This window comes from Hemiscyllium ocellatum, chromosome 15 (genome assembly GCF_020745735.1).
Source record: "Hemiscyllium ocellatum isolate sHemOce1 chromosome 15, sHemOce1.pat.X.cur, whole genome shotgun sequence".
In the NCBI taxonomy this organism is placed as follows: domain Eukaryota; kingdom Metazoa; phylum Chordata; class Chondrichthyes; order Orectolobiformes; family Hemiscylliidae; genus Hemiscyllium; species Hemiscyllium ocellatum.
Genome location: NC_083415.1, coordinates 58,385,621 through 58,457,709, shown reverse-complemented (window position 1 = coordinate 58,457,709; position 72,089 = coordinate 58,385,621). Strand labels below are relative to the sequence as shown.

Here is a 72,089-nt window from a genome sequence, read left to right as displayed (position 1 = left end):
ATAGAGAATTGGCTCACTGGCAGAAGGCAGAGTCTAGGGGTAAAGGGGTCTTTTTCAGGGTGGCAGCTGGCAACTAGTGGAGTTCCACAGGGGTCAGTGATGGGGACACAACTATTCAAGTTGTACACTAATGATCTGGATGAAGGAACATTTTTGCTGAGTTTGCAGATGACACAAAAATGGTGGATGGGCAGGTAATGTGGAGGAAGCAGGGAGTCTGCAGGTTGGTAAGGTCCTGGGGAGCGTTGCTGAACAAAGAGACCTTGGAGTGCAGGTTCATAGCTCCTTGAAAGTAGAGTTATAGGTAGATAGGATAGTGAAGAAGGCGCTTTCCTTTATTGGTCAATTGGGAGGACATGTTGTGGCTGTACAGAACTGGTTAGGCCACTGTTGGAATATTGCATGCAATTCTGATCTCCTTCCTTTTGGAAAGATGTTGTGAAACTTGAAAGGGTTCAGAAAGGATTTACAAGGATGTTGTGAGGCTTTGAGGATTTGAGCTATAGGGAGAGGTTGAACAGGCTGGGGCTGTTTTCCCTGGAGCGTCGGAGGCTGAAGGATGACCTTATAGAGGTTTATAAAATCATGAGCGTCATGGATAGGATAAATAGGCAAAGTCTTTTCCCTGGGGTGCAGGAGTCCAGAACTAGAGAGCATATTTAGGGTGAGAGGGGAAAGATATAAAAAATACCTAAGGAGCAACTTTTTCACACAGAGGGTGGTACATGTATGGAATGAGCTGCCAGAGGAAGTGGTGGACGCTTGTACAATTGCAACATTTAAGAGGCATCTGGATGGGTATATGAATAGGAAGGATTTGGAAGGATCTAGGTCCGGTGCTGGAAGGGGGGACGAGATTGGATTGGGATATCTGGTCGGCATGGACAAGTTGGACTGAAGGATCTAGTTTCGTGCTGTACATCTCTATGACTCTCTGAGTCTAAGGACTTGGACAGGCTCAGAGGGGGGACAACGAAGTGGTGCATGGAATACAATGTGAAAAGTATGAAGAATAGAGACAGTGAATATCTTCTAATTGGGGAAAGGCTTTGGAAATCTGAAGTACAAACCCTCTTAGGAGTCCTAGTTCAGGATTCTATTAAAGTTAACATGCAGTTTCAGTTGGCAGTTAGGAAGGAAACTGGAATGTTAACATTCACTTCAAGAGGGCTAGAGGAAAAGAGTAAGTGTGTACTGCTGAGGCTGTATAAGGCTCTGGTCAAACCATGTTTGGAATATTGTGAGCAGTTTTGGGTCTCGTATCAAAGCAAAGGTGTACTGGCCTTGGAGGGTATCCAAAGGGAGTTTGCAAGAATGATTTCAGGGATAAAAGGCTTGTCATATGAGGAGCTGTTGAGGATTCTGGGTCTTTACTCGATGGATATTAGAAGGATGAGGGGGTGGTCTAATTGAAGCTGACAGCACACTGAAAGGCCTGGCCAGAGTGGTGTGATGAAGATGTTTCCAACAGTAGGAGACTCTAGGACATGAGAGCACAGCCTCAGAATGAAGTGACGACCCTTTAGAGCTGAGATGTGAAAGAATGTCTTCATTGAGAGAGTGATGGATCCGTGGAACTCATTGCGACACAGGGCTGCGGAGGCCAAGTCTTTAAGGTAGAGATAGATTGGTTCTTGACTAGTAATGGGATTGAGGGCTATGGGGAGAAGGCAGGAGAATGAGGTTGAGAAACAAATCAATCATGATTGAATGGCAGAACTGACTTGATGGGCCGAATGGAATAATTCTGATCCTATATGTTATGATCTTATTGTCATTCTTGGTACGTGAGCATCACTATCAAGATGAGTATTTGCTGCCCACCTCTGGTTACACTTGAGGTGGTGGTGGTGAACTGCCTTCTGAAACAGCTGGAGTTCATTTAGTGTAGGTACCTTCACAAAGCTAGGTGAAAGATCAGAGTCAAGAGTGTGGTGCTGGCAATACACAGCAGGTCAGACAGCATCAGAGAAGCAGGAGAATTGATGTTCCAGGCAAAAGCCCTTCATCAGGAATGCTTTTAATAAGCATAAAGGGCTTTTACCCGAAACGTCAATTTTCCTGCTTCTCTGATGTGTTTTTCCAGTACCACACTCTTGACTCTGATGTCCACAAAACTGTTAGGGAGGACATTTCAGGATTTTTACTCAGTTTCAGTGAAGGCATCATGATATAATTCCAAGTCATGATGGGTGTAACTTGAAGAGGAATGGATAGGTGGTTGCTGTGAACCTTAAATGGATGGTATGCTTTTATGAGGGCCCAGGAACTTTTTTATTTGAAATGGACAACTTTTGAGATCCTAGGTATTTGCAAAGAGAATAAAGCCACAAGATTCTGGGGTTTTGAACAAAATAAACTTTACTGTACAAGGTTTGTTTGATCTCAGGTACTTAGTAAGTTACTAAAGGAATCTGAGGATTTAGTTTTGAACAAACAATACACTTTACTATACAGTTTTATCCCACCAGAGTTATATTAGCTAAACAATTTACAATACATATGCTAGTTATATTCAAACATCAGCGTTAACCTGACATAAATATGGGGCACACTGGTGGAATTTTATAAGATCCGGAATGACATGGAGTCTGTTGAAAAATCTGGGAGTATCTTGTGAGAGATCTAGGAAGGCCTTTCTTGAAATCAGAAGCAACAAGTTGTGTCTTCTAATAGAGTTCCAGATGTTGAGAGGAAATCCTTGTGAGGGAGTAGAGAAAAGCCGATTCAGGGGGAATCATTGCTTATTATCATCCTCATTAACACTAAATCTCACCTTATTAATATGTAGGTCCTTATTCTAGATACCAGGAATTCTCCAATGAAAGTCAGATACCAACTTGCTGTTAGAACATAGAACATAGAACATAGAAAAATACAGCGCAGTACAGGCCCTTCGGCCCTCGATGTTGCGCCGACCAAAGCCTACCTAACCTACACTAGCCCAATAACCTCCATTTGCTTATCCAGTGTCCGCTTAAATGACCATAAAGAGGGAGAGTCCACCACTGCTACTGGCAGGGCATTCCATGAACTCACAACCCGCTGAGTAAAGAATCTACCCCTAACATCTGTCCTATACCTACCACCCCTTATTTTAAAGCTGTGTCCCCTAGTAACAGCTGGAACGTCATCTTGGACACACAGCACCAACGCCTTCGGGTATGCTGACATGTGCCAATCACACCTGTGGCACAACTCTGATTCACTTCCAGTACATTTCTGCACTGTAAAGGTGCACTAGACACCAGCTCACACATTGGGCCAGGCTGCATCCCAGCACTGCCTGCCTGCTCGCTTAGAACATGCAGAATCTCTGCCTAGGTTTTCTTTTGCCTTTTTGAACTTTGACCCTCAGACAGAGCCTTTAGGCTTTCAGAACTGTAGCATTGCCTTGTCTCTTAGCATGGACACAATGTGAGAGGCAGCTGGTCATATTTGCCAGCTCTTATCAGTCAAAGGGAGTCCATGTTGATGTCCTGCTCCTTGATACGTTAATCTAACACCTGGACTGTACACCATGAGATGCAAGAACTGCATGTGCTACAAACCCATGGCCATGTATTGAACACTAAGGGGTATAGTCTTCAGTGAAGTTTAGCAAGGGGCCCGTCAGTCAGGGGCTGTAAGTCAAAGGCAGCCTTTGATATCAGCCTAAGGGCTTGGGCATGGTCAGGCATTTGGTTGGGGCAATCTGAGCAGATGGTTCATGCTTCAGCAGTTGGGTCATGGGAGAAGAGCCACATTGACTCAAAACATTAACTCTGTTTTTCTCTCCAGTGCTGCCAGACCTGCCGAGTCTCTCAAGCTTCTCTGTGTGTTTTTCAGATTTTCTGGATCTGCAGTAGTTACTTTTACTTTTATTACCTTAATGACTGACATTGTGGTGTCCCTGGATCTACGACCTTGGATTACCATAGTCTTTCAAGGCCCTTCATTTCTGTTTCTATAGTTGTGCCGTGTGGTGTCCATTCACTATGGCAACGATGAGTAATAAGTAATCTTAAACATGTCTCCTTTCCAGCCTGGATGACTGTTGTTTTAAAGTTGCCCCTGGCTATCAGAAATTTTTAATTTTCCTCATGGACCTTTCAATGTGTGCTGAACTCTGACTTGGCACCAGTTGCTCAGACCATTGTCTTGTGATGAAGTTACTATTTCTCCATATCCAGTTGCTAACCTTCCTTTTGCATCATATCTCTTATCAATTATGACACGCATCTCCCTTGTTGAGTATTCAACAAGGTCTTCTCTGTTGTGTTCTTAAGTTTTCACCTCTTTCCCGTTGCTGACTGTATTGTTTGAGCAAAAGACTTGAAGCTGAGTCTGAAGACCTCACCATGTTGGATGAGGAGTCAAATCAAATCCACTCCATTGTCTAATGTTGTATGGGTGTGTTAGGTCACTGCTACACAAGCTCTTCCTCATGCTGATGGTTATTGACATCATTCTCTTCATTATAGCAAATTACAGAATCTGCTCAGTCTAATGTGGTAAAGGAAAATCACTTCCTAGTCTAAGTAAAAGAGATTGTTGTATTTAACAAAACTTTGTTTACTGCATGTAAGCAACAAGGTACAGGTTTCAGTATTAGGTATTGTTATAGAGACTTTTATGAGGACCAGATGTTGGGTCTCACTCCTTCAAGATCCTAAACAGTTAAGTCCTGAAATTCTCATGACATTATTATAATAGATGGTGCTTATGGTGCTCCTCAGTATTAACCCTTTCAGATGATTTAAGATTCCTTTACAGCACAATATTTTCCTCTTTTACCTCCTCCATTCCCTATTGTCCAAGTGCCAGAACACCACATCTGGTGAAAGTAGAATAAAACAAAAAAGTTCAACGATGTTGGAAACCTGAAACAAACAAATCCACTGAAGAAGGGTCACAGGAATCAAAATGTTAACTCTGTTTTCTCTGCACAGGTGCTGCCAGTCCAGCTGAGTTCCTCCAGCAATTTCTGTTTTTGTTTGATCCAGGTAAACATTGGGAGAGGTGGTGATGTGGTAAGGCGTAGTGTTAATGTCACCGGGCTAGTAAACCTGAGGTCCAAGCTAATGCTCTACAAACACAAGTTCAAACCATGTCACACCTGTTGGTGCAAATTAAATTCAATGAATAAATCTGGAATTTCAATCAAGTCTAATTGTGGCCATTATAGCTATCAATGATAGCTGTAAAAAAAAAATGAGTCGCTGATGGCTTTTAGAACAGGAAATCTGGCATACACATAACTACGGCTATGTGGTTGACTCTTAACTGCCCTCTGCAGTTCCTCAGCATGTCACTCTGTTCAAGGACAATTAATCTGATAAAATCATACAGTACAGAAAAGGTCCTTCAGCCGATCATGTCTGTAACTGCCAAACATACACTAAACCTGCATTAGCCCCACTTTCCAAAATAATTCCATAGCCTTGAAAGTTAAGACACTTTAAGTCAATGACGTTTCAAAGGTTGTGAGGTTACCTGACTCAGCTATCCTCCCCAGCAATCCATTCCAGACCCATACATCCTCTGGGTGAAAAAAGTGCTTCCTCAAATCATCTCTCAACCTCCTGCCTTTCACCTTAAAGTTATGCCCCCTTGTTATTGACCCAGCAACTAAGGGGAACTATTGGTTTCTATCCACCTGTCCATACTCTCATAATCTTATACATTTCTATCGGATCCCCTCGAGCAAACAACCTGAGCTTATCCAGCCTCTCTTCATAGCTGCAGTGCTCCTGCTCAGGCAACACCCTGATGAATCTCCATTGTGCCCCTTCAAAGCAATCACATCCTTCCTATAGTATGGGGACCAGAACTGCACACAGTACTCCTGCCGTGACCTAACCAAAGTCCTATACAGCTCCAGCATGACCTCTCTACTTTTATATTCAATGCCATGATTGATAAAGTGCCTTCTTAACTACCTTCTTAATCTGTCCTGCCACCTTCAAGGATTTGTGGACAAACACTCCAAGATTCCTCTGTTCCCCTGGGCTTCCCAATGTCCTGTCAATCAGTATGTACTCACTTGTCTTGTTACTTCTTCCAAAGTGCATCATCTCACACGTATCGAGCTTAAGTTCCACCTGCCACTGATCAGCCCATATGGCCAATCCATCGACATCCTCCGACAATCTAAGATCCTCTTTCTCACTGTCAACCACCCACCCAAATGTTGTGTCATCCACAAACTTACTTGCCATTGCTCTCATGTTCTCATCGGCATTGTTTATAAATATCGCAAACAATAAGAGATCCAGCACTAATCTTTGTGATAGGCCACTGCACACTGGACTCCATGAACAGCCTTCTAATGCTCCCCTGGTCTTCACCACAAAGTCAATTTTGGATCCAACTTCCTAAGTTACCCTCCATCCCATTTGTTTTTACCCATTATCAGTCTCCCATGTGGAACCTTGTTGAAAGTTTTACTGAAATCTATATAAACAACATCATTTTCATTAGGGATGAGAAATACATGCTGGTATTGACAGTAAAGTTCATATCCAGTGAAAGAAGGAAGGGAGTAGGTACTTGCACTTTCAGTTTGGAATACAACCTTCCTAGCTCTTGAAGTTGTCTCCTCTATAATGAACCCTGGGCAGCATGGTGGCCCACAGAGTCGTAGAGTCATACAGCACGGAAACAGACCCATTGGTTCAACCAGTCCGTGCCGATCATAATCCCAAATGAAACTAGTCCCACCTGCCTGCTCCTCACTCATATGCCTCCAAATCTTTCCTATTCATGTAGAACATAGAACATAGAACATAGAAAAAATACAGCGCAGTACAGGCCCTTCGGCCCTCGATGTTGCGCTGACCGAAGCCTACCTAACCTACACTAGCCCCAATAACCTCCATATGCTTATCCAATGCCCTCTTGAATGATCATAAAGAGGGAGAGTCCACCACTGATACTGGCAGGGCATTCCATGAACTCACAACCCACTGAGTAAAGAATCTACCCCTAACATCTGTCCTATACCAACCTCCCCTTAATTTAAAGCTGTGTCCCCTAGTAACAGCTGACTCCATACTTATCCAAGTGTTTTTTAAACATTTTAATTGTACCCATATCCACCACTTCCTCAAGAAGTTCATTCCACATGCGAAACACCCTCTGTGTAAACAAGTCGTCCCGATGTCTCTATTTAAATCTTTCTCCTCTTACCTTAGTAATGTGCTCCCCAATCTTGAAATCCCATGCCCTAGGAAAAAGACAACTGCTATTAATCCAATCTATACCCCACCTTGTTTTATAAACTCCCAAAAGGTTGCCTCTCAATGTCCTATACTCCGATGAAAAAATTCCCAGCCTCTCCAACCTTTCTTGATAACTCAAACCTTCCATACCCGGCACTATCCTGGTAAATCTCTTCTGAACCCTCTCCAGCTTAATAATATCCTTCCCAAAACTGGGCGATCAGAACTGGGCACAGTATTCCAAAAGAGGCCTCACTAATGTCCTGTTCAACCTCAGCATCACTTTCCAACCTGTATACTCAAAGGACCGATCAAAAGACTGACCCTGCCCACATGTGACGCAAACTTTAAAGAATTATGTAACTGTACCACTAGGTCCCTCTATTCGACAACACTACCCAAGGCCCTACCATTAATTGTATAAACCCTGTCTTTATTTGTTGTACCAAAATGCAATACCTCACATTATCCAGCTTGAACTCCATCTGCCATTTTATGCCCATTGATCCATTTGATCAAGATCCCTTTGTAATCATAGAAAACCTTCTTCACTGTCTACTATGCCACCAATTTTGGTGCCATCTCCAAATTTACTGACCATGCCTTCTATATTCTCATCCAAATCATATATATAGATGACAAACAAAAGAGGCCCCAGAACTAATCCCTGTGGAAAACCACTGGTCACTGGTCTTCAATCCAAAAAAACAACCCTCCACCACCACCCTCTGTCTCCTGCTGTTAAGCCAATTATGCATCCATTTGGCAAACTCACTCTGAATCCCATGTAACCTAACTTTACTAATTAGTCTACCATGTAGCTCAGTGTTTAGCACTGCTGCCTCACTGCACCAGGGACCCGAGTTCGAGTCTACCCTTGGGTGTCTGTTCATGTCGAGTGTGTACATTCTCCCCATATTTGTCTGAGGTTCCTCCTACAATCCAAAGCTGTGCAGGTTGGGTGGATTGGCAATGGGAAAGTAGGGTTACGGGGTGTGGGGGGGTGTTCTGGGTGGGATGCTGTTTGGAGGGTTGGTGCAAATGTGTTGGGCCGAATGGCTTGCTTCCACACTGTAGGGATTCTATGAAATGCAACTCGGCGACTGTTTTTTATATCATCTCCCTGTAGTTCTCAAGCATTGCTGAGCTTCTAATTGCCTGTCAATTTAATTCTCTGTCTGCTGCCGTGTTCCAATAAATTGCAAAACAAATTCAAACAACAACAGCCCATATTTTGATGAGGCACGTTACAGCTTACTGGATTTAGAGTACCACATTTCAGATCATAATCTCTGCTGTCATTTCCACCCCAACCTCGTACATCTTTACATTTGCTTTGGCTTTAGAGTCACAAAGATTAGACTAGACCAGGTAAAGAGAGCAGATATCCTTCCTTCTCAAAGATGGAGAGTGGTGAACAAGTTGGGTTGTTGATAACAATCTGGTAATATAGTTACCATTCCTGATATTCTAGATTTATTTAACTAAACTTAACAAAAGTATGTCTGATGTGATGGATTTGAGCTCACACCTCTGCATGGTTACAATCAGAATGTACTGACATCTCCCACAAACTGTATTTACAGTTATTGTAGTGATTGTAATGAGGTCAGCCAGGTGGACTTCATAGAGATAAAGTTCCCCGATTGGGGCTGTAAATCTGGTCCAATCAGGGAGCCCTGGATGACAGATACAAACAGGGGTTCTTGCTGGGGCAAATATAAGCACTGTCGCAGTTAGGCAGTAGAGTGGGGTAATATAAAAAACGGGAGTGTCTGTAAAAATAAATGAATAAATAAACAGGAGTTCTGTTCACACTGAGGGAACTGGGTCAATGTCAAAGACTCTCCACCTGTAAATGAAGGGTGACTTAGTGACGTGATACCTGCTCTGTGGAGTTATTTCAATTATAGCATAGAAGATCCTTAAAACTTAGACTATGATTGAACTAGTTTGACAAAGGGGCTGAACAGACTCCAGCCACTTAACACCTCTTCCTTTCTAGTCTCTAATTAAATCCCTCTGGAATCTGTTCTCTCCAGCTGTTTCTGTCAAGCTTTTCTGACACCTTTCAAAGCAAAACTCAAACATAATGAATTCTCCTTTCTCTTGTTTTCTTTTCCCGAGCAGTTCAAAAAGAAATGTGATGTGTTCTTATAGTAACTGGACCCTCCATTCAGGAATCAAGAAGGAAACAAAGGGAAAGTGGGGGGTGGGACAACACAAGGACAATAAGGGGGAGAATATTTCTGAGAAGAGTAAGTTGAGTTCATCTGCACCCAACTTGACTTTAAACATCAGGTCTAACCAATTTGGTGCACCAAATTAATCTGTTCCCTTTTATATCTGTATTCATATTTACCTTTTATACTTGTGTACCCATCTCATTTTATAACTGTGTCCCTATTTCTCTTGGAGACCTTCCTCCTTTGATAGTTGTGTACCAATACCCCTTTCATCGTTCTCTCTCAACTTCTTTAGGTTAAAAACCATCTTTGTTTGAACTTTTATTTATTCATGCCATGCATATACTGAACATCTATTTTCTCAGGTATATTATCAAACTGAAACAATCTGTAATGCTTCCACCAGCTTTTTGTGTTCAATTCCTTAGGAGGGGTATTCTGCCCAATGTCCAATGCTACTCCCTAACAAACAAAATGCAAAATAAAAAGTGTTGTTTGTGGTGGAGTGAGCGCATGCTTGAGGACGTAGTGCCTTAAATCACCTCTTGCTTTTCTTTGTGAGTTTCACATTCTCACCACAGTCTGGGGAAAAAAATTCAAATGAATTCATTACTGACTATCTTACATTGTTGGCCCTTTGTTCCTCTCTCACCCACCTTCTCTGCATCCACCCGATAACCTTCAAGATGTCCCTCAAGTCATCACCCCTCCACCTCCACAGCACCGCATAACGAACAGAGGTGACTTGCAAATCAATTCTGATCTAATTCAGTGGCAAAGAAAGATCTTTGTAGTTAGGTAAGTTCACCCACAAATAATTCAGTTTCAAAGTTCCTAAACTTACATTTTCAATTTAATCTGTCCTTTTCCCTATCAAGTTGAATCTGAAATTTGATCTCATTGTGTTTCTGAGGTTGGTGAGGCAGTTTGGTAACTTCAACTTTTTGTAGTCTCGCATTGGATGGAATAATGTGAAGGAAGGATTTTGTACGCTGTTTAAATATCTCATAGACCTTTATCATGACCAATTATCTCATCCACCTTTCCCACACACTTAATCTATCATTCCTAATCAGGCCTTAAAATCACCCACTCAGACCTGCATGTTATTTCAATTTTACATGCATATGTGTATTTGTGAACCAGTGTCTGTGATCTTTTAACAGTGGATGATCATTGCCAATAAGAGACAATCTAATCACTGCTCTTTGACATTCAATGGTGTTACCATCACTGAATCTCCCACTATCAACACCCCGAGGGTTACCATTGACCGGAAACTCAATTAAACTCACCGCATAAACAGGGTGACTACAACAGCAGGTCAGAGGCCAGGAATACTGCGGAGAGTAACTCACCTCCTATCCCACCTCCATCGCCCCTCCCCCTAGTCCCTCCTCCCTACCTTTTATTTCAGCCTGCTTGGCTCTCTCTCTCTTATTCCTGATGAAGGGCTTATGCTCGAAACGTCGAATTCTCTATTCCTGAGATGCTGCCTAACCTGCTGTGCTTTGACCAGCAACACATTTGCAGCTGTGATCTCCAGCATCTGCAGACCTCATTTTTTACTCCTGACTCCCAAAGCCTGACAACCATCAACAAGGTACAACTCAGGAGTGTGATGGAATATTCCCCACTTGCCTGGATGGGTGGAGTTCCTAAACACTCAAGAAGGGCAGAGCAACCTGCTTGACTGGCACCACATTCTCAAACGTCCACTCCCTCCACCACCGACACTGAGTAGCAGCCGTGTGTACTACCGACAAGATGCTCTGCAGAAACTCAGCAAAGATCCTCAGATAGCACCTTCCAAACCCACAACCACTTCAAAGAACAAGGGCTGCAGATACATGGGAACATAACCACATTCAAGATTCCCTCCAAGCCACTCACCTTCTTGACTTTGCAATTTATCGTCGTTCCTTCACTGCTGCTGGGTGAAAATCCTGGGATTCCCTTGCTCAGGGCATTATGGGTCTTCCTACAGCACTATAGGAGCAATGATCCAAGAAGGCAGCTCACCACCTCCTTCCCAAAGGCAACTATGGGCGGGAAGTAAACTCTGGCTCAGGACCCACAAAAGGATGAAAAGACACTGATTCTTGGTTAAAATAATGAAACCTTTGCATAAACACTGCAGTCATATGGAGTAACAGTTTTTAAGTTTGGATCATCTGGAGAAGTAATTAACACATTAACATTTTTAAAGCAGACAGAGCCGGCAGTATATTTCCACTGTTAATGAGCATTCTGCATGTGGAATGAAGCATTGGATGTGTCAAAAGTTTTTTTAAAAAGCAGGTGCCTGCAACAGGAAGCATTTGAATTTGCCTGATAGTGAAAATCCAGGAAGGATAAATGAGTACAAAGAATGAAAAAAGTTGCATTTATATAGCACATTTCCCAACCTTTTGAAGTGCAGTTACTATCGTAACACAGAAATATGGCAACCAATTTACGCACAGCTAGTTCCCACGAGCAGCGTATGGTCATGGATGGGTAATCAGGTTTTTTTCTTTCTTCCTGAGGTTTGATGAGGTATAAAGATTGTCCAGAGCAGTGGGGTAACCCAATTTGCCTTCCGACCAAAATAGTGGCTGTCGCAGCATCTGGGAACATAAGGCAGACAAATATAAACAGTTGATGGCAGTGTCAAGCAGTTTCCTTCTGGTGTCAGGAGCGGCTCAGTGATTGCCACGTGCCCATACATTCTTCAAGGTCCGCTCCAGAACCATGAGCACAAAATCTAGTCTGACTCACCCAGTGCAGGACTGAGGGAGTTCCAATCAGACAGAGGTGTCATCCTTTGCAAACTAATGCTTGCAACTGTCCTCTCAGCCAGACGTCAAAGAATCCCTTGAGGTGCTTGTTTTAAGAAGAGGAGAGCAGTTTTCCTCAGCATCCTGGCCAACCCACCTGGACAGTATGGTCATCACTGCTGGGGGCTCTTGCATCATTCGGCTGCAGTGTTCTTCATGTTGTGCTTTGAAAGGGATTTCATTGGCTGTTAGGTGCTTTTTGGGGACGTCCTGAAGTCATAGAAGTTGTTGAAATTAAGCAAGATCTTTTATTCTTTCCTCCTGTAGCCCAAAGATGTGCAGGCGAGATGGGTTGGCCATGGTAAAATCTGCCCCAGAGTGTCCGGGGACGAGGTGGGTTCGCCATGGTTAAAAACCACATGCAGAGTTATGGAGGTGGAGGGGGCCTGGGTGGGATGGTCTTTGGAGAGTTAGTGCAGACTTGCTGAGAACAGAGTGGATGTTGGAAAGTTGTTTCCATTCATAGAAGACACTAGGACCTGAGAGCATAGCCTGAGAGTAAAGGGAAGACCTTTTAGAACAGAGATAAAAAGAAACTTCTTTTGAGTCATAGAGATGTACAGCATGGAAACAGACCCTTCAGTCCAACCCATCCATGCCAACCAGATATCCCAACCCAATCTAGTCCCACCTGCCAGCACCCGGCCCATATCCCTCCAAACCCTTCTTAATCATATACCCATCCAAAGAGTAGTGAATCTATGGAATTCGCTGCTTCAGTTGGCTGTGGAGGCCAGGTCATTGAGTATACGTAAGACAGAGATAGATAGGTTCTTGATTGCCAAGTGGATCAAAGGTTATGGGGGGAAATCGGGAGAATGGGGTTGAGAAACTTATCAGCCAGGATTGAATGGCAGGGCTAGCTATGGATTGAATGGCCTAATTTCTGCTCCTATGTCTTATGGTCTCATGATGTTATGGCTAAATGGCCTCTTTCTGCACCCCAGGGATTCTATGATTCTAGGATTCTGTGATTCATTCTATGAGAATTCTGGTCGCATAGTGCCTGTGACAGCTGTTGACATCACGACCAACAACCTCCATCCGGTAAAACTGAAGGGTAGCTGCCCAATACCAGGAGGTGCTGGGGTTACAAGGCCTAATAACTCGGGCCTGGAGCTCTAGGGCTGAGCTGTGCTTGGGTCAGCGATGAAGCTGTTGCAATTGAGTCAGGGAGAAGGTTGAGCCTGGAGCAGCACCAGGAACCACGATTTCTATCCCCGAGCTGCCTGGCAATGTCCTGGGTAGAGCTTTGAGAAAGGCAGGTGACCCACTCAGTAAATGTCTCCATGATGTGCATGGGATGTGTGGAACACACCCTGCGCTCACCGGCCCCCTCCACCCCCCACCCCACCACCACCACGCCCAACAATTTAAAATCTCCAAATTCACTGTTTTACTAATCTATTAATTGAAGTTTCTGGAAAATCTAATTTAGTCGGTGCATCTTTAACAGCAACTGTGTAGTAAAACTTGCTGAAAAATCAGAATATGTTCAATAGGAGCACAAATCCATATTCAGCTATCTTTACACAGAGACTGGTGGGTGTGTGGAATGCACTGCCAAAAGTGGTAGTAGAGTTAGATACATTAGGGGCATTTAAGCAACTCTGAGATAGCCACATGGCAGATAGTACAATGGAGGGTATGTAGGTTGTCTGATCTTAGAGTAGGATAGAGGGCTGGCACAACATCAAGGGCCAAAGGGCCTGTACTGTGCTGTACTGTTCTATGTTCTATTTACATGTATAAGCTGCATCTTCATTGGCAAAACATAGACGTTTAAAGAAGGGGCAATTATAATGGTTATATCTGGTAGAGGGTATCAGCTCCCTCTACTGAGCAAAATGGGGATAGCAGTTAAGCAAGTACATTTATAACGTGGCTTTCGCAACAATTAGATAAGACCATAACACATTAGAAAAGAAGTGGGCCATTCAGCCCATTGAAAATGTTCTGCCATTCAATAGGGTCATGGCTGACCTGATAATCCTCACCTCCACTTTCCTGCTTTTTCCCCATAACCCTTGATTTAAAAGACCCAGATTAAAATCTGTCTCACCGCTGAATATTCTTAATGACCCAACCCCATCAGCATTCTGTGGTTAAAAAAAACTTTGTGGATTCAGTACCTCTGAGAGAAGAAATGTCTCTTCATCTCTACCTTAAACGAGTGACCCCGTTACCCTGAGCTTAGGCCCTCTGGTCCTAGGCTCTCACACAAGGGGTAACAACTTCTCCACAGCTACTCTATCAAGTCCCCTAAGAATCGTGCATGTTTCTATAACACTGCCTCACATTCTTCTAAATTCTAAAGAGCATGGGCTCCCAGGCCACAGGTGAGTGCTGGCATGAGTGAGTTTGCAAAGGAGAATGTGGGGTTGGGAAGTTAGAGAGAGGGCACGGATTCTCAGGTTCCTTGGTTAGTCACTGAGTGCCTTTGGACAGAGGTCATTCCCCACCCCCCCACGCCCCAACCAAGGACTTGCAAGCTACCCCTCATCCCCATGGATTTGTTTTCCAAGCTTTCCACATGGCAAGTCCTCACCCTCTGCCAGTTTGTGGGCAGGTTGTGGTTATTAAGTGGACATTCATTGTTGTCTTTAGTGCCCCAATTGTTGATGAGGCAGGTAGACTGTCTATGAGCCTGCTCACTAAGGATTCCATCAGGGGCTCAGAGCATGAGGAAGTACTTTGGTCAGGAATCCTGCACGTTCATTCTTTTCCAAAATCCAGCAGCACTTTGATCCATTGTCCTTTCCAACGAGATCCCCCTCCAGACGTCAGGGCAGCTTATCCCATCCTCCTCACCAAATGGTGAGCTGAACTGGTCCAGGAGACGACCCTAACCGCCAGCCATACTGTGCAGTACTTACCATTTGTAGAAGGTGATCTCCCAGGCAGGAGAAGATCCAGCTTCATTGCAAACTAACTCACTAAATTGGCATGCGCTGGCAGGCTGTTCCTGGCACTTCAGCACATTGTCATCATTGCCATAGTCCCATCAATATGCTACAATAACTGATGCCTGTTGCTGCTGATCATTCATAGAATCCCTAGGATACAAAGAGTCTATTCAGCCCATTCTATTTGCATTGAGCATCCCACCCAGACCCACCCGACCTCCATAATCCTGCATTTACCATGGCTACTCCATCTAGATCACACATCCCTGGACACTACTGGCAATTTCAAATCCACCTAGCTTGCTTATCTTTGGATAGCGGAAAGAAATCAAAGTACCTGGCCGAAACCCATGCAGATGCAGGGAGAATGTGTAAACTCCACAAAGTGGTCATCCAAGGCTGGAGTCAAACCCAGGTCCCTGGTGCTGTGAGGCAGCAGAGCTAACCACTGAGGCACCAATATTGCTGTGTCAGAGGGTAAATCTTTTCAGCCAAGGTGTGTCAAAGAGTGGAAATGGGAGATAGGTGACCATCTCTATTGGTAGATCTTGAAGAGAAACATGACAGACCTTGGTAACCATTGCAATTTTTCACTTAACCTGGCTTCTGGAAAGCAAGTATAGACCTCTCTCCTTCATCAATGTATACCATCCTAGCAGGCTGAGTTGATGTGCTGTTTATTGAACCTGGAACGTTAACAGAATGTTAATGAGTGCACTGAAATCAAAAGAGTGAAACAAAATCAAGATTCTGTGCATCCTGGAAATCTGAAACAAAAACAGCCATTTTCTGGAGAATCTCAGTTGCTCTGGCAGCATCTATGGTCAACGACACAAAGTTGATGACTTTAGTCCAATTGTAACATTTTTTGAAACTGAAGAGAAGAATGGATAAAATTATAGATTTTATGATGTGGAGAAAAGGTGGTTGGGGGGGTGGGGAGCAAATGGAAGAGGAGGGGAGGTCACTGAAAACATAGAGGGAAAGCAAAGATCACAGTTATCATAAGAGACTAAGGGTATGGCAACAGTTGTAGAGAAGTGAGTTTGGATCCAGCGTAGGTATTAATAGCAGCATCCTGAGACGCTGCCTAACCTGCTGTGCTTTAACCAGCAACACATTAATAGCAGAAGAAAAGTCAGTTTTGTCCATAGCAGAACAACGAAAACCAAATAGTGAGGATGGAATTCACAGTCTGAAGTTGTTGATCTCAATGTTGCATTCAAAAGGCTGTAATGCGCGTAATCAGAAAATGAGGTGCTGCTCCTGTAGCTTATATTGGGCTTCACTGGAACACTGCAGTCCATAAGACCATGAGGCCATAAGAAATAGGAGTGGAAACAAGGCCATTCGGCCCATCAAGTCCACTCCGCCATTCAATCATGGCTGATGGGCATTTCAACTCCACTTACCTGCACTCTCTCTGTAGGCCTTAATTTCTCGCAAGACCAAGAACGTATCAATCTCTGCCTTGAAGATACCCACTGTCCCAGCCTCCACTGTGTTCCACGGCAATGATTTCCACAGGCCCACCACTCTCGGTTGAAGAAATGTCTTCTTATTTTGTTCTAGGCAGAAATGTGACCATGGGAGTAATTGACACTATATTACAATGGTACAAGACTGGAACGCCTGCATCATGCTTGTGGACTGAGTGAAGATGTTCATGCAGAATCTCTCCAGCACTTTCTGTTTTTCCTTCAAACTTTAGCAGCCACAGTATTTTGCTTCTGTTTTAGTGAAAGAAATAATGATGGTGTAAAGCAAAAGGGATGATGATCAGATCAGCAAAGAAGCAAATGCAGGGTCTTGGGGATAAAAGTAAAATACCAGACACACTGGAAATCTGAAACATAGACAGAAATTGTTGGAGAAACTCAGCAGGTTTGGCAGGACCTGAGGAGAGAGAAACAGAATGAATGCTTCAAGTCTAGTATGACTCTTCTTCAGAATGGAAAAGAACTGGAAATTGGTGATTTTCATGCTGTTGACAAAGGGGATGGAGCAACAAATCACTTAGATTGTGAGGATACCCAGAGCAAGAGACTAGCACAGTTGTGTAAAGGAGTGATTGAGATGTAAAATAGGTGTAAATGGGAGATGTGAAAAGAGGTAACTGGGCCCACTTTGCTGAGAGCAAAGCTAACAAGATGCAAGCATTAAAAAAATCACACAATACCAGCTTATAGTCCAACAGGTTTATTTGGAAGCAGTGCTCCGACAGCTAGTGCTTCCAAATAAACCTGTTGGACTATAACCTGGTGTTGTGTGATTTTTAATTTTGTACATCCCAGTTCAACACCGGCGTCTCCAAATCAAGATACAAACAAGTCAGCAAGTGTTTAGAGGAGGTATAAATGACAAAAACAATATCTGTATCAATGTGTGTCATCCGAACAAATAGAGGCAGAGTTGATTATTTCAAATTGTTGAACTCAGTCCTGGTGAAAGAGGAATTACTGTTTCTCAAGCCTGTGTTGATCTTAATTGAGATACAAAACACCTCTTTATGAGGCATGAAGGTCTACAAGATTTGTGTCAGAGGCTTGAGTTACAAAGGAAAGCTGAAGTAAATTGATGAATAAAAATGTTATTCGGGCTATTTAGAGCAATGAAACATTTTGATAAGAGTAGATGGGGCAAAATGGTTTCCAATGGAAGGAGAGTCAAAAGCCGGGGGCCACATATTGAAAATAATTGGCAAAAGAACCAAAACAAAATTTCGCGCAGTGAGTTGGCATCATTTGGAATGTACCGTGAAAGGTCAGTGGAAGCAGATTCAATGGCATCTTTCAAAAGGGAATTGGATATAGTCTGCAATTGAAAAAGGGGAAATTGCAGAGCTATGGGAAAAAGTGTGGAGGATTAGTGGGCAGCACAGTGGCACAGTGGTTAGCACTGCTGTCTCACAGCGCCTGAGACCCGGGTTCAATTCCCAACTCAGGCGACTGACTGTGTGGTGTTTGCATGTTCTCCCCGTGTCTGTGTGGGTTTTCTCCGGGTGCTCCAGTTTCCTCCCACAGTCCAAAGATGTGTGGGTCAGGTGAATTGGCCATGCTAAATTGCCCGTAGTGTTAGGTAAGGGGTAGATGTAGGGGTATGGGTGGGTTGCGCTTCGGCGGGTCGGTGTGGACTTGTTGGGCCGAAGGGCCTGTTTCCACTCTGTAAGTCATCTAAAAAAAAATTAGGTGTAATTGATTTCAAAGAGCTGGTACAATGAAAGAGAGCCCAATGACCTCATTTTGTGTAGTGGATTTCAATGAATAAAACAGCAAATAGTCATAGAGCATGAGAACGGACCTTCTCAACCAACCAAATTCCTCAAAATAAACTAGTTCAAATTTCCTGTGTTTGGCCCACATCCCTCTAAACTTTTCCTAATAATGTACCTGTCCAGATGTCTTGTAAATGTTATAACTGTATCTGCATCCAATGCTTCCTCTGGCAGGTATGCTGGAAAGTGAGGACTGCAGATGCTGGAGACCATCCTCTGTGTGAAAGGTAGCTCCTTGGGGCCCTTTTAAATCTTTTCCTTCTCACCTTAAACCTGTACCCTCTAGTTTTGAACTCCCCTATCCTCAGGAAAAAAGGGTATTGTTATTCACCTTATCTGTGTCCCTCATGACTTTACAAATCTTTGTAAGGTCAAAGGTCCCAGTCTATCTGGCTTCTCCTTATAACTCAAACCCTCCAGTTCTGGTAACATCTTTATAATTTCTTTTTTCTGTACCCTTTCCAGTTTAATAATATCCTTCCTTTAGCAGATAAGGAAAAGTGCTGTTAGTTATTGGTGCTAATTTGATGAACTTGTTTGGACGTTCCCAGCCCAGGCATTTTTTTATTTAAATCCCATGCATATAAGAGTAAACATTTTCAAAATGGGTTAGAAACATTCCCGAAGTGACTGGCACGGTGTGCGCTAATGACCCAATGACCATGAACTTTGACACCTGAGTCTCCAGATAGCAAAGTAGACAAGGTTCATTTCAACACATGAAACACACTTAACAAAAACAAAATAAACACAAGGGCAGAGTCATTTATATCCTTTATTCTCCTTTTTGAAGTTTGGCAAAGAGGTTTGGTACAATTGTGCTTTCTACAGTTGTGTGTTCAAATCCTGCTTTCTTTATAAAGAATAAAATAGTATGGAAAATTCCAGAAACTGTGTACACCTTGTACACCGTGAAGTGTACAATAAAAACTGAGTGCAAGTATAAATTGATGCAGCAGAATATACATTTTTGCTTTATATACAAAATTACTTTTTTCTAAAACTAACTATAATGCCAGCTATGTGAGTTATCCAAAGAGAAAAGGGAGAAAGTATCATAGCAGCAAAAGTGAGAGAGTTCTGGAGAGTGAGAGGGGGATAGCAGAGAGAACCAGTGAGAGAGGGAGATAGCTGAGAACAGAAGTGGAGAGAGAAAGGGATAGCAGAGTGTGTGAGATCTGAGGAATAGGAAAGTGAGAGAGAGATATAGAACATGAGAGGGAAAGGATAGCTGAGAGAGAGAACTGTGGAGAGAGTAATCAGAGAGCAACTTCAAAGAGCTGGCATTGTCAAAGAACGCCCAGAAAGCAGAGTGGGAAAACTGGAACGTGAAAAATGGAGAATAAATGAGAAAGAAAAGGAGAGACAGAGATAACAGTCAGCGAGAGATCAGGGAAAATGGAAGGAACAGTAGCAGAAGCAGAAAGGGCAGGTGAAAGAGAGAGAGGGAGGGAGAGAGAGAGAGAGATGGAGGAAAAAGGGAGAGAAAAAGAAATAGCAACAAGGGAGAGAAAGTGGGAAATGAGGATAGCAGGATCAGAGAGTGGGAGAAGCTGAGATTGGAGAGTGGGTGGAGGCTAATAGTGGGTGAGTCAGAGAAGGAGGAATGGAAATGGGGAACAGCAGAGAGAGGGGGAAAGGGGAGTGAGGAGGATCTCAGAACGAGAGAGAAATAAGACAGGAACAAACTAACAACAACATTCAGATCAGACTCAGAAATCTAGATTGAATGTTTCCATTATCAATCATATATTTTAAATAGTTTTAGAGCTTATAATCTATAAAATGATCCGTGGTTGTCACATACAACAGGAGATAGGACAATGTTCTTCAATGCAGTTTCTGCGGAGATTGCTGTTAGCGCTTTCAGGCAGGATTGATTCTGGGTCAAAAAAATCTCCCAGCATTTTATTTTGGCTGCTGTTTTTTTTTCTGGACTTTTCAGTGTAATTATTTATGAGTATGAATTTCATGAGCTTTATCCCTGGGGAAGTAGTAATCTTTCATTTCTGTCCCCCAACACCCACAAATGAGTAATCTCATTGCCCACTCTCCCTAAACACTATGATTCTTATCTTCAAAAGTGGGCTAGCCCTTCAATACTACCATGGTTACCATCAGTGCTGCTGAGTGGTCACTTTCTACCGGACTTCATGTTTGGGGATTTATTGAGAAAAAAAATCTTTTCCTTCGACTGAGAACATCCCCTCCCCATTTTCCCATCACTGAGAGATAAGGAAATTTACTAGCTTGACAGTGGAACCCCCAATTCACCTTGCCCACTCCAGATGAGGGGTTAACCTGAAGCCTATCTAATGTCTCAGATACTCTGTCATTATTTCAAAGAGATGTTCTCCCCTGTGTACTTTTCCCTTTAATCAACGTGGTCTGGGCACTCTGTCACAAGGCCATTTACATTGTGCACAAATTGACTCCACATCCATTGCCTGTGAGGATCTCTGAAATTCTTGACAGTCATGAAAGGTGTCAGTTAAATACAAAATCATTCTTATTTCTCCCGTCCGCATCCCTCACCAGGCTCAGTGGTTCTCACTGTTGTCTGACAAAACCAGCGACCTGGTTCGATCCCACCCTTGGGTGACTGTCTGTGTGGAGTTTGCACATTCTCCCCATGTCTGCATGGGTTCAAAGATGTGCAGGTTCAGTGGATTAGCAATGGTAAATTCCTCCATAGTGACCAGAGATGTGCAGGCTCGGCAGATTAGCCATGGGAAGTATAGGGTGTGGGTTTGGTTCTGGGTGGGATGTCCTTTGGGTGGTCAGGGCAGATTTGATGGGGTGAATGGCCTCTTTCCAAAGTATTTGGATTCTATACTCCACCTGGGATTGGTCTGGAAATTAATCCCCAGGGAACTACTATTGGAAACTCCCAGGAGAAGCTTCACTCAGAGCGTTAAAATAAATGATGACTTTCCAAAAAAAAAATTCTTCATGTACCTTTCATTTATTTAGTTACAAATATATTTAAGACAATTAAAGAAAGGCTCCAATTGGGCTTGAAAAGCCTTATTGGATTCTAGTTGGTGTGGGAAGGGTTGGTAGCTGAGGATGGACAGATTAGGTGGTCAATGGAGGGAGATAGGAGATCATGTGATGAAATCCCCAGGAATACATCAAACAGAGTTGGTAACCCAACCTCCATGTGGAGGAGACTGGTCTGTGAGGAAGGTTAATATGGTCCAGGGAAATTATCTGCATTAGATCAGAACATTGTCAGAAATAGGGAAAGCAGGAAGCCGTTTTATCTCTCGAGTCTGCTCCATTGTCCAGTAAGTTCATGGATGATCAGGTGGTGGTCTCAGTTCCACTCTCCAGGCTCTTTATAACCCTTGACTCCCTGGTTGATCAAACTCTAACTCAACCTTGAATAGATCCAATGCCTCAGACTCAATTAGGGAAAAGAATTTCTGCATCTCCTGACCTAATTGGGAGACCCCTTAATTTGAAACTGTACTCCCTCGCTCTAGATCCCACGATAGTAGGAAACATCCTCTCAGTCATGTCACTGGGGAGTCTGCTCAGAATCGTGCATGTTCCACTTAGACCACCGCATATACTTCCAAAACTCCAAATATCATAGGTATGGCCTGCTCAGTGTTAAAACAAGAGAAAGTGAGGACTGCAGATGCTGGAGATCAGAGTCGTGAGTGTGGTGCTGGAAAAGCACAGCAGGTCAGGCAGTATCCGAGGAGCAGGGAAATCACCACTCTAATCTAGACTGTAGGTTTCCCCTGTCTCGGATCTCCCTCACTCCTGCCTCTCCCTCACTTGGGTATGCCTTCCCAGTGGCTTTGCATCCCTGGCAGGAAGTGAGGACCTGGGAGCTATGAGGAATGTGGCGAGGTAGTTGGTAGAGCTCTTATTATGTAGGATCGAGCCTGCTGTAGTGGACAGACAAAACATGAAGGGAGATGGGCTACTGTCATGGGCAGCTAATGGGAAGTAAGCAAGGATGAGTCTAACAAGTGATTGGATAGAAGTGTCATCGTACAGGAACCACTTACCTCCAATGGCGTGTACACATACCTTGCCTTTTAACCCAGTGTACATCACACTTCGCTTCATAGAAGCATAATTAGATAATTTACTTTTACTCATCCATGGATGTGAGTGTTGCTGGCTGGACCAGCATTTGTTGCTCATCCCTAACTGCCCAGAGGACAGTTAATAGTCAACCATATTGCAAAGGGTCTGGAGCCCCACATGTAGGCCAGAGGTGGAGCAGACTCAATGGGCTCAATGGCCTATTTTTCCCCCTATGTCCTAAGATCTTTTAAATGCATTCAGGGCTGAGATAGATAGGTTTCCAGTCAGCTGGGGAATCAGGAGTAATGGGGAAAGGCAGGAAAATGGAGTTAAAGATTATTATATCAGCCATGACCTTATTGATGGATGAAGCAGGGTCAATGGGCTGAATGGCCTACCTCTGGTCCTATGTCTTAAGGTCTTACAAGTAAATTCAAGGCTTGAGATAGATTTTTAACCAACAAAGGGATCAAGGGTTGTGGGGGAAAAGGCAGGGATTATCGGATCAGCCACGATGTGATTGAATGGCAGAGCAGAATCGATCGTCTGAATGGCCTACTTCTCCTCTATTTATCCAGTAAAGAACGCTTCCTTTCTTCAAGGACATTTGTGAAGTAGTTGTTTTTCTGAACTGACACTGGAACAACAGAGGAGACACTTGGACAGATGATCAACCATTTGTTGAGAGAGGTAGGTTTCCAGGAACAGAGACAGGAGAGGCAGAAAGGCTGCAAGGTGAAGGGAAGGAGTTGCAGAGGCTGGGCCTGACGTAGTTGAAGGCTCGGCTGCCAATAGCTAGAGTGAAGCAGGCAGGGAATCCACAAGAGGCCGGGATGGAAGGAGTGCAGTGGCTTCTCCAGAGATTTCTGATTTTATCTGGGAGGGTTGTTGAGCTGCAAGAGGTTCACTGATAGGGATGGGTGAGACCATGGAGGGATTTGAACACAAGAATCAGATTATTCAAACACAGTGAGCACAAGTACAAATTATGTGACACACTGAATCTAATAAAGTCAGCAGTTTTTTTGCTCAGTTCAGAAAAACAATATTGGTTTTAAACATAGAGGAAACAATCACAACTAGTGCTGTCAGCAGTTTAAACAGTGGCAACTTCCCACTAGAGGGCAGAGTGAACTCTAAAAGCTAAGTTCAATTAGAAGGAAGTAGTGATTCTCACAGACTACGATTAACTCACTCTCTATGCTGTCCCAGCTAATCTGAAACAGTATCTGGGTTTCAACTGATAGCCCTACACTGGGGAACTAAAAGCAAACAGATGTCCTGCCTTACGTATGAAATAAGGACAGGAGCAGGCTATTCAGCCCTTTGAGCCTGTTCCACCATTCAATGTGGTCATGGCAAAGTTTCCCAGCTCAGTGTCCTGATCCTGCCTGGATTGCAAACCAGATATTAGCACCTGTGCTCAACGCTCCCTTTAAAATGAAAGGATTTCCTGGGATTCACTGGGCTGGTGCATGCAATTTTTTTTCACAATGCAGCTGTTTTACTCAAGTCAGCCACTTTTTAGAATGGTTTTTGAGATGGTTGATGGAGTTGATGGGCTAGATAGGGAGAAACCACTCCTTCTGGTGGTCCAGAACCATGGGCACCTTATCAGTTGTTGAGGGCTAACGTTAGAGAATACTTTACTGTAGTGGAGATCTTGCACCTACACCTCTACTACCTCTCCAAATAAACCGCAAAAGGTTGGGTGTCAATTGAAAATTTCAAGGCTGGGATTGATCGATCTTAGGCAAAAAGATTGCGAGTTAATGGAATGAAGATGCAGACTCTAATGGAGTTGCGGAAGAGGGGCTGAATAACCTCCTTCCGAACGTAAGTGGGGAGAAATTTGGAGGGAAATGGACAGGGCAAAAATTGAAACAAGTGCACTGTAATACAGAGAGGTTAATGAGAGGATTGCAGATGCGAATGGATTCTTATACCAGATTGCTAAATGGCCTAGGTAAAGCCTAACTTTTGAAAACAGAGAGAAATAGAGAGAGCAACAAAACACTGTCTGCAAAATCTTCCATGGCCGTAATGTGAGGCAAAGAGCACAACAGCAGCCTGACACAGATCCTGCAGTCAAAGGAAGACTACTTAATGCTTTGTCTGCAGATGCTTATTCCATCCCTGCCAGATCCCTGATTTCCATTGTTAAGTAATACTGCAGTCAATATCTGCATTCTCTTGTTGAGGACATAATAAACTAGAAGAGGGAGGAAAGCCATGCATCATTGAATTATTGCTGGAATACAGCGTAGTGCCTTATTTACAATATCAACATTCACTCAATTCCCCAAATTGTCATTTCTCAAGTGACCCTTGCACTGCAACAACAACAAAAAGGAAGCATAATGGTGCTTAAAAAATTAATTCTGAGCTTTTAGGAATTGAAAACAAACTCCCATCTGTTTCAGTGATGTTTGTGACTTGTAAAACTATGGCATAAATAAATAAATGCATAAATTGTTAAATACATAAATAGTTAAATACATAAATAGTTAAATACATAAATAGTTACGTAAACTTAAAAGAAACATTACTTTCTTCAAAGTGGCAAGCGCTTTGGCAACACAGGGGTTAATAATCCATGGCTCATATGTGATTGGCTCAATAAAATCAAAGGGGCACAATTTCATGGAAAGGGTGTTCAGTTGGCATGTTCACAGTGCAGTGTGGATAACACTGAAACACACATCATCAAATTCCATCTCTGTGACACAGCTTGGGGAAATTACAGAACTCTTCTCCCTGTCAGAAACACTGCTCCATGAAAAGTGCACCTCTTTGTTGTCAAGAACAATAATACATAATCATAACAATACTTTACAATGTTCAAATACAGTAGAATCCAGTTATAGTGGTTGATTCAAAACCTGCAATCCTGTAGCACATTTCACCCTCCCTGGGGAACCACAAAACACTTCACAGCCAATGACCTACTGACAAAGTATGATCAATATTAGCACAATTTGCAATGCAGGAGGCATCCCCAACTGATTGCTATGACTGGTTGAGTAGGTGGTCAATTCCATGTGGTTACCACTGGTTCAGCAGTTAAGCTAAAGTATATTCCCAGGAAATCTGGAACTTAGAACATATCTACACAAGTTATATTCATCATGGCGGTAATAATTTTACCAGTGATTCAACAAACCTGGTCAGAGTGCCTTCTACATAGAAGGAAAACTAAAACAAAATATCAGTCCTAAATAGGCTCTCAAATGATGAGGGAATTTTATGAGATAAGTTGGAGATGCTGCATTTTGATAGCAGAATAAAGAGACTAGAAATTCCCTAGAGAAAATCTAAAATGGGGTCATGCATAAAAGGGATTTAGAGGCATCCAGATATATTGCTAAAAGAAGGCATGCAATTTCACTTTTTTTTAACATGGGATATGGGCATCACTGACAAGGACAGTATTTGTTGTCTGCTCCTAATTACCCTGGAACTGAATGGCTTTCTAGGCTATTTGATGGAGGAATTAAAAGGCACCATAATACTGTGGGTATGAAGTCATACGTAGGCCAGACCAAGTAAGGATGACAGATTTCCTTCCCTAAATGGCTTAGTAAACCAGATGGTTTTGTTTTTTCGTGACACCAATGGCTTTATTGTCACCATCATTAAGAATAGCTTTCAATTCCAGAGTTATGAATTGAATTTAAATGCCAATAGCTGGTAATGGTGGGATTTGAACCTGAGCATTAGCTGGGGCCCTCTGGATTACCAGATCAGTAACATTACCACTGAATCACCAAATACCCCAGGAGGCCATGTAAACTGAAATGAAGCACATTTATAGATGAATAAAATTGGAAAGTAGAGAAATCATGCTATATCTGTTTAGAATAATGTATTAAAGGATGAAAGAGGACAGATAGTTAGAGACAGTTTAGCCAGGACTTGACAAAGTAGTGGGAGAAGTTTGAATCTCTAAATGCCCTTCTCTTCCTCTTAAGGGAAGGAGGTAGAGAGGGCAAAAATGTAAAATCTTAGGTACTCTACATATCATATATTCTGCACAGGACTGGTCTCCATGTTATGGAGAGGATGTAGAGGCCATAATAAGGATGAATAAGGTGCCATAAGGTTTCGTGTGGATGAGGTCAGAATTGAGATTGTACAACTATCATCAAAAGCTCACTTTAATGTTAACTATTACCTTATTTCTTTATTTTTCTGTAAGTATGATGATGGTCTGTAATGCTTAACATTTTAAACTTTGTTTCTCTCTTTTACTACTTTGAACCTTAAGTTTTTTGTCCCGAGGTATCTTTGTCCCTAAGGTGGCAATGCGTGTGGCAATGTTTCACAGTACTCCTGTACTTGTGTACACATGGCAGTAAAATTTAATTCTATAAGCTGGACCTTTCAAATTATGAAGCAATTTGATAGGTTTGCAAAAAAACTGTTTCCAATGTGGGGTGAGTTTAAAACTTGGGGTGATCAATAGTCACCAATAAGGGAATTCCGGGGAAGTTTATTCTAAAAGCGAGTAAAATGTGGAATATGATACAGAAGGCGTAATCAAGGCAAATAAGTTCATAGGTTTAAGGGGAAGCTAGAAAGGAATATGGAAGACAGAGGAATAAAAGGTTATGCTGATGTAGTCTGGAGAAGTTCAGTGACAGGAAACTCGTGAGAACTAATTGGGCCACTGGCCTTCCTATAAATGGTCAATTCTATCTTTGGATGAATATATCTTGCAGAAATATGCCTTGTGTTCAGAATCCTGTGTTCCATACCTACCCAAAGAAGACTTCTGCATCGTCCTGCTGACTGTCAAAATTAGCAGCTAGCTTTATTTAACACAAGGTTCTGGCACCAGAATGCTTATCACAGAAGGCTCAACTGACCCACATGGTCACTGTAGGTAGATTCTACTGTAGATTAATTCAATAACATGGCACAATGTATTAGTTTTCGGTTGATTCAAAAATATTCAGCCTTAACACATAATACTTGCTGATGGGTCAATCCTGGGGAAAACACCAGAAACATTGCATTGTCTTCAGGTCAGTGAAAAAAATTACCCTTTTGAAAAAGTCGAGTACCATTCAATCGCCGTGGAAGATGCAATAAATATATCCCGTCCTGTAGCAAAGAGCAGCATAAAAAATACAAGAGGTCATCTTTGCGTATGTGTGCATGTGTCTGTATGTGCATGCATGCATGGCACATGATGTTGACATGTTCTAGAAAAGTGGGGAGTGTGCGTGCATATGTGTCCCTGTGTGCATATGCAGATGTATGTGTGCATGCACACATGCCTATTTGTCAATGTGCATGTATCTGCATGCGCATGCATGTGCCTGTATGTTTAATGCACAGGTGCTTGGTTGCACATGTGTCATTGGCATGTTCTAGGAGACTGACTATTCTTGCGTGTGGCGTACATGTTCCCGGTGTAGCTGTGCACGTGCACGTGCCTGCCTGTTTGTACAGGTATTTGTGCATCTAAGTCATCATGATCCCAGTGCTTTCGCTTAATGAGTTCCTCCTCCCAAACCTGGTTGAAAGGAGTGTTTCCAAAAACCCTGGTGGGTGCACGGCAAAAAAAATATAATCTTTATGTCATGCCACAACTTTGAAGAGAGGGTTGCAGTTTTTTTTTCTTTTTAGAGCAAATCCAGCATATATTAATTTAAAAAAAACATGTTAGGAAGTAATCTCAAGAAGTATTGCTTTGAGGTGGAGAGAAGTTGTCATTCCTCGCCTTTTAGGAGGTTTTGCATTCTTATTTGCACGTCTCTCATTTTTCGCATTTCACATTTAGGAGGTTTTGCAACTTCTAGTTTTGTACGTCTCTCATTTATTTCATTCCACGATGAAAAAGTTTGCAATTTATATTTTGTACGTTTCCTATCTTGTTCCATATTTGGAGGTGTTGCATTTTTAAATTTTGCACGTCTCACATTTATCTCAATCCATATTTAAGAAATTATGCACTAATATTTTTGCACGTCTCTCTATTTTATTCCTCGTTTGGGGGGGGACGGGGAGGGTTTGCATTTGTACTTTTGTATGTCTGATTCCGTGTTTAGGAGATTTTGCATTTGTATTTTTGCACGTCTCTCTTCTATCTCACAACTCCTCATTTATGAGGCGGTGCATCTTTTTTGGAATCTCTCTCAGGACTCCCCCTCTTGGGGACCCTTGAAGCAGGCAGACTCGTAGTGCTTGTTCAGGTAGGACTTGAGGGCGAATGTCTTGTTGCAGCGCTTGCAGCGGAAGTGCTTGAAGGCCGAGTGGGTCTGCATGTGAGCCCGCAGGTTGGAGCGGTCAGCGAACGCCTTGCCGCAGTGGGCACAGCCAAAGGGTTTCTCCCCGGTGTGTGAGCGGAGGTGACCCTGCAGCAGCCAGGGCCGGCTGAAAGCTTTGCCGCAAGTGCCGCACTTGTGCTTGAGGTCGTGGGTGAGGACGTGCATGGCCAGGGCGGGCATGGAGACGTAGACCTTGGCACAGGTCGGGCACTTGCGGGCGAGCTGGCTGTCCAGGCTGCGGTGGGTCTGCTTGTGGCGGCTCAGGTTGGACGAGGTGGCGTATGTCTTGCCGCACTCCCCGCAGCGGTGCCGCTGTCCCGGCTGCCTCCCCCCACCGCCGCCGCTCCTCCTCCTTGACCGGCCGTCCGTGATGAAGAAGGCGTCCATGCTGTAGCCCTCGCTGACCGCCGCCTCACCGCTGAAGTAGCCGTTCGCCAGCCCCGAGCGAGGGCTGTCCGGCTCCAGCCCCAGCCCCAGCCCCTCCGGCTCCCCATACACCTCGTCGACTTTGGTGAAGACAGGCTGGGGTGCAGTCAGACTCTCCCCTCGGCTCTCGTACACCGATGACGGGCTGATGTAGCTGTGAATATAACCTTGAGACAGAGAGACGGGGCAGGGAAAAGCAATTAATTCACAGGGATATAGAGCACATTTAGAATACTATCTTCAATTCTGGTCTCCCTGCTATAGGAAAGATGTTAGAGACAAAAACAAACTGCAGATGCTGGAATTCAAGGTAGACAAGCAGGAGGCTGGAAGAACACAGCAAGCCAGGCAGCGCCAAGAGGTGGAGAAGTCAACGTTTCTGTTGTAACCCTTCTTCAGGACTGTGTGGTGGTGGTGAGGTGGGGGTGGGGGGAACTGCAGATAAAGTGGGTGAGGGGGGCAGGGGATGGTGAGGTGGGGACATGTGAAGACAGGTAAAACATACAACCTGGTTGATCAATGGGCAGAATGAACGCAGTAGGTGACTGGGTGGGGTGGAAAGGAGGGGGAGGGGCTGGGAAGGGAGTCGGGGATGGGAAAGGAGGTTATTTGAAATTGGAGAACTCAATGTTGAGTCCTCCGGGCTGTAGGCTGTCCAGGCGGAAGATGAGGTGTTGTTCCTCCAATTTGCAGTTGGGCTCATTGAGGCAATGGAGGAGGTCAAAGGTGGTCATTTCGGAAAAGGGAGTGGGAAGGGGAATTAAAATGGGAGATGACTGGGAGGTCTGGTTGGCCCCTGTGGGCCCGGCTGAGATGCTTAGTGAACTGTTCCCTAAGTTTACGTTCGGTCTCCCTGAAGTAGAGAAGACCACATTGGGAGTACCTGATGCAGGAAACTAGGTGGAAGAGAGGTAGGTGAACCTCTGTCTCGCCTGGAAGGACTGTTTGAGGCCCTGGACAGAAGTGAGGGGGATGGTGTACCAACAGGTTTTTAATCTTTTCCAGGGGAAGATACCTGGGGGTTCCAGGGTTGGGAGGGGGGGAAGTGCGGGAGGATGGGTGGGGAGATTGGTCTGTCGAAGGGAATGGTCTTTGCGGAAACCAGGGAGGGGTATGGAGGGGAAGATGTTCTTGGTGGTGGGGTCTAGATGGAATTGCCGGAAATGTTTAAGGATGATGCGTTGGATGTGGAGTCTGGTGGGGTGGTAGGTTAAGACAAGGGGGGTTCTGTCTTTATTGCATTTTGAGGGGAGCTTTAGAGCAGTGGAATGGGGAATGGTGGTGGTGTGGTGGAGGGCAGTCTGGATGACGGAGGGAGGAAAAGCACGCTGTTTGAAATAGGTGGGCATCTGGGATGTTTGGGAGTGGAATGTCTCCTCACCTGAGGCGGAGGCAGAGGAATTAGGAGAATGGGATGGAGTTCTTGCAGGATACTGGGTAGGAGGAGGTGTAGTCCAGGTAGTTATAGGAGTCTGTGGATTTGTAGTAAACATCCGACTGGAGACTGTAAACAGATTTAGAAATAGAGAGGTCAAGGAAGGGAAAGGAGGTGTCTGAGATGGACCAAGGGAATTTGAGAGCGGTGTGGAAGTTGTGAGAGAAGACAATGAATTGTTTCAGTTCAGCCTGGATGCAGGACGCTGCACCAATGCAGCCATTGATGTAATGGTGGAAGAGTTGGGGCACAGCGCCTGTGCAGAAGGTGTGTGCGACATAGCTGACAAAGAGGCAGGCATAGCTGGGGCCCATCCGATTGCCTATGGCCACCCTCTGGATTTGGATGAAATGGGAGGAGTTAAAGGACAAGTTATTGAGGGTTAGGACCAGTTCGGCAAGGCAGTGGTGGATATTGGTGGAGGGGGACTGGACAGGTGTATTGGACAGGAGGAAGCAGAGAGCCTGGAGGCCGTCCTTGTGGGCGATAGACATGTCATTAGTGAAGATAAAGCACTGGGGGCCGGGGAACTGGAAGTTACTGAAGATATAGAGAGCCTGGTTGGTGAAGTGGATGTAGGTGGGATGTGGCTGAGTCAAGGGGGAGAGGATGGAGTCGAGGTAGGACGAGATGAGTTCAGTGGGGCAAAAGCATGCCATGATGATGGGTCGGCTAGGGTAGTTGGGCTTGTGGATCTGGGGGAGCAGTTAGAACTGGGCAGTATGGGGCTGGGGGAATATGAGCTTGGAGGCAGTGGAGGAAAGGTCACCAGAGGCAATGAGGGCAGGACAGTGTGAGTGATTTTGGCCTGATGGGTCACGGTAGGAATGTGGGCAAGGGGCTTGGCGCTTGGCATCTGCAACATAGAGACCCATTCTCCAGACCCATGGAACAGATGTTGTCAAACTTGCAAGGGTTCAGAAAAGATGGTCAGCAATTATTGGAGCAAATTACTGCAGATGCTGGAATCTGTACTGAAAACCAAAAATGCTAGAAATCACAACAGCTGCAAATGTGTTGCTGGTCAAAGCACAGCAGGCCAGGCAGCATCTCAGGAATAGAGAATTCGACATTTCGAGCATAAGCCCTGGCTTATGCTCGAAATGTCGAATTCTCTATTCCTGAGATGCTGCCTGGCCTGCTGTGCTTTGACCAGCAACACATTTGCAGCTGTGATCTCCAGCATCTGCAGACCTCATTTTTTACTCGAAGAAATCACAACAGGTCAGGCAGCTTCCATGGAGAGAGAGCAAGCTAATGTTTCAATTTAGATGACTCAAAATGTTAGCTTTTAGTTTAGGTTTTAGAATACTGTGTTCAGTTCTGGTCTCCCTGTTATAGGAAAAATGTCGTTAAACTTTAAAAGGGTTCAGAAAAGATTTATAAGGCTGTTGTCGGGGTCAGAGGGTTAGAGCTATAGAGGGAGACTAAATAGGCTGGGGCTGTTTTCCCTTGAGGCGTCAGAGGCTGAGGGGTGACCTTATGGATGTTTATAAAATCATGAGGGGCATGGATAGGGTGAATAGTCAAGGTCTTTTTTACAAGGTAAGGGAGTCCAAAACTAGAGGGCATAGGTTTAAGATGAGAGGGGTAAGATTTAAAAAGGACCTGAGGGGCAACATTTTCAGAGGATGGTGCGTGTATGGAAGGAACTATCAGAGGAAGTGGTGGAGGCTGGTACAATTGCAACATAAAAAAGGCATCTGGATGGGTACATGAATAGGAAGGGTTCAGAGGGATATGGGCCGAATGGCGGCAAATAGGACCAGATTAATTTAGGATGTCTGGTCGGCATGGATGAGTTGGACCGAAGAGTCTGTTTCTCTGCTGTACACCTCTATGGCACTCAGAATAGGAGCAGAAGGGGATTTTGAGAAGCCTTTTCACTCAGAAGAAGGTGGTGGGAATCTGGAATACTGTGCTTGGAGTGGTGCGGGAGGGGTAACTGAGGTGGGAAACTTCACAGATTCTGTCACTTCACAAATCTAATCAAACAGCATGGCTTTGCACAAGGGAAATTGTGTCTGAATAATTTATTAGTGTTTCTAGAAGACAGAGCGAGTATTTGGAACTCCCATCTGTGGGAGCAGAGGGCTTGTGTACAAGGCTGAGATTGATAGATTCATGATCCTATTTCTCATGGTCCAATGATTTTAACATCTAAAAGATATGTGGTTGAGCACTTCAAACATCACAACACTCAATGCGATGAGTCAAGTGCTGAATAGTGGGATCACTGTAGGTTGGTGGAGGTTGTAGGTGAAACAAGCTAGCATTTCCAATGTAGGTTTTAAGGGCCTCATTTGTGCTATATTACTTTACAAGTAGGCCATTCAGCCCTTAAAACCAACTCTGCCATTCAATATGATCCCATTCTCTGATCTCTTTCTGATTTCACCAGATATCCCTGCTCCCTTGAGCCTATAGAATTATACCTAACTCCTTCTTGAAAACCTTCATGGTTTTGTCCTCAGTCACTTTCCACAGGCTTCACTACTCTTGATGAAGAGATTTTGGCTTTTGGTTAATGTTTCATCAGAACTGAGAAAATTAAGAATGCAATAAGTTTGCAGATGATACAAAGGTAGGTGGAGTGTCAGGCAGTATTGAGGAAGTGGGAAGGCTGCAGAAGGACTTGAAGAAGATTCCTGAAGAAGGGCTTATGTCCGAAACGTCAAATCTCCTGTTCCTTGGATGCTGCCTGACCTGCTGCGCTTTTCCAGCAACACAGTTTCAGCTGCAGAAGGACTTTGACAGGTATAATATAATGTGGTAAACTGTACACTTTTGAAGGAAGAATGTAGGCTAGACTAATTTGTAAATGGGGAAGGGCTTCTAAAATCTTACACAGTATTCTAAATGGGGCCTAACTAGAAAGTCTTAAAAGCACATAGCTGCTTTATATTCCAACCTTCTTGAAATAAATGACAAAACCAAATGACTTGAAACCAAATTTTAAGGCTTTGCACCATGACTGCTGCCCATTAACCTGGCTCCATAATTCTGGAATTGTACAGCACAGATAGAGACCAGTTGGCCCATTATGCCCATGGTAGATCTCTCGAAGAGTGACCCAAAACATTTTCATTACTCTGTTCTTTTCCAATATCTTTTCCAAAAATATCCTACGCTGTTAAAATTTAGTACTGAATCTTCTACAACTCATCAAGGTCTTTTTTTCTGGGGATGGGGGAGTCCAAAACCAGAGGGGCATAGGTTTAAGGTGAGAGAGGAAAGGGACCTGATGGCCAATGTTTTCATGCAGAGGAAGTGGTGCATGTATGGAATGAGCTGCCAGAGGAAGTGGTGGAGGCTTGTACCATATTTTAAAAGGCATCTGGATCAGTATATGAATAGGAAGGGTTTAAAGGGTGATGGACCAAGTGCTGGCAGATGGGGACGAGGTTAGTTCAGGATATCTGGTCAGCATAGATGAGTTGGACTGAAGGGTCTGTTTCCATGTTGTTTATCTCTTTGACTCTATAATTCTTTGTGGTAATGTATTCCAGAACATCATAAGTCACAACTGAGAGAAAAAAAACCTCATTGCTGCATCCTGCATTTTTATGTTTTCCAGGTACTAAGCCTCCGAGCAGTGGAAATAGCTTCTCCTCATTTATTCTCCCCAACCCACTTCTATTAAGTCTCCCTCAACCTTCACTGCCCTGAAGAGAACAACCAGAGGTTCTCTAGTTGGTCAAGCCAACATGTCATTTGAATAATCAATTTGACAGGCTGGGCTCTTTTCCCAACTCTCGTTCTTCATGTTCACAGCAAGATGCAGATTCAAAAGACAGATTTGTATCTTGTGTGAACCTGAAGGTCCATTGTAACGTGCCATGAATGGCATTTGTGTCACTCTTTCACTGCAATATACTGTACCCGGCATTGCACAACTTGTCACTAATTAACTTGTCTATAGAAGTAAACAGCAAGGTCATATCAAACAAGCTAAATCTGGAGAATCTTCCAGCACAGAAGGAGACCAATTGGCCCATCATGCCCATTCCAAACCTTAGAGCTGTCTAATTGGCCTCAAGCCCAGATCCTTTTGGTACACCCAAATATTTCCTTTTCAAATATCTATCCTCTACTGGAAGCTGCTTTCACTAATCTTTCAGCCAAACCATTCCAAATCATCACAGCTTGCTGCTTTTAAAAAACCTCCTCTGCTGTCTTGCTAATTGTAGAAGCAGTTCTATCAAACAAAACCAAGCCATGGTAGGGACCTATTAGGTCAGTCTAGATGACCTGAAGCTTATTTAAAGAGATATGTTTTAAAGACTATGCTGAAGAAGAGAGGGTTCACAGGTTTGGAGGAGATTTCCAGTGCTTACTGCCCTCCTAACTGAAAGAATGGTCAACAAAGATGGGCTGATTAAGGGATGTTCAAGAGTCTAGAATCAAAGAAGTGTATCGACCCAGAAAGTTGGGGGACTAGAGAATGAAAGAATTGATGATGAGAATTTCAATGTAGGCCAACTTCCGTCTGACTGATTGACTTAAACTGATGATAGTCTAGATTAGAGTGGTGCTTGAAAACCACAGCAGGTCAGGCAGCATCTGAGGAGCAGGAAAATCGACGTTTCGGGTAAAAGCCCTTCCTTAGGAATGAGATAGCTTTGGCAAACAGAATTCAGGAGAATCCAAAGGGTTTTTACAAATACATTAAGAACAAAAGGGTAACTAGGGAGAGAATAGGGCCCCTCAAAGATCAGCAAGGCAGCCTTTGTGTGGAGCCGCAGAGAATGGGGGAGATACTAAACAAGTATTTTGCATCAGTATTTACTGTGGAGAAGGAAATGGAAGATATAGAATGTAGGGAAATAGATGATGACATCTTTAAAATGTCCATAATACAGAGGAGGAAGTGCAGGATGTCTTGAAATGCATAAAGGTGGATAAATCCGTAGGACCTGATCAGGTGTACCCTAGAACTCTGTGGGAAGCTAGAGAAGTGATTGCTGGGCCTCTTGCTGTGACATTTGTATCATCGATAGTCACAGGTGAGGTGCCGGAAAACTGGAGGTTGGCTAACGTGGTGCCACTGTTTAAGAAGGGTGGCAAGGACAAGCCAGGGAACTATAGATCAGTGAGCGTGATGTCGGTGGTGGGCAAGTTGTTGAAAGGAATCCTGAGGGAAAGGATGTACATTTATTTGGAAAGGCAAGGACAGATTAGGGATAGGCTTTGTGTGTGGGACATCATATCTCACAAACTTGATTGAGTATTTTGAAGAAGTAACAAAGAGGATTGATGAGGGCAGAGTGGTAGATGTGATCTATATGGACTTCAGTAAGGTGCTCGAAAAGGTTCCCCATGGGAGAGTAGTGAGCAAGGTTACATCTCATGGCATACGGGGAGAATTAGCCATGTGGATACAGAACTGGCTCAAAGGTAGAAGACAGAGGGTGGTGGTGAAGGGTTGTTTGTCAGACTGGAGGCCTGTGACCAGTGGAGTGCCACAAGGATTGGTGCTGGGTCCTCTACTTTTTGTCATTTATATAAATGATTTGGATGTGAGCATAAGAGGTATAGTTAGTAAGTTTGCAGATTACTCCAAAATTGGAGGTGTAGTGGACAGCGAAGAAAGTTACCTCAGATTACAACAGGATCTTGATCAGATGAGCCAATGGGCTGAGAAGTGGCAGATGAAGTTTAATTCAGATCAATGCGAGGTGCTGCATTTTGGGAAAGCAAATCTTAGCAGGACTTATACACTTTATGGTAATGTCCTAGGGAGTGTTGCTGAATAAAGAGACCTTGGAGTGCAGGTTCATAGCTCCTTGAAAGTGAATTAGGATAGTGAACAAGGTGTTTAGTATGCTTTCCTTTATTGGTCAGAGTATTGAGTACGGGAGTTGGGAGGTCATGCTGCGGCTGTACAGGACATTTGTTAGACAACCGTTGGAATATTGCGTGTAATTCTGGTCTCCTTCCTATCGGAAAGATGTTGTGAAACTTGAAAGGGGACAGAAAAGATTTACAAGGATGTTGCCATGGTTGGAGGATTTGAAATAAAGGAAGAGGCTGAAAAGGCTGGGGCTGTTTTCTCTGGAGCATCGGAGGCTGAGGGGTGACCTTATAGAGGTTTACAAAATTATGGGGGGCATGGATAGGATAAATTGACAAAGTCTTTTCCCAGGGGTAGGGGAGTCCAGAACTAGAGGCCATAGGTTTAGGGTGAGAGGGGAAAGATATAAAAGAGACCCAAGGGGCAACTTTTTCACGCAGAGGGTGGTACATGTATGGAATGAGCTACCAGAGGTAGTGGTGGAGGCTGGTGCAATTGCAACATTTAAGAGGCATTTGGATGGGTATATGTATAGGAAGGGTTTGGAGGGATATGGGCCAGGTACTGGCAGGTGGGACTAGATTGGGTTGGGATATCTGGTCGGCATGGACGGGTTGGACTGAAGGGTCTGTTTCCATGCTGTATGTATCTATGACTCTATGACTTGCATATTTTGACTTTCCTTTATCGGGTAGCATTTATTGTCCATCTCTAATTGTCTAGTGCCATGGGTCTAGTGTCACACGTAGTCCAGACCAGAAACAGACATTAAAGAACATGAGTGAATCAGATATGTTTTACAACATGGTTGATACTCACACTAATTTGAAATCAGATTTGTGCATGCAGAAGTATCTCATTGATAATGGGGTTTGCTGATGCAATTAAAGAAAAGCAAGCTATCCATTTATATAGCGACTTACACAACCTCAGGACATTCCACAGCACTTTACAGTTAATTACATACTTTTTGAAATGTAGTCACTAATATAATGTAAATCTCCTGATAGCTAATTTGTATACAGCAAGCTCCCAACCCAGCAATGTGAGCTTTTTGGTTTTTTTCAGTTATGTTGATTAAAGGATAAATGTCTGAAATAAAGTGGTCAGACAATTGACTGCACTCATTTTTCCACATATTCCAATTATCTTGAGATGAGTTTTAGCATTTGCTAGTTGCAATGAAAAAATGTGTTTATTTTAAATTCACAATATTCAAAAATCTCAGATAGAGCCGTATATTTAATTTTCAGAACAAGGCTGGGGTTTTATATTTCCCACATTATGATAGTGAGTGATAAAGAGTGTTTTATTGACTGTAAAGAACTTTGAGACAATTAAAGGTTGCAGCAACATTGTATAAATGTCAGTCATTTACTTCCTAATCCCAGGAACAATCCTGATGTCAATGGTACTGAAACTCAGTGTGAAAAATCACTTGAGTTTACGAGCTTTGATGGTGTGTCAGGATTGGTCTGAGTGACTCTCCTGATCAGTTCAATAGATTCTGCTGTTTCTATGACCACCAACTGAGTAAAGCGCACCTCCAAACATTCTCTGCGTATAAACCAACTTTGGAAGATCAAAATCAATAAGTGGTCATCCACCACCTCATCAATGGGCAAATCAATCAACATTCTGGCGGTGATAGAAAACTGACTCACAGGGGATAGCCATTAATTTCCTCACAACAGATTTCTTGCCTTGTCATAAGTTCCAACATTTACCCTGAACAAGCCAATACTCCAGTGATAAAGCTGTAAGTGCCAAATGCCAACTTGTGCCAACTCTTTCAAGCTCCACTGGCATTTTTATTTGTACAGCTCATCCTCTTCTGTCCCGTCCCATCTGACTAGCATCCTCAAAGCAGATTATCTGGATATCTATCTCACTACCTCTCTCCCCCCCCCCCCACTTCCTTCTTTCTCCTTCTCCAACACTCTCCTCCCTCTCACCTCCTTACTCCTTCACCTCGCAATCTCCCAAAGAGAAAGCATGAATTGCCCATTTCCCTCTTCAAAATCACTTCCGAACTCTCAGCTCTCTATTGCTCATTAGTCTCACTGCTTCTGCCGATGTTGACCAGCCGATTGACTTCCTTGTTGTGGCGTTTGGCCTCTTGTCCCCACTGATCTCTCATTGTCTCCCACACCTTGCCACTTGTTTCATGTATTCCCTGTTTTCACTCTCTTCATCCTGAGGATGGATCCAGTCACATTTTATCAGATTTGTCTTAAACTAGCAGACCGAATCCTATTCACCTGCCTACATTGCATACCAATCTACATGGCTCCCATTCCAACAATGCCTCTCACTTTTAACCCTCTTGTCCCTAGTTTCAAACTCTTCCATTGCTTCCTGACCTCTGCAATCACCTCCAACCCTATGACCCTATGACCCTTCGTGAACTCTTGTACTCCTTCAGGCTTGGCCTCCTGAATATTCCCAATATTAGATACATCACCATAAGCACCCATATCTTTAAAACTTACGTGCTAAGATTTGGAATTCCATTCACAAGCCTGTCCACCTCTCTACCATACTCCTTCATAAACAGTCATTGACCACTCCTGTTTAACAATACAGGGGTGGCACAGTGGCTCAGTGGTTAGCACTGCTGCCTTACAGCACCAGGATCCTGGGTTCGATTCCAGCCTTGGGTGACTGTCTGTGTGGAGTTTGCATGTTCTCACTGTGTCTGTGTGGGTTTCCTCTGGGTGCTCTGGTTTCCTTTCACAATCCAAAGATGTGCAGGTCAGGTCAATTGGCCATGCTAAATTGTTCATAGAGTTAGGTGCATTCCTGAAAGGGGTCTGGGTTGGTTACTCTTTGGAGGGTTGGCATGGACTGGTTGGGCCAAAGGGCCTGTTCCACACTCTAGGGAATCTGAATCTGAATACTTCAACTTGTTCCTATTAATATATTATTGCCAATGTAGATTGGAAGTAGGAGTAGGCCATTTGGCACATCTAGCCTGCTCAGTCATCAACTAGGTCATGGCTGATCTACCTCAATGCCATTCTTCGACACAATTCCCATATCCTTTGATTATCTTTGAAATCTAGGCATATTAGAATGTGATCCCTGTTATCACTGAGGAAACATCATGTATTATAGAATTTGATGAAGAAAGGGAAGACAAAGCATGTGCGGAAAATTAAATACTAACATGGAGTAGAAAGTGTGGTGCTGGAAAAGCACTGCAGGTCAGGCAGATCTCAGGAGCAGGAAATTTCCTTCTCCCAGGATGCTGCCTGACTTTCTGTGCTTTTCCAGCACTACACTCTCGACTCTAATCTCCAGCATTTGCAGTCCTCACTTTCGCCTAGCTAACATGGAGCAGTTGGGCCAAATGGCCTGTTTCTGCGTGGTTAATGACATACAGTTTATGCAATAACCTTTATCGCCCTTATTACTGATATGACAGTTCATGTATCTGTAAACCTTGTCCTCCAGGGATTTAATTGTGGTGTTTGGTAGAGTAAATGGAGAGAATTTATCTTCAGTGGCACAAAGGGCAAGAACCAGAGATCACAAATTTATGATAATAAGCATAAAACGGGAGAGACAATGAGACCCATTTTTTTATTCAGAGTGCTGTTATAAATGGAAGTGTAAGTCTGAGGGCTGCTGATATTGGGAGAAAATGAGGACTGCAGATGCTGGAGATCAGAGCTGAAAAATATGTTGCTGGAAAAGCGCAGCAGGTCAGGCAGCATCCAAGGAGCAGGAGAATCGACGTTTCGGGCATAAGCCCTTCTTCCTGAAGAAGGGCTTATGCCCGAAACATCGATTCTCCTGCTCCTTGGATGCTGATATTGACCAATCACAGTATTCAGAAAGGAATTAGAGAAGTAGATGAAAGGAAAGTAAAATGTAGGATGACAGGGAGAAGTGAGCCCAATCAGATCTAAGAGCTAGCATTGATATGATGGGGACAGTGGCTTTCATGAATGATTTTATTCTGTTACTCTGAATTCCAAATACATCATGCTCCCTGTCCTCACTGTGATCAAATCACTACACTAGCCTCTTACTCATAATTTGATGCAAAGGCAACACTTGCAATAAGGGGGAGCCAAGAGTGAGTGGTGTCATGTCTAAGCCACTGCTTTTGAGTTGTAAAGCCCAACCTTTCCTTCTACCCAATGACTTTCTGCCATTTCTTGGAGAGGTCAATGTAGACGGTGGGAAATATAGCACCCATGCTTGTCAGAAATGACCTGGAGTTACATCAAACCAACGATGAAATGGTTTCAATCATCTTAGAGCAATGGATGGCAAGCTTTAAGATGCTTCACTTTCCCTCAACTGTGCTGATGTCTCACATCCAGTGTCAGTGTTATTGCGAAATGAACATGAAATAGCAAAAACAGATTCATCTGTATCAGACTAGAGTTCTTCGGAGATGAGTTAAACTAGCAGGGCCATACTTAGATCTGTGTGTAGTCACTCATGATTTTAAGAATGAGCTACTCAGACATCATAAATAGGAATGGGTAACCAGTGTCAAAGATTGACTGGACTAGGTGTAACGCTGTATCAGATTGTCCCCCTAGTGTTCCCTACCTGCTGTGGGATAGATTTTCTAGCCAACCTGTTCAGAGATGTTTGACCCACCTCTGGAGCAGGTGAGACTTGAACACAGGTCTCCTGGATTAGAGGGAGGGACACTACTGCTGTGCCACAAGAGGCTGGATCTGCTCAGGGATATTAGTCAACCAGCTAATGATTGCTAAAATAGTCATTTCATGGTGTACCTGCCATTTGCCATAATTAGCTGTTAGCAGCTGCGGCGTGATTCCAAATTGTGGCCATCTGGATTGTCAGCCAATGCCCAGAAAATTGGCTACTGCTTGGACTACCCAATGAACTGATAGTGAGTGATCAGCAGAACTTTAACCAATGCTTGATATTCTTTTCCCTGGCAGTCAGTGTCTATAAGATTATGAGGGATACAACTGGGGTAGATGGTAAAGCTATCAATAACCAGGCGGTCATAATTTAAGGTAAGAGAAGGAAGGTTAACATGAGAGTTGAGGAGAACATTTTTCACCCAAAGGATTGTGGGAGTCTGGAACTCAGTCCCTGAAAAGGAGATTGGTCAGAAAATCTCATAACATTTAGATATTCACTTGCAATGCCATAGCTTCGAGGGCTACAGGTCAAGAGATGGAAAATGTGAGTAGTGTAATCTAATATTTGTTAACTGACATGGACACAATGGGCTGAATGGCCTTCTTCCATGCTAAAAGTGTTTATGAGTATGCAGGAATTCCCTTTATTAGCCTGTTTCAAGGTACTGATGTTTAACCAGTTTACTCCTTCTCTGACGTACATTTAAAGTGTACGGTCACTTTGTGCAGTGCTAATAATGATTGGGCTTAATGCATCTTAAGGATTCAATATTTATAAAGGGCATTGACCTGTTTCACAAAAAGCGAGGCTCACATTTATGTAGCACAGCGTCACATCTTTCAAAGCATTGGCACAAAGTGAATTACTTTCAACTGCAATGACTGCTGTTATGCAGGACAGTGTATTCATTTGCGAAAACAGCAGTCAAATGAATATTAATGCAGATATTCCTAATATCACACAGCCCCTTAGATTGTATTTAGAAAGCTATCAGTGTGGAAGCCAATACACTTGCAGCATTGTGATTGATTATATTTTATTTTTAGCTTTCATGACGCACGGTGTGTCAACCTGCAAGTTTCTTCCAGAAGCATTATCTTGCAGTTTCCCACTGCAGGGGGGTCTTTTACTTATGATACAAGCAGTCCACAGAAACGGCATTCCAATCCCACCATAGCAGCCTGAGAATTTGAATCATAGATGCGTAGAAGTGTAATGGTGAAGGAGGAGGCCATTCAGCCCCTCATCAATGCTCCTGCCTTTTTGTCACAATTCTACACATTATTTTTAATCAGAAGGAGTTGGGAGGTCGTGTTGTGGCTGTACAGGACATTGGTTAGGCCAATTTTGAAATGTTGCATGCAATTCTGGTCTCCCTGTTACAGGTAAGATGTTGTGAAAGGGTGCAGACAAAATTTACAAGGATGTTGCCAGGGTTGGAGGGTTTGAACTACAGGGAGAGGCTGAATAGTCTGTGGCTGCTTTCCTCCTGGAGTGTCAGAGGCTGAGGGGTGACTTTATAGAAGTTTATAAAGTCATGAGGGGCATGGATAGGTAAATATCCAGGGTCCTTTTTCCCAGGGGGTGGGGTGGGGGGTAGGGGGAGGGTGGTGGTGAGTCCAGAATTAAAGGGCATAGGTTTACAGTGAGAGACTTAAAAGGGACCCAACGGGCAACATTTTCATACAGAGGGTGGTGTGCATATGGAATGAGCTGCTAAAGGCAGTGATGGAGGCTGGTACAATTACAACATTTAAAGATGGGTACATGAATAGGAAGAGTTTAGAGGGGTACGGGCCAAGTGCTGGCAAATGGGACTAGATTAACTTAGGAAATCTGGTCAGCATGGACAAGTTGGACTGAAGCGTCTGTTTCCATGTTGTTCATCTCTATGATTCTAAGTAATCATCCAGTACCCTCCTGAACACCTCATTTGCACCTGCCTCCACAACACTTCCAGGTAGTGCATTCCATACCTTAACTACTCACTGTGAATTTTTGTCCACCTTGCATTTGTTTCTTTTGTAAAACACTTTAAAACTGTACCCTTTGGTTCTTGATTCGTTTTCAAATGGGAATAGTTTCTCCTAGTTGAAAATGTGTTGCTGGTTAAAGCACAGCAGGTCAGGCAGCATCCAAGGAATAGGATTTCCTGTTCCTTGGATGCTGCCTGACCTGCTGTGCTTTAACCAGCAACACATTTTCAACTGTGATCTCCAGCATCTGCAGACCTCACTTTTTACCCAATAGTTTCTCCTAGCCTACTCTATCCAGATCTCTCATAAAGTTTGAAAATTTTGATTAAATCTCTCCTCAGCCTTCTCATCTCCAAAGAAAACAGCCCGAGCCTCTCCAAACTATCATAAGTGAAGCTTCTCATCTCTGGCACAATTGTCATAAATGTCCTCTCTACTGTGTTCACATTTTTTCTGAAACATGGCATACAGAACTGAACATAATAATCCAGTTGAGGTCCAACCAGTGTTTTATATAAGTTCACAATAGACTCCCTGTGTCTGCCCCTGTTTATGAAGTTTAGAATATTGAATTATTGCAAATTTTGTGCTGCTCACAAACTTTGAATTGTCCCCTGCATGTCAAGATATATGTCATAGAGTCATACCGCATAGAAACGGACCCTTTGGTCCAACCAGTCCATGTCAAAAATAATTCCAAACTAAACTAGACTCACCTGCCTGCTCCTGGCCTATATTCCTCCAAACATTTCCTATTTATTTACCTATCCACATGTCTTTTAAATTTTGTAATTGTACCCACCACTTTCTGAGGAAGTTCATTCTACACATGAACCACACTCTATGTAAAAGATTTGCTTCTTATGTCTTTCTTAAATCTCTCTCCTCTCACCTTAAAGATGTGTCCCTTAGGCTTGAAATCCCCCATCCTAGGGAAAAGACAACTACCACTAACTCTCTCCATATCAGTCATTATTTTATAAACTTCTATTGAATCACCTCTTAACCTCCTGTGAAAAAGTCCCAGCCTCTACATTAGATTACTTACAGTGTGGAAACAAGCCCTTCGGCCCAACAAGTCCACACTGACCCTTTGAAGAGCAATCCACCCACACCCCTACACCTACACCTACACCTACACCTAACACTATGGGCAATTTAGTGTGGCCAATTCACCTAACTGGCATGTTTTTGGATTTTGGGAGGAAACCAGAGCACCCTGAGGAAATGTGCAAACTCCACAGACAGTAGCCTGAAGTGGGAATTGAACCCTGGTCTCTGGTGCTGTAAGGCAACGGTGCTAACCACTGTGCCACCCTACCGCCCTTCCAGCCTTTCTTTATAGCTCATTAATATATATCAGGAAAAGCAAGGATCCCAATACTCGCCCCTGGAGAATTCCTTTGCAAATCTTCCTCCAGCCCCAAAATACCCAATACCCATCACTCTGTTTCCTAACACTCAGCCAAATTTCTATTCACTTTGCTACCATGTCCAGTCTTGATACCTTATCAACTTTAAATACTAAGAGCTTATACGATACTTCCTCCTTATTGATGTTTAACCCTTCCAGTGATCGAGTTTCCTCCTCTATTACCATGGCCTTAACACCATCTGCCTTACAAGTAAAGACAGTTGCAAAGTAGCCATTTCACACTTCAGCCTTCACGTGTAATTCTTTTTTCGTTCACTCCTGGGGCATGGGCGTTGCTGACTGAGAAAGTGATGGTGAACTGCCTTCTTGAACTACTGCAGTCCATGCACTGTGGGTCTGGAGTCACATGTAGACCAGACCAGGTGAGGATCGCAAATTTTCTACCTGAAAGGACATTTCCTGACAATTTACAATGATTTCATGGTCACCAGTAGATTCTTAACTTTAGATTTTTTAAAATCAAATTCAAATTCCAGCATCTGCCACGGCAGGATTCATACATGGGTCCCCAGAACATTAGATGAGTTTCTGGATTAATAATTTAGTAATTATACAACTGGGCTATTGCCTCCCCAGATAAATCCCTTTACGATCATTGGTCCAACTTCTTTTACAACCTTTTTACTATTGATGTGCTTTGGGCTTTACCTTAATTTTAGGTGCCAGTCCTTTTTCATATTTTCTTTCTGCTTCTTTTTTTGACTTCTTCAACTCCCTTCTGAACTTTCTGCATTCAGCTTGTTTCTCAATTCTATTTGCTACCTCACATAAAGACTGCTTTCCTTCTTCAACTCACTTTTTTTTTATCTCCCTTGTCACCCAAGGAGTTCTGGAATTTTAAAAAATATTCATTCATTGGATGTGGTCATTGTTAGCTAATGCCAAAATGTATTGCCTGTCTCTAATTGTCTAGTTAAGAGTTGACCACATTAATGAATTAGATAGGTTTTATGACACTGTTTATATGTGGATGCCATTAGGACAGCTTTTTACAAAATGCTAATGTCACTATGTGTGATGATGGAATCCAAACCCATAAGCGCAGAATGTTAGCCTGGGTTTCTGAAGTTCAGTGAAGTTCATTAGTTTCAGTGATATTACCACTACACCACCACCTCCTAATGTTTGCCCCACCTTTCCACTCTGGAGGATAAAAATTTTGACAGTGTCCAAAAAGAAAGTTTAAAGGAAAGGAGGCGTCAATAAAATTTATCCTATTGGATTGTCACCATTGGAAGCCATTTGAACTTCCGACATCCCAAACTCTGGAATTTCCTCCTTAAACCTTTTGGTCTCTCTTTCTCTTAGTTGGTAGCAGCCTTGCCTCTGAGTCAGGGGCAAAGTTCCAGATCCACTGCAGGACTGAGCCACAAAAATGAAGGGTGAAAATTCAGTGCAGGACTGAAGCATTGCAGAACTGCTGGAGGCACGATCTTTGAGTAATATGTTTAAAACAAAGCCCCAACTTTCCTCAGGTAAATATATGAAAACAAAATCCCATGGCACTATTTTGAAGAAGAGAAATGAAGTTTGCTCTGATCTTCTGGACAATACTGAACCTTCAATCAGCATCACATGAAAAAAAGACTACTTCCTCCCACACTCCAAAGACGTTCAGGTTAGGTGAATTGGCCATGCTAAATTGCCTGTAGCGTTAAGTACATTAGTCAGAGGGGGATGGGTTGCTCTTTGAAGGGTCGGTGTGGACTTGTTGGGCCGAAGGGCCTATTTCCATGCTTTAGGGAATGGAATGGAATGTAAAAATGCTCATTATTACATTGTTATTTGTGGGAACTTTCTGTATCCAAATTAGCTGATGCATTTCTTACAGTCAGGATGACTACATGCCAAATTATTTCATTGGTTGCAAAGTATTTTGAGATATCCTGTTGTTGTGAAAGTGCAAGTTTTTCATTTTTAAGGGATTCCACAAATAATGCCTCTTTCACCAAATTTTTGATCAACTGTCCAATATCTCCTTTTGTGGTTCACTGTCAAAATGCACTTGTGATTTTTTAAAAATACAATGTTAAAGCTGCTATACAAACCGAATATTTTTGTTGCTCACTACTTGTTCCTGAAGATGCAGGTGGACCAGGAAGTGTTTACAGAAGTCTAACAAAAAATTGATCACTGAAAATGCTCCAGGTGATTTAACCTTGCTGGAAATAAGCACTCTTTGAGAAGAATGGTTCATGTGTTACATCAACTAATGACGGATCTGGTGACCTTCCCTCATATTATATTGTACATTTCTGCTACCCTCCACCCCCACCTTATTCTTTCATAGGACGAGGGCATCCCTAACTGCCCATTGAACTGAATGGCTTGCTAGCCCATTACAGAGGGCTGTTAAGAGTCAAGCATATAGCCAGTGGTTGGAGTCAGACCAGGCAAGCATGATAGATTTGCTTCCTGAAAGGGCATTAGTAAACCAGATGGTATTTTTCACCAAGACAAGCTTTTAATTCCAGATTTTATGAATTGTTTCAATTTGACCACTACAGTGGCAGTGGCAGGATTTGAACTCATACCTGCACAGCATTAGCCTGGGTCTCTGAATTGCTGGCCCAGTGACATACCACTACACCACCATTTCCTATACGTTGCCAGCTCCCATCTAACCATCACACGGGTCTACAATCTCTCTGCTTCCTTTCTTCCTATGATATTCACTTCATGGTTACTTGCAGAATGCAAAAAAAAGAAAATATTTATCTAACACTTTTCCTCCCTCAGGACATCCCAAAGATCTTTATAGCCAATGGGGCTCTTTTGAATTGTAGTCACTGTTATAATGTGGATAAAATAGGAACCAACTTGTACAAGCCAATTCCCACAGAGCTGACTTACTAATGAGCTAATTTTTTTTATCAGATTGATTGAGAGTCCAGAGAGTGGTGCTGGAAAAGCACAGCAGGTCAGACAGCATCCGAGGAGCAGGAGAGTCGACGTTTCTGGCATAAGCCCTTCATTGGGAATCTGAGTGAGAGTCAAATGCTGGCCCAGAACACTAGGGAAGCAGGCCCTTCCTTTTTAAAATAGTGGTATGGGATCTTCCAAGATCGCTTTATTGTGCAAATGGATTCATAGTATTATATCTCCTCTGAAAGATGAAACCTATGACAGTCCCGAGAATATGGTGCTGGAAAAGCACAGCAGGTCAGGCAGCATCCGAGGAGCAGAAGAGTTGACATTTCAGGCAAGAGCCCTTCATCAGGAATCCTATAACACACTCAGTACTATCTGGGTCAGTGCAGGTATTTTAATCAAAATGTCTTTTTTTTATTCATTCGTGGGACGTGAGTGTTGCCTGGCTAGCATTTATTGCCCGTCCCTAGTTGTCCTTGAGAAGGTGGTGGTGAGCTGCCTTCTTGAACTGCTGCAGTCCACGTGCTGTAGAATGACCTACAATGTCCTTCGGGAGGAAATTTCAGGATTTTGACCCAGTGATAGTGAAGAAACGGTGGTATATTTCCAAGTCAGGATGGTGAGTGGCTTGGAGGGGGACATTATGGTGGTGGTGCTGTCCTTGTCTGTTTAGAGGGAAGTCATCATGGATTTGATAGACTCTGTCTAAGGATCTTTGGTGAATCTCTACAGTGCATTTTATAGTTGGTACTCGCTACTGCTATTGAGCGTCTGTGGTGGAGGGAGGGAGTGTTTGCGGATATGATGTCAATCAGATAGGTTGCTTTGTCCTGGATGGTGTCAAATTTCTTGAGTGTGGTTAGGGTGTGTCGTAACACTCCCACTGGGTAGATGGGGCTTGAATCCAGATCTTCAGGCCTGGAGGTAGGGACAATACCACTGCTCCACAAGATCCTTGTAGATGGGGGAGTGTAAGCTTGCATTGTGAGCTCAAGCCCTGAAGCAGAGAACAAGTGGCGTTAAGGTGATAGCCCCATGAATTAGGTCTTCATCTGTGAATCAGACTCTTATCAACTGATAGTCACAATTCAATTTCCATTTCTGAGCAAACCCATTTAAAGATTTTATAATAAAAGCATTGCAGTGTGAAATATGTAAGCAGGAATAATTCAACATGGAGAGATCATTAAGTTCACTATCATCTTTGTATCAGCACCATTCCAAACCAATTTTTTAAAAACATCTTTTAAAACTGTACTCAAGAAATACATCACAATCATTATAAGGGGACACAGCCATTGTTGTCAGTTTGAATATTTCCAGTTTAGACACTAATTTCTTTTTGTCATGTAAAGAATGTCGCCAGTGGTTTGCAATCAGGAATTGACAGTGTGTGTTTTCAACTCTTAACATTCTAGTCTGGTGCAATAGTGAGCACATTTATAAAATAAATGCAGTTGTTAAAATGCTGACCTGTCAGTATGTAACCTGTGAACTGTCGGGGTTGCACCGGATGTTAATATCTCTTCTAATAGAAAAAACATTCATTTATATAGTGCCTTTCACATGCTCTGTGAAAGTGTTCTGCAGCCAACAGAAAGTGGAGTGTAGTCAATGTTGCTATGTAGTTAAAATCTGCACAAAGGCAGATTTAATCTGAAAGCTAAGTCTATGAATTGATTGTGTATGTCAAGGACTACACTTCTGAGCAGTGATCTTCGTTCTAACTCTCTTGCCCATCCTCCAAATTCACATGTTTAAATTGTTTTTTAATATCTTGTTAAGTGACAAACACTAACTGCTAAAATGTCGCAGATGTTTCGCAGTCGGGGATCTGCAGTGTATATTTAACACTCTAATGTGCTGCAGTCTGGTGCAATAGTACGAAAAAAGTTATAGTCACTAAAAATGCTGGATGTTAGATAATTAACCTGCAAACTTGTGTTTAAATTCTTTTTCCACAATGTTTTTCTTCTAAGTCTTTCTCTTTCCCTTCCCTGAACCCTGGCTACGATGATATACCAGAGCTGGCACGGTGTCAATTAAAATCCAGAAACCTCCAAGAGACAGAAGGAAAGGAGAGGGACAGAAAATGAAGGCTGGGAGAGAATGAAGCTCTGGATAATATTATGCATATTACTGTACTAAAGGTATAGCCTTCGAATAATGAGAGAATTGAGAGACTGTGAAAGTACAATGACTCCTTTTGTGATATTAGTGCCTCACATGGTTGACCTTTTAGGCATTTTTACAGAAATCTGCATTGAAGCTGCAGCACAGAAACAGGCCATTCAGCCCAACCTGCCCACAATGGGATTGATGCTGCACATGGGCCTCCTTCTACCTCTCTTCTAACCCCATCAGCCAATCCCACCATTCCTTGCTCCTTCAGGTTTATTCAGTTCCTCTTAAATGTATCTCTTCACCGTAACTGCTTTCTGTGATGTGTGTGAGCTCCATATTTTAAACGATGTGCGTGTAAAGATGTTTCTCCTGAACTCCCAGGCTTTACTTGGAATTACTGTAGATATGATCCCTAGTTTGGCCTCGTGTACAGTTGGAAGCATTTTTTCTATGTCTACATTATCAAATCCTTTGATGATAAAAAAGATCTCTATTAAGTGAGCCCACAAGAGAAAATACTCCCAGCCTATTTAATTTTGATGGGTATCGGCTGGGATCTGTTACCACCACTGTGAATCTCTTTAATGCCCTCTCGTTTTGCAGAAATCTTTCTGTCGGCTCCTTATTTACCAACAAAAACATTCACTTCCTCCACCACCACTATGCAGTGGCAGCAATGTGTACCGTCTATAAAAAGTACTGCAGCAACTCACCAAGTCTCCTTCAATATCCCCTTCCAAATCCCACAACCTCCACCACCTGGATGACCGAGGGCAGTGATCACATCACCACCAGTAATGCCCCCTCCAAACACACACCATCCTGTCTTGGAACCATATCACTATTGCTTCAGTGTTGCTGTGTGCAAATCCTGGAATTGCTTTCTGCATCGCACTGTGGGTATCCTGACATCCTGAGGATGGTGGCTGATCAATATGTGGGTTCAGTGTCATCTTCTCAAGGGAAATTAGGGATGAGCGGCGATTGTTGGTGTTGCCAGCAACACCTAATATCTATGAATGATTTTGTTTTAAAAGAAAGCTCTGTAAAACCTACTCAATTGCTGTAAAGGAGCCAATAGGGATGTTTTTGTCTGTTACTGTGTGGAGTGATTTAGCTTTTAATAGCTGGTTGCTTTTTAAACTGCAGAATTATCATGAGCGGGAGCTCTGGCTGATTTGTTTTTCTTCCCTCGTTCAGAGCACTCAGACAAAATGTATCACGGTGGCTCAATGGTTAGCACTGCTGCCTTACAGTGCCAGGGACCTGGGTTCGATTCTACCCTCGGGTGATAGTCTGTGTGAAGTTTGCACATTGTTCCCCGTGTCTACACGTGCTCCAGTTTCCTCCCACAGTCCAAAGATGTGCAGGTTAGGTGGATTGGCCATGCAAAATTGCCCCATAGTGTCCAGGGATATGCAGGCTAGGTGGGTTAGCCATGAGAAATGCAGGGTTATAGAGTAGGGGCAGTGAGTCTGGGTGGGATACTCTTCAGAGGGTCGGTTTGGACTTGATGAACTGAATGGCCTGCATCAATACTGGAGGGATTCTATGAAAATGTAGCGATGCTGTCACAGCTGAGGGGAAAAAAAAATCTACTGAATAGCTGGTGAGTCAGATTGACTTTGAACGTTCATAACGCATTGACCACTGAGATTTATAACAGGAAACAGAGACACCTGGCACAGAATCCAATACACATCGGTGTTAACAGGGCCATTGCACTGAGAAGAAGAGGAGCAACAGGTCAGCAGGATGGCTGAGGAAAAATCCATCAATTAGGACAGATGGTGAAGTAAATGTTCAGCTATAAGTAGTTCATGCGGGGCGAGTGGTAAATACAATCTGACCCCAGATGACCCTCAGCTCCTTCCTGATGGGAGATTTGTTTTCATTTATTTACACAGATCTGTCGAAACCAAAATGTCCTGTCGACCAGTTTTGCTGCAGACTGGTGAATTTTTCTATGATCATAAATAAGAAGTAACTGTTTTTAGTGGCAGGAAGGTCAGTAACGAGGAAACAGCAGGCTCTTGTGATCCAGAAGATGCTGCCTATGAAAGGGCAGTAGACACAAATTCAACACTAACTTTCAAAAGTAAGCTGGATAAATACCTGAAGGAGGAAAATTACAGGCCACTGGGGAAAGGTGATTGAAAATGGATCCTTCAAAGATTCCACACAGGCATAATGGATCAATGGCTTCCACCTGAGCTGTGAGATTGTATGGAGCATCTCAGCAGGGCCTTTTGTATGGTTTTATGCAAATAAAGGTGACCAGATGTAATTCAGGAAAGAGTGGATAAATGGGTTTCACTGATGCCCCACCTGACCTTGCCCCCTTCTTCCAGTCTGTACACACCATCGTCTGGATCAAACCTTTGGATAATTTTGGAATATGAATGAGGTTGGAAAGGTGAGTATGTATTGCCATTCCTTTACTACCATTGAGTATTTGGTGGTGATGAACCAGGTAAAAACCTAGAAAATGGAAGCAGGAGAAGATTGAGTCTGCTGTACCATTCAATATGACCATGGCCAGTACCTTGAGCAAACATAACTTTGTTTTTGTCTAGTGGGAACACATATTGAAAAAAACAAGTTTTGTTTTTAGAAGATATTTTTTGTCAAGTAACTGAAATCTGCTCCACAGTGACCTAGTTTTCCTATTGGAAACGATACAGTGTTATTGAATGTGCCAGGCTAGTTTAATATGAACTCAGGGTGGCCATCACAGTGTTCAGAAAGGTACTACATAAATGCAAGTCTTTTTTTAACTTTTATGAAGAGAATATCCCAAGCTTTCCTCAGAATCAGATCCTTGGAGTTAAAAACTAGTTTTATTTAAAATTTTGAGCTGTGTTTAAATTGAATTTTCCTGGGAAGTGGCAAGTTTGTGGTTAATAAAATCTAAACCACCCACTGACAAGCCAAAGCCCAGAGCATTGGATGAGTCAAATAGTGGATGAGAACATGAGTCAACCAAGAAATGAGAAGTTAGAAACTTAGGAATTTCTTGACCACAGAAAAGGTGATGGGCCACTTATTTTGTCTACTAGTGTCCTGGAGTTATTGATTAATCATGGACCACCAGTCTCAACCGGCTAATCTACAATAAATATGAGATGAAGAAATGGTTGTTATGAGAATGTTGGGAACCATAGCTCCAAAAACCATTCATTCCCCCTGAGCACATAACAGCCATTTTTTAAAAAAATTAAATTATTTCTGGGATATGAATGAGGCTAGAAAGGCCGGCATGTATTGTCCTACCTTTACCGCGTCTGAGTAGGTGGTGGTGATGACCATGTAAAAACCTAGAATCTAGGAGTAGGCTCTTCAAGCTTGCTCTGCCCTACAATATGATCATGGCCAATCATCCAATAAGGTAACATCCTTTTGCTTTTTCCAAATACAGTTTGATCCCTTTAAGCCTAAGAACATGCAACTGAATGGTTTGCTGTACCATTTCAGATGAGGGTTACAAGTCAACCACACTACTGTATCCCTGGGTCCATGTGTAGAGTTGATAAAGTCAGCAAATTTTCCTTGCAATCCAGATGGGTATTTATAACAATCCAATGTCTTCTTTCATGACCTTCTAATCGAGACGCCCTACTCAGATTTGAAATCAAGTTTCCAGAGTACGGTTTCAGGCCAGTGGTTTATTGGTTCAATCTCATTAACCAATTCCATAATGGTATTGGTTCAATATCATTATGATAAGGTGCTACTATCCCTATCATAACTTGTCAAAATCACTTTATGCTGCATTCTAAAATAGGAAATCTTCTAATTTGCAATTGAATGGATCAACATAGTTTTCCTCTACCAACTCCCTTGGGAAGCCTGTTCCAGAGATTGTCGACTTGTTCATGGAATTAACATCAGCTGATGCCAAACTTCTGAATACTGAACATCAGTACGTAGTGACACTTGATGTTTGCATTCCGGGGATCCACACACAGCTTGTTGCAGCCACACACAAAGGTGGCCATCAAGGTGAGGGTGGTATTGGACGTGTTTTTTCTGCCATTGCCCAGGTCTTTGTACATTGTGTCCCTTTGGACCGGTCCATCTTTGATATCCACATGAAGTGGAAGATGGCCCGGGTGACTGCAGCGGCACAGGTTCTGGGGATAGACTATACCTGTGCCACATATAACAATACTGACAGGACCTCACACCTGATGACCAGGTTTTTTCCGGTGATGGAGAGTGACTGTTGCTCCCATCTGCCTAGTTTCTGCCTCATTTTCCTGATCCGCTCCTCCCAGGTCTTGGCGCATGCCCCAGCTCCACTGAACCAAATACCCAGCACTTTCAAGTGGTCGGTCCTGACAGTGAAGGGGATCGAGGATTGGTTGGCCCAGTTCCCAAAGAGCATGGCCTCGCTCTTGCCTTGGTTTACCTTGGCCCCCGAGGCCCATTCCAACTGGTCACAGATGCACATGAGTCTGTGCACAGATCCGAGCAGAAAACGGTGACATGTACAGGGAGGCCTTAACCTACAGGCCCCCGCTGCCAGGAATAGTCACCCCTCTTAGACTCGCATCCTTCCTGATGGATTCGGCAAATGGCTCTATGCAGCACATAAACAAGGCAGGAGAGAGAGGGCAGCCCTGCCTGACTCCAGAGCTTACAGGGAGGCTATCTGATTCCCACCCATTGATTGAGACTGCACTGACAATGACAACTACAGATTCCCTCCCAAAGCCTATATTGGAGAGAACATCCCTCATATATGTATGCGATATCATGTCGAAGGCTTTCTCCTAGTCCAGACTGATGAGGCAGGTGTCCACCCCCCTGTCCTGCACATAGGCGATCGTATCCCTGAGGAGTGTGAGACTCTCAGCGATCTTCCTGCCCTGTACAGCACAGGTTTGGTCGGGGTGGATCACCGGTCCCAGAGCAGACCTGACCCGGTTGGCAATGACCTTTGACAAGATTTTGTAGTCTGTGTTTAATAGTGAGATTGGTCTCCAATTTCTGATCTCCCCCTTCTGCTTGTAGATGAGGGTGATGATGCCTTTCCTCATGGATTCACTCAAATTAATTAAACATTGATTATTTGTTAATGATGCTTCTTTGTGGAGTGATCAATAAACCACTAGAACCCCATCACAGCATGCGTATGGACACTATTAAGTGAATGTGGTTTAACTTTGTTGTGTCAATCTGTATTTAACTGTGCTCATGTTGCACCTTGTTGAATCTCAAAACAATATAACAATACTTGGTCTGCACAAGCTCGCTCTAAATTCACACGAATGCATCTTCTGACACCAGATTTTATGGTAATCCAGTTCTGATCCAGCCACTTACTGGGAGAGTAATTTCTGGATGAATCTCATGCAGATTGCGATATTCACAGAGCCGTGACATTGAATGATCCTGCTCACTGTCAGATACTTGCCTTCATATCATTTATCCTCTAATTTATTTTAAAGCAACACTGCTTGTTTTATCTTACCATTAGAAAGTAGGTCATGGTGAGTGCTGTACAAGCTGGTTAATATAGGTTAAAGGATTATGAAGATCTCAGAAAGCAACATGAATGAATGAATAAACCTTGTATTTATGTAGCACCTTTCATGACCTCAAGATATCCTGAAGCACTTTATAAGCAATAAAATATATTTGAAATGCTGTTACTGCTGTAATATAGGAAACATGATAGCCAATGTGCACAAAGCAAGCAGTAATGTGGGAATGACCAGTTACTGTAGCTTTTTGTGATGTTGATTGTGGAATGATAAATAACCAGGGCACTAGCATTAACTCTTCTATTCTTCTTCTGAATAGTATTATAAGATTTTTTCTGTCCATCTGAGAGGGCAGACTGTGACTTGGTTTAACATGTCATCCAAAAAGACTGTGATCAAAGCCAAAACAACTCAATATCAGGGCAATAACTTTCATGAATGCAATGCTTTTAAAATAATGAACATTCCCAAAGCTCTGTCTGAAAAGGTTTTGAGGAGCTGATCCAAGTCACATTTAAAGATGTACATTTTGAGGAGTTCGGTTTTATAATCATTACACCACAGTTCCCCAAAGTTGAGTTGGGACCTTAAAATAGGGTCGTTAGCTGAACATTTGGATTTGTAAACTCTGAGGCAGCAACAGTCACTGTAGACCTTGGTTGCAGCAGCTGTGCTCCATCTCACACAGCCACCCTGCCCCCTTTCAGTTTTCACTTAGGAGTTGTGATCATTTTCAAGCCTCAAAATGAGGTTTCAGTCGGTGAAGGTTTGAACAGCACTGTGTTGCAAAGACTGAAGTGTTGTGTAAGAACACAGCTGACTTCCAAAGGCACTGTTCACAGTGATTTAGAAGATGCACTGTTTCATGATAATGGTGTCATCAATGAAATGTGACAAGGTAAGACAAGAACAAAAGAACACAGTTTAAATATCAGTGGTGTCTGATTTAAGACAGAGATGGGAGATTTATTTTTTCTCTGAGAGGATCATACGTCATTTGAACTCTCTTCCTCAGAGAGCAGTGGAGGCAGGGTCATTGGGTAGAGTACTTACTAAGCAGAAATAGATTAATTCTCGACTAGCAAGGAAGTTGATGGTTATCTGGGGTAGGCAGGAGCGTAGAATTGAGGCCACAGTCAGATCAGCCATGATTTTGTTGAATAGCCAAGATGTCTAGAGGGGATGAATGGCTTACTCTTGCTCCTAATTCATATGTTCATATGGTGAGAAAGTGATGACATGAGGTAAATGTGATGCTGACAGTGACTGAGGGCTATACACAAGGCCTTTAATGTGGTATTAGTTAACATCAGATAACATTGCACACAGAAAATGTGTGAAGTTCTGTCCTCAAGAAAAATGTGATAGAGAATAAGCATTCAGTTTTGCATCCTTCAAATGTTTATTTCTCATTACTTCAGGTGAGAGATATGAAAAAGGCTGCCAATTCCCCATTAGCCTTGTTATAGTCTCACACAAGATCAAAGGCAGTCATTGAGAGTGAAACCAAGGGCTAGAAGATTAGATTCCCTACAGTGTGGAAACAGGCCCTTTGGCCCAACAAGTCCACACCGACCCTCTAAAGAGTAACCCACCCAGATTCATTTCCCTCCGACTGATGCACCTAACACTATGGACAATTTAGCATGGCTACTTCACCTGGCTTGCACATCTTTGGACTGAGGGAGGAAACCAGAGCCCCCGAAGGAAACCCATGCAGACATGGGGAGACCATGCAAAATCCACACAGACAGTCACCCAAGGCTGGAATCAAACCTGCCACCCTGGTGCTGTGAGGCAGCAGTGCTAACCACTGAGCCACCATTCCACCCCAAATGGACTTTCTTAGGAACCATATGAATTTCTCACTTTAACTTGAGTAATTGTTCAGTAGGATCTCAAATGAAACAGAGGCAAATACTATGCTTAACCACTTGAAATACATAATAGAGTCATAGAGTCATACAACTTAGAAACAGATCCTTCAGTCTAACTAGACCACACCGACCAAGTTCCCAAACTACCTTGGGGGGTGTGGGAGATCAGAGCAACTGAAGATAGGTTTTTCTGGTGAAGTGAGTTGTTTACAAAGAACACCAGAGGTCAATGGGTCACAATCTCCCTTTTAAGTCAGTCAATTACGGGTTCAAGTCCCACTCTAGTGGTTTGAACAGTACCTTCAGTCTTTATCTCCAGTACAGTGCTAAACAAAATGCTCCATTGCTAGAGGTGCCAGAGATGAAATGCTAAATTAAAGTCCAGTTTGTAATCTCATATGGATATGATAGATTCCTTGTCTCTATTGTAAAACTAGTCTTACTGACAACCTATGTTGAGAGTGTGTTCCTGGAAAAGCGCAGCATCCGAGGAGCAGGAAAATCGGCGTTTTGGGCCGGAGCCCTTTATTAGAAAAACATTCCTGATGAAGGGTTCCGGCCTGAAACATTGATTCTCCTGCTCCTCGGATGCTGCCTGACTTGCTGTGCTTTTCCAGCAACACACTCTCAACTCTGATCTCTAGCATCTGCAGTCCTCACTGTCTCCTTAGTGACAACCCATGCCAACTCTCATAGATTGTTGTAAAAACCCTCCTAGTTCACTAATGTTCTTTGCTTACATGTGACTCAGCAAACCGGTTGACATTTAATGGCTCTCTAAAATGGATCACTGAGTTGAAAGACAATCAGGAATGGGCAACAAATGCTGGCCTTCCCAGTGACACTGACATCCCATGAAAGAATAATAAGAAAATAAACTATTACAATGAACAGCAGTGAAGCACCTGCTGAGCATTCCAGCCAAAATATATCCCTCAATTTTCATCATTAAAAGTCAAACTATCTGATCGTTATCATATAGCTTGCTATGCTCAATTTGGCGTTGTTTTAGTTGTTGCAACAGTGACGACACGACAAAATAAAACACATTTTTGGCTGTAAAATGCTTTGTGATACCTTGAGAATGTGGAAGTTTCTATAAAAATGCAAATCTGTATTTCTTAATAAGTTGTGCAGTCTATAACGTAGTAAGCACCATATGTAGCCATTGGGGAACGAAGTCTAATATAGTTGAATTGCTACTTAACATATTGCAGGCTAGAGAATATATTCACTATTTGACAAGTGTTTTACAGTAAGTTATATTCCATACCTATGACCATAAAATTCCAGGCATAGCACTCTGGCCTTTCAATATGGGCAGATATTGGCCAGATTTGCCTGTTGCTGCCTCACACTTGAAAACGTTTCTCATTTGCTGTCCTAATATAACATAATGCAGAAAATATAGAACTCTCTTTCCTTTAATCACATGTCCAAGAATTTATAATTTCTCTGCAACCTGAGAGGAGCAAATCCCTTCGAAGTAATTCATCTGCTTATGAATGCTTTTTCTCAAAAGCATATCAGAGTCTTAAAATGTTAAAATGTTAACAGGGCATCTTTAAGCTCAAAGCAGTTCCTGCTGGATGTTTTCAGAGCTGGGAAATCAAAGTAACAAGTTGCAGTTTACTAATTAAGGAATACAAGCAAGGAGAGGAGGCATTACATAGAGGTATGAGAGAGGAGGGAGAAATGGAGGGAAGGAACAAGGTTATTTTATTCATTCATGAGATGTAGATGTCATTGGATGGGCCAGCATTTATTGCCCAACCCAATTTGCCTTTGAGAAGGCATCAGTGAGCTGCCTTTTTAAACCACTGAAATCCATTTGATATAGCAGCATCCACAATGCTGTTAAGGAGGGAGTTCCATTATGTTTATTCAATAGCAGTGAAGGAATGGAGATATATTTCCAGGTCAGGATGATGAGCAGCTTGGAGGGGAATTCAAAACTACTCAAATCTACAGTCATCTCGCTTTGCAGCACTTGGCCAATAGCATTGAATGCTATGACATTTCACGTGTTCACCCAAGTACTTTTTAAAAGTTGTGAAGTTTCCTGCTTCAGCTACCCTTTCAGGCAGTGCAATCCAGACATTCAACACCATCTGAATGTAAAGATATTTCTATTTTCTAAGAAGCTTTTGTGAATTTCCGCAGTGCATCTTGTGGATGGTACACACTGCTGCTACTGAGCTTTGGTGATGGAGGGAGCTGATGCTTATGGATGTGGTGCCAATCAAGTGGACTGCTTTATCCTGGATGGCGTCAAGTTTCTTGAGAGTTGTTGGAGTTGCACTCATCCAGGCAAGTGGGGAGTATTCAGTCACACTCCTGGCGCGTGCCTTGTAGTTGGTGAACAGGATTTGGGAGGTCAGGAGATGAGTTAGTCCATACAGATTTCCCAGTCTCTGACCTGCTCTGGGAGCCACAGTCCCAGATGTAGTGAGGACTGACAGAAAATGATGACCTTACCAGCAGTACCCTCATCCTGTGAATGAATCAAAAGGAGAATTGGACCACTCCCTTGAATGAATTAAATATTGATAGAAAGGATTGGGTCAACGACGAGAGTTTTCTTTAAAAAAAAATAAAATTCTTACAGGGTTCCCTGCTGAACAGATACAATAGAACAAGGATAATCGAGGTAGACAGAGAGCTGAATAAGAAAAAACACAACAGGTATGGCAGGCACTAGTTAAAATTGGGAAATACTGCACCCGTCCTGCTGTTTCACAAACTTTATATTCCAGAAGAAATAACAACACGTTCCAACCCTCTTGCTGTGTAATGATATGTTATCACCTAACGAGGCTATCTATAGTACATCTTTAGTTCCTATTCTTAGCGGGCCCTGGACTAGAGGTTAAAGAGGTCACCTTAGCAGTCTGGAAAAGCCAATTTATTTTCAACGGATTCAGAAATTGAAAACTCAGCATTGTTTTCGTTCCAGTTCTCCCTTCTTTGTTCTCTCCTGGAGACACTGTTTTTCCCCACTCTGGAATACAGGCAAATCCACTGATGTCCCCATCATGCTCACACTGTTTCTGGACAGGCAGTGTCTTTGCCACGAGTTCAGAGCTAATTGTCTGCACTGGGTTGGAACTCACGTAATTGTCTTCACTAAAAATACCAAACACATCAGTCCGGTCATCAAGAAGAGTCAGTCCATCACAGGAAGCCTGTTTCAGCTCCTTGTGTGATGCTAAGCTTAGGTCAGATTCACATCCCCAGCTCAGTACCTTCCTGGGTCAGCTCCTGTGCACGTACATTGTGCATCAGGGACACAGCAGCTTGTTATTTTTCTAACCCTCCTACCCCCTTTTAGCAGGGATGATTTGACGCCAACTGTTGCAGCTATAATGTGTGTGTCCGGCAGAGATCAGCTTACTCAGCAGATTGGGGTTTAATTAACCCTCGGACCTTCTGCCTCAGTGTTGCAACTGGAGCTTGCAATCACAGCATCCCTGAGGCACTCCATGGGAGCAATTATCAAACGAGATTTGGCTCTGTCTGGAGTTGGGAGGACAGGTCGGTCAAAGCTGGAGGCTTTAAGCAGCATCTTAAAAGCGGAGACTAGGGAACTAACAGCAATAATGACCTGAAGCAGCTTGTTCAACGCTTCCCAGAGCCATACCCTAATGTCTTGCTGTGTACATTACTGTTTCCAACAGGGAAGTGCAGGTGAGTAGGGTACCAGAGAATAGGCCACTGTCGCTTCTTCAAGGAAAGTGGGGTTGAAGTGGGGAGAAGAGTTAGAAACCTATGTCAAATCCACGGCAAAAGCTTGTAAAACTACCAATGGTAAAAGCCGGATCCGAGGGATAGATGCTCAAGGGTTGTGACTTCGGAGTTTGGGATGGGGAAGGTCCAAAGGATTGGGGAGAGAAGATGAAACGAAGCAATAAATCTTTACACTTGGAAAGGATCTGCTTGAACCAAGAATTTGACCTCGCAATGAGAATCAGGTAATCTAAAGCGAGCTGCGATCTAAAGGCAAATCTTTCTTGTCAGTTCCAAGACATCAGCGTTTCAAAGTAAGGCTGCCAGAATCCGTCAGCGTGGTAATTTTTGCAGAAGAAGATGTGAAAGGTCGGAGGACCAAGCTGTCAGTTATACCTCAGATATAATATTCCCAAATTTCGTTTCATATCTTGCCATTTCATCATTGTTTTCCAATAATGAAATGTGATAAGTTGTATAATTTTGCAATTTCTGGGTTTCAGTTTCTGAATTGGCCCCATCAAAATGTTTTTTTTCATTCAAGGACTTGAATGAAAAAAGCTAAGAGTCAGCAAACTCCGAATCCTGTTTGGCAGGGACTAGCCTCAGCTGGATTTAAAGAAAACTATTGTCCCCTTTGTCTCGCCGACATTCTAAGGAAGACAACTGGCGGTTGTGTTTTTTTTTGTTTTGTACGGATCAGTGTTGGGAAGCTCACAATGACAGATCAACAAGTTTTTATTTCGAGCAACTGATAATCTCGAAAAGCCACTGCCGTTTTTCCTTCCACGACCTAGTCCCGTGACCACAAGGCAACAATGACACCATCAAAAAAAAATCCAGCAAATCTACAACCCCTCGCCACCTGACAAACCCATCGTCCAGAAGTTTCACTGGTTTTGCACAAAGGGAAATAATTCTCTGTAGAAGAGCTGCTCTTGATAGATGTGTTGATTGGCATTATGTAAGGAGCAGCGATAGCAGATTGGTGCACACGGGTGCTTGGAGAGATTTTTTCACACAAACACACAAGCACAGAACAGTTAAGCAAACATCATTCTCTTTAAACATTCAGGAAGATTGCTTAAAATATATATTGCACACACACAAGCAATCTTTGAACTCACCGTTCTCACTGACCCGGACCCCTAAGTTCTCCACAGTGTCTGTGAGAGACCTGCTTATTGTATAGGAGTTGTCAAGGTGTTGCTGAGAAGCTGAAACTGCAGCAGAGGGAGAGTGAAAACCATCTAATTTCACCTTCTTAACGAGGAACGATCGAGGCATGTTTTTAAAACAAAACAAAAATAAGCAATAAAATAAAATAAACCCCACGGCGTTATTCCGTTTCCTTTTCCTTATTGTTCTGAATTTTCAGCACCTAGGACAGCTCATTGAACGGTGTTGCACAGGCTTGTGTAAAGGGAGGAGGGCGGGAGGGAGGGAGAGAGGAGGAGGGATTCGCACGACAAGCTGAGGTCAGCAAGCAGACAGCATTTATATGGAGCGCAGCCTCTGAGATCAGGTGGTGCCTAGAAATGGAGCTGCTTAACTTTAATCCATCAAATGTCTCTGGAGAGGCACATCAAATTACAGCTGAGCAGTTTGTGCATACACACACACACACACAATAGTACAAGTGCGCCCGAGAGAAAGAGAGAAAAAAAATAGTCCTTCTCGTGAAGAAACCCCACAGTATACAAGAGCTGCTGGGAAAATCCTATCTTCCAGAATTGTAAAAATGTACATCTCTATAGAGAAAAGATGATGCCGATCTCATCCACCCCGCCCCCACCATCCGCCGTGTGGTCGGAACAGTCCGCGCCACGTAGCAAATGAACTTCCACTTTTATTTCTTCAAAGGCTAATCATTGTAGGATCGGACGCTTTGGTGACGCTAATAATGTCACAGATTGGCAGATAAAAGCATCATGAAATGTCGCAGGTATAGGAGGCTCTATGAGCATTTTTGAAAGCATTAAGTATAATTAATAATCGCGATTAATTATTAATATGTTGTCTGATATGGTAACAACCAACTCCCTCAGGATGTTACACTACCCTGTAGAATCATATTCGATACTGAACTATACACAGAGGGGTTGGGGTATAGATTGTACCCAAATCCCTAAGATTTTGCAGAACAAAACCTACAAGGCTTGGAGCTTGCAGGTTCTGAGCTTTTTTAAAAATAAAAATAATCTACAGCTTCTGGGAGAAAGGTTTGATTTCTGATACTATTTTTCTAAGTTAGGTTTCAACGGGACAGCTGGGGTTCCCAGTGTCTGCAGGTCAAGTCAAGAGGAATATGAGCTGGGGTTCCCCCACCCCCACTCCCCACTCCTTTTCTGATTGCTATACATTGACCCCTGCTGGAAGTTTGGGTCAATGGATGTTTGATGAGGATAGGTTTGGGGGTCAGATATGACGTCGCACAGCCTGTCAGTGTTCATTGTGTAGAGTGACAACATCAATGAGTGATAGCCTCTTGGGTTAGATATGGGAGAATGCTAAACCGCTGATATGACTGCTTTCCAATGAGAGAATCGAATCTTTCACCACAGCAGAAAACAAAGGAAAATGAAAACTGTCCCTACCAGATCCTATTAGGTCACACATGATTCACCAGTTTAAAAGATCACTTGTCTCGCTGTCCATATAATGACATCCCAAACAATTAGTCTCAAATCTGTATCAATAGACCACCTGTTTACAAAGACCGCCACCCCCTTTCCTTACCCTTCACCTCACGGTCAATCTCATGGGGCATTTCGAGTACATCAGCCATCCAGGTTTCGTGACTAGGTCATCTTGACCCCTGTGAGAAGGGGGCAAATTTTCAGCCTGCTGTTTATTCAACTGCATTCAAACCGTTCCTGGAGACAAAACTGCTGAATAGACTATAAGGAGAGGGTAGGTGAAGGTTACAGGAAAACTGATTAGGAAGTAGGGACACATCTGAATCTATGGACAACATGACAACAGACACAGCAATTTCAGTTCGAAGAGAGATTGGCCAGAATGGGATTGTTTCCTTCAAGCAGAGGAAGCAAGAATGACATGTTTAAAATGATAAGGAGCACAGTTAGGGCAGACATGAAAGAACTTTTCCCCTTGGTGGGGGTGGGGGGGAATCAATGACTAGGGCCATAGATTTAAGGGAAGGGGCAGAATGTTTAGAGGAGACATGAGGTAAATATTTTTCACCCAGTGAATGGTGGGAATGTGGAAGTTACTGCCTGTAAGGGTGGGAGAAGCAGAAACCCTCATAACATTGAAGCAATATTTAGATGTATACTTGTGATGCCAAGGTGTATAAGTTTGGATCAAGTGATAGGAAATGGGGTTAGAATAGTTAGGTTCTTGTTTTTGACTGGTGTGGATGTGAATAACTGAAGAGTGTTTTCCTGTGCTGTAGACTGCTACGACTACCAGATTATTGACACGGTATATATGTTATGGTTATTTTTCCAACTTACTGGCAATGTTGACATAAAGAAAACCATTTTTTATGAGTGGTTAGTATCTGGAATGGTGCAGTATATAGGTTCCTGCCTCTGAGGTTCATCTCTGGGTTCATGTCTCACTCCAGGATAAGATGGTCAATATGTAATGTTGCCAAACATGTTGAGAATCGACTTGTAAATCTTCCTCACACATGTCAAAGGCAGCTAGTAAGAGCAGAAGAGATTCCTGGTCAGCCATAGCAGAAAAAGAGTGTTGAAGACTGTACCATCATTATCCATAGCTCCAAATTATTATAATGTTCAAGTTACAACATGTAAGTGTATATTACTATAGCCACTGAGACTCCTGGGTGATGGGAGGTTGTTAGTTGGCTGGACAGCTAGTGTGGTGTCAATAGCAAGGGATTTAAACTCGATTCCAGCTGGGGTTGATATCTTCCTGTACCTGGGTAGTACTGTCTACTGCACGGTCTACTGTCAGATCTTTGAGCAGAGAAATCAGAGTGTACAAATAAGGAGCATAAGTAAGCCATTCAGTCCCTTAAATCTGTTCTTCTGTGTTTCCATATTTCCGTCTAATCCTGATAACCTTTGATTCCCCAACCTAACAATCTACCTACCACAGCCCTCAAAATAGTCAATGATTCCTACCTCCACTGCCTTCTGAGGCAGAGAATTCCAAAGTTGCACACTGCACTCTGAGAGAACATGTTTCTCTAATCTCTGTCCTGAAAAGGTAAACACTGATTTCAAAACAATATTCCCTAGTTGTGGACTTACCCACCAGAGTAAAGATCCTTTCCATGTCCACCTTGTAGAAACTATTCAGGATCTTATAAACTTTAATCAAATCAACCTCACTTTTCTGAACTCCAGTGAAAACAAGCCCAGCCTCTCAAACCTTCCCTTATAAGCCAACCCTATTCATTCCAGGCCCAAATCTAGTAAAACTTCTATGAACATTCTTCAACAAATTTACATCCTTCCTTCAATAAGGGGACCAAAACTACACACAGTAATCACAATGTAGTGACAAGATGCCTGATATAACTGAAGCATAACAAGAAGAGGAAGGAGTAGCTGTGTGGGAACAGCACAGAAGAAGATTTGATCAAGGCTTTCAAAAAGGTAATTGGATAATTATCTGATAAGAAGATTTTCAGGGACAAGGAGGGATAATGGGACTAAGTACACTTGAGCCATCTTATAGAGAGCCAACATAGTCAAACATTTTCAATTGGTTTCCTCTGTGCCATTACCATTCTGCAATTCTATGAATCTTGAGCCAAGGTCACCAATTTAGCAGTGGAATAGTGTAAAGAGTAAATGTAAAGTCACCATGGTCTTACCAGATGATAGGGCTGCACTCTCATCAGACAACAACAAAGATAAACTGCCTCACCACCTCTCAGGTAAGGCAGAGGTTGAGAAGAAGAGTCCTTCATGATAACTCAGCTGGTGCAGCAATTGAACCCATGTTGTTGGTATCACTCTATATTACAAAGCAGCTCGCCAATCCCAGTGGAATGGTGTACGGGGGTAATGGGCCCACCCACATAGCCACAGGATCCACCTTTTGGAATCCAGTCTGGGGGATGTATGGACCAGAAGTTAAGGACCTTGACAGATGTAAATTAAGGACCTAACATCTTTAAGGGATCCTGTTGAGAAATGATTGGCCTGTGAGTGACTCAAGTCTTTTCAGACGTTCCCAAAGTTAAGTTCTTAAGATCTTGGACTTGTCATCCAGAACTCTGGACCAATGATCTGGGGGCATGTATTCAAATCCCAACATAGCAGGTAGTGAAATCTGAATTCAATTTAAAATATAATTCTGGAATTAAAGAAAGAAAGTTAGCCTAACAACCACCTTGCAAGCACCATGCATTGTTGTAAAAACCCATCAATGTTCATTAGGAAGGAAACCTACCATCCTATCCTGGTCTGGACTACATGTGACTCCTCACCCACAGCAATGTGGTTGATTCTTGGCTGCCCTCTAGGCAATTAGGAATGGGCAATAAATGCTGGCCTAGCCAGTGATGTCCACATGTTGTGAATGAAAAAACAAGTTGTGTTTTATTTAAATATTACTTTTAAATAACACTCTACTCATTATCTAATGATGATTTCTATTGTGTGACTGGCAAAGGTAATCAATTCCATGTTGAAAATCATTAATATGAAAACCATCAGTGCACAGACCTCTTCAAAGAACACAACTCTCAATCTTCAGAACTCACTGGATGAATAAACAGCACAGTACATGCGCAATATTATTCCCACAATAACATAATTCCTTTTCTTCCTGACAATCTTCTCCTCTCCCATTCACTCCCCATCTCTCCAAAGCAATCCATTCCTCAACACTGCCTCTTCACCTCACCTCCCCATTTTCCATCTCCCATCCTCTTCTTTCCCTTTCCATCCACTCTTGTTGCCTCATTATATCTCTCTGACCAACCTTCCCCTCTATTCATCTCTTCCCTTCCTTTGAAGTCACTGACCCTTCATTCAAAATGCTGAGAATTTCAAGTATTTTCCATTGTTATACCCAAGATTGGGAATACTAGCTCATTTCCTTCTCTTTTCGAGAAGCCAATTAATGGAATCTTTCACTGAGGTTTGCTTATTCACCATGATTGGTTTGTGTTATGAGGAGAGATTGAGCATCTTAAGCCCATGCCAACTAGAATTTAGAAGAATGAGTGGAGATCTAATTGAGGTATATAAGATCTAAAGGTAATTAATTAAGTAGTCATAGAGTTTCTATTAAGTAGTCATATATGAGTTTCCTCATGTATGGCAATCTAGAATGAGAGATCACAATTTTAGGCGAAGGGGTGGTATGTTCAAAATACAGATGAGGAGGAATTACTTGTCTCAAAAGGTCATAAATCTGTGAAACTTACTGTCCTAGGATGTGGTGGAGGCCAAGACACTGGGTACATTTAAGAAGGAGATAGTTTGATGTTTAGGAACGGTTATGGAGAGAGGGCAGGAAAATGGAGTAGAGGCTGAGGTGAAAACAGCCATGATTATATTCAATGGCAAAGCAGGCTCGAAGTTGCTCCTAGTTCTTTTGTTCTTACGTATAATTCAGGAACAGTACCTCAAACAATTAAGTTTTTATATGTCCCTGCTACTCACTATCTGAACTAACTGAATCATGCCCCATTGCAACACATTGAATTAATATGTACTGTATTTTAAAGATGATCATGTATTTGGTAAGAAAAGGATAATCTCCAAATGATTGCTGGTGTAAGAAATGCAAACTTCCACATGTTTATGATGGGGTTTGTTTTTGATAGCTGAACCTCAAGTTCAAGCGAGGTGGAGGGAACTTGATTCAGCATGTGATTGATTATGGCCAAGTAGCTATAATCTGTGACTTGGACAAAGAGAACTAGGAAATTCTGGTGTTCCTATAGTATTGGTTTCCTATTTAAGGAATGATGTAAATGTGGTGCAAACTGTTTAGAAAATATTTCCTAGACTAATACCTGGAATGGGTGGGATATCTTGTGAGGGAAGGTTATGCAGGCTAGGCTTATATGTGGTGGAGTTTATGAGAGTAATAGGTGACTTTATTGAAATATATAAGATCATTGGGAATCTTGACAGGGAAAGGATGTTTTCTCTTTTTGGGGTGTCTAGAACTAGGGCTCACTTTAAAAATACACAGTCACCCATTCAAAATGGAGATAAGGCGAATCTTTATCCTGGATTGTGGGTCTCTCAAAATGGGAGCAGAGCTTTGGAATATTTTTAAGGCAGAGGCAGATAGATTCTTGATAAGCAAGGGGTAGAAAGATTATTGAGAGTTAGTGGAAATGTGGAGCAATTCAATCAGCACTGATCTTATTGAATACTGGTACAGGCTGAAGGGGCAGAGTGGCCTGCTCCTAATTCAAATGTTGGTACGTAATTGAGTGTGGATAGAAGAATAATATGTGTAAGGCTTTGGTTCATTAGCACTTAGAAGATAATGTTCACCCTGATTCGCACAGAGTGTAAATAGTGATAAGGCTTAGAAGAGAATACAACCAAGATAATCATGAGTCTGAGTTGAGGTAATAGTCTCCGAAAGTGGAGGTTATTTACTTCCAGAAAACATTGGCTTAGAAGTGATATGATTGACAATTTGAAAATGATGAAGGGATTGGACACAGTGTGTTTTGTCAGATTATTTGAAATAAGTAAAGATAGTGGACATTCAAAGTCATGAATATACAATTCATCAGTGAGGCCCTAAGAAAAAGACAGAGGACAGTCTTACATTCACATAACGCCTTTAATGATCACAAGATATCCCAAAGCATCTTACAGCCAAAAATCAAGTGTTTCTCAAATGTTGTCACTGTTGGAATGCAGGTGACTCAGCAGCCAATTTACATACAGCAAACCTTCACAAACTGCAATATGAGCAGGTAATCAGTTTCTGTTACATTTGAAGGATAAGTGATGCCAGGACATCAGAGATAATGCCTGACTTTCATTTATTCCGGATGAAGGGCTTTTGCCCGAAACGTCAATCCTTGGATGCTGCCTGAACTGCTGTGCTCTTCCAGCACCACTAATCCAGAATTTCATTAGAATAGTGCAATGGAATTGTTTACCCAAGAAAGCATTTGAAATTTGAGTTCAACATCTCATACAAGGGACAGCCCGTCCAACAGTTCAGCACTCATTCAGTTCCTTAGTGTCAGTTTTGCTTTAGCTTAAAAATGGAATTTGAACACACAACCATTCTTTGTAGGCACATGATTCCTGATGAAGGGCTCTTGCCCGAAACGCAATTCTCCAGTTCTTCGGATTTTGCCTGACCGGTTGTGCTTTTCCAGCAACACAATCTCAACTCTGATCGCCAGCATCTGCAGTCCTCACTTTCTCCACGAACACAATCAGTTGAGCCAAAAAGCATAACACTAGATTACCTACAGTGTGAAAACAGGCCCTTCGGCCAAAAAGTCCACATCGATCCTCCAAAGAGTAACCCACCCAGACCCATTTCCCTCTGAGTAATGCACCTAACACTATGGGCAATTTAGCATGGCCAATTCACCTGACCCGCACATCTTTGGACTGTGGGAGGAAACTGGAGTGCCCAGAGTAAACCCATACACACACAGGGAGAATGTGCAGACTCCACACAGACAGTCACCCGAGGCTGGAATCAAACCTGGGTCCCTGGCACTGTGAGGCAGCAGTGCTAACCACTGAGCCACCGTGCCGCCCCAAATCTGCACGAGCAGATTGTTCTCTCACAGTGACATCACTGTCTGAACCAATCTGTGAAGACCATGATGTGAGTGTGGGATGTTAAGTGCCTTTAAGTGGGAAATTGATAAGTTCCAAAGACAAGGTAGACAGTAGGTGATGAGGTAATTTAGATTAAGATGTATCATGGACATGCTTCATTGATTCAGTGATTCAAAAAGTATGTCCAAAGTTTATCCTCGATTTGCCAGCATGTAGCTCACTGTTATTACTTTTTTTGCTTTCCAATGATAGAATATCATTTGACAGTGGCAGGTTTTTAAGCAAGGTTAAGTTTTTTATAGGATGTAGCAATCCTGACAAGCATTGTGTCTCTCTCTCCCTTCTGGGCAATGTTTTGAGATGGAAAAATGCAGTCTTAGTAATGACTCTGTGGTCAGGTGCCAATCTCAGGGTTAAATGCGATACCAACATTGTGAGTAGATTGGTTCAGCATCAGTCAGTTGCCAGGGAGATAGTGAGATCCACTATCCATGGAATGGAATTTAGAACATGGAAGATATATTGAGTTAGTCAACTCATAGAGTAAAGAAGAGGGTCTTTGGCCCATTGAGTCTGAACTGCATAGTTACACCCGCCCCACTTGTCTGCAGTAGGCCCGTAGCCTGTTTCTTTAGCCTCTTGGACTGAGTGAGTAATACATTGAGGACAGGATCAGGCTATCTGTAGCATTCCTCATATATGCTCCTGGAACACAATGATGCTCACACATGAAGAACTACCATTTGACTGAGTTGTGAGGGGACTGCTGGAGGTGTGGTTGAGCGGATGGTTGCTGACTATGAAATCATACCCTGGTCACATGGGCTCCAATGGTTCAAATAGAAGGTCCATCACCATTTCTGCAATGACAGCTGAGAATGGGGGAGTAAATGATGGCCTTGACAGCAACTGTCTTGTCCTGAGAATGAACAATAATTTTCCATAAAAATGAGAGATGCATGTTTGAGTAAAGCAGTGGAAAGAATGAAAGAAATGGTCTGGAAAAAAAATTACGGCTCACTAGATATCTGACCAAAAATATCATAATGAAGTATTTCTTTTCTATAGTTTGAGACATTAAAGTGAAGCAATAACATACTAAATTGCTGCAGGCTAATAATTAATAAAACCAACTGCACAGATAATGAGTAGGATATGACAAGGTGGTAAGAAGGGTCTAGTTTTTAGCTGAACTTATGAAAGGACTCAATTGACTTGCTGATGGATTTATGGTGTTCCAATTACAAAAACATTTTGATTATTTTGTTCCCAACTACCTAGTGAAAAATTCCACAGTGACTGCATTTATTGTATCTCTGAATAGTAGGCTGACAAAATACTTTTTCAGTTCCTCTGGATTATTTACCGTGTCAACATATTAACACAAGAGTAAATGGCATTCCATTATAGTATGTAAGAATTCCTTTTCGCTAGTGTGTGTATGTATGTATGACACTGTATTACTGCTTCTCAAAGACAAAAGGTGTCACGTTCAACATAATCAGCTCCTTTATGCATTGCAATGAGAGAGTCACCACATTCCCTTCAGCTGTTAGAGATGCCATTGTTACACTACTAAATGTTAGTATGGGTCAGGGAGCAAAAACTGTGTCAACACCATTTCAAATAAGCTTTGAATGATGTACTGTTCTACTGCTGTGTGCTTTCTGAGGCACTACAGGTACCTGAGAGGGTAGTGAGGAATGTGGGAAGAGGAAAGGGGGTGGTCACATCAGTGGGTCTGAGTAGAGTCCTTGATCAGACAAAGCCGCTGTCATCAGAAATTCTCTTATATTCATGTACCCATGCATTATTCAGCTGTCATAAATCAAAGCTCATCTCACTTGGCAAAGTATTAGGAGACAGGATATATTCTGAGCACCTACCTGCAACTTGAACAAGCTTACCATACGTCTATCATGTCTTTCACCCTGTACCCATCTCCTCACACGTTTCTCTGCCCAATTTGTCTCTCTGTCTTTGTCTCGATCCATGCAGCCCTCACAGATCCTATAACCTTAATCATTTTTCCCCAGAGCCTTGATCCCAGATATATCTTTTCTACCCTGTGTTCCTGTGTCCACCTGTGTCCCTGTTCCTGTCTGCAACCATGACATTGTCCTAATGTAGCCGTAACCGCTTCTGTATCCCATCATGCCCCTCTGTCCCTGTGTTCCTGTCCCATATCCCTGTCTCCATCTCTGTCCCTATCTCCTGTATCCCTGTCTATATCTCTGATGCCCCCCATAACCACCCCTGTACACCTGTCCTCTTGCTTCATTATCCTGACTGTATTTCTGTCCCTAATCTTTCTGTTATTCATTCATGGGATGGCAGTGTTGCTGGCTGGGCCAGCATTTATTGTCCATTTCTAGCTGGCCTTCAGTAAGGGGTGGTGAGCTGCCTTTTTGAACTGCTGCAGTCCATTTAATATAGGTGGACCACAATTCTAATGAGAAGGAGTTCCATGGTTTTAACCTAGCAACAGTGCAGGAATGGCGATATGTTTGCCAGTCGGAATGGTTAGTGACCCCGAGAGGACTTGCAGGTGGTGGTGTTGCCAGATATCTGTTGCCCTTGTCCTTCGATGTGGCAATGGTTCCAGATTGGAAAATTTGGTTAACAACTTTGGCGAATTTCTGCAGTGCATCATGTAGACAGTGCATACTGCTGCTACTGAGTATCGGTGGTGGAGGGAGTGGATGATTGTGGATTCGGTGCCAATCAAGTGAGCTGCTTTGTCCTGGATGGTGTCAAGCTTCTTGAGTGTTGTTGGAGCTGCACCCATCCAGGCAAGTGGAGAATATTCCATTCCTGACTTGTGCCTTCTAGGTGATGGAGAGGCTTTGTGCATCCT

The 72,089-nt window shown here is 42.9% G+C and overlaps 1 protein-coding gene across 1 annotated transcript; it reads right to left on the bottom strand.

The window, feature by feature from the left end:
* Nucleotides 1-28,577: 28,577 nt before the first annotated feature.
* On the bottom strand, nt 28,578-63,270 carry LOC132822848 (transcriptional repressor scratch 1-like). The gene is made up of 3 exons (XM_060836222.1): nt 63,240-63,270; nt 61,628-61,723; nt 28,578-29,302 (listed from the first exon to the last, which is right to left on the bottom strand). Exons 1-3 carry the CDS (start codon nt 63,268-63,270, stop codon nt 28,578-28,580), a joined length of 852 nt encoding a protein of 283 aa, XP_060692205.1.
* Nucleotides 63,271-72,089: the final 8,819 nt, after the last annotated feature.

Bases quoted from the DNA above. Each gene is read 5' to 3' on its own strand.
- LOC132822848 (XM_060836222.1), bottom strand. From the start codon at position 63,270: ATGCCCCATGAGATTGACCGTGAGGTGAAGG. The intron at 61,724-63,239 runs GTAAGGAAAGGG...CCTCTGCTGCAG, and splicing joins GATTGACCGTGAGGTGAAGG to TTTCAGCTTCTCAGCAACAC. The intron at 29,303-61,627 runs GTGAGTTCAAAG...CTCTGTCTCAAG, and splicing joins GGTCCGGGTCAGTGAGAACG to GTTATATTCACAGCTACATC.